This window comes from Jaculus jaculus, chromosome 2 (assembly GCF_020740685.1).
Source record: "Jaculus jaculus isolate mJacJac1 chromosome 2, mJacJac1.mat.Y.cur, whole genome shotgun sequence".
Taxonomy (NCBI): Eukaryota; Metazoa; Chordata; class Mammalia; order Rodentia; family Dipodidae; genus Jaculus; species Jaculus jaculus.
Genome location: NC_059103.1, coordinates 6,953,575 through 7,018,939, shown reverse-complemented (window position 1 = coordinate 7,018,939; position 65,365 = coordinate 6,953,575). Strand labels below are relative to the sequence as shown.

The window sequence follows — 65,365 nt, the reverse complement described above, 5'->3', positions numbered from 1 at the left end:
TTTGCAGACAAGGCTGAGGTGGTTTAAGTGACATTCCCAAGGTGGAGAAGGTGTCATCTTGGGGTGGGAGTCTTGCTTTATTATGGATCCTTCAACCACAGGCTCTGAAGTCGTGAAAGCAGCAGGGTAGTGGACACCTGATTTGGGCACCGCGCTCTGCATCCAGCCCACTGAATGGGCTTCCTCAGTACCAGCTGGCACCATCCTATCCCCACCAAAGCCCCAAAATCTGACAGAGTTTTCTCGTTCCTGGGCCCAGGACAAAATTCCAGATATTTCCTTGGGAGCAATATGGTGGCCCTGCCAGCTTCACAAGAGGTAACTGCCACCTACTACTTCCTCCTAGTCCCAAGAGGAGAACAGCTATGAGTTCAAATCCAGCTTGGACTACATAATGACTTCCAGGCCAGCGTGCACGACGTGGTGAGACCCTGTCTCAAAAATACAAATGAGACCCTGGGTGTGGTGGCGCACGCCTTTAATTCCAGCACTTCAGAGGCAGTGATAGGAGGGTCGCTGTGAGTTCAAGGCCACCCTGAGACTTCAGAGTGAATTCCAGGTCAGCCTGAGCTAGAGTGAGACCCTCTCTCGAAAAAAAACCCCAAAACCAACCAAACAAACAAAAAGAGATAGCCGGGCACACACCTTTAATCCCAGCACTCAGGAGGCCAAGGTAGGAAGATCACCATGAGTTTGAAGCCACCCTGAGACTATATAGTGTATTGCAGGTCACCCTGGGTTAGAGCATGAACCCACCTCAAAAAAAAAAAAAAAAAAAAAAAAGTGGAGCGAGGAAGACGGCTCAGCAGTTAAAGATGCTTATCTGCAATGCCTTCTGGTCCAAGTTCAATTTCCAATACACACACATAAGCTGGATGCAAAATGTAGGACAAGCATCTTGTCTTATTTGCAGTGGCAAGAGGCCTTGGCACACTCATCTCACACCTGTGTGCAAAAAAATAACAATTTGTGTGTGTGTGTGTATATGTATACATATATATATGTGTGTGTGTGTGTGTGTGTGTGTGTATTGCTTTGTACATATTTGTGTTTATACCAAAGAGAGATTTCTTCTTGCAATGAGCAGAGGGAATGCAGAGATGTGCAGCTGAAGAAAATGCTGAGAATATGTGAATATTGTGTGCTCAGCCCTAAACGGGGCATCTATCTCCACCACCTTCTTCAAGGCTCAGGAAACAAGGTAGAAGAGAGGGCACAGGGAACTCGAGCGCCGGGGGACAGGAAGGAGTGCTGTGGAATGCTGTCTTGTGGACACCACATGACCATTTGACTCATGAACTCACAGTTACTACGGCCTCCTACGCAAGCTCAAGCCATCAGCGTTCCGTCATGGATGAGGCGGGGCTTGTGAGCACCCAGTCCTCCCAGAGGAGCTAATGGGTGCTGGGGAGGGGGAGTCATGTTCGTGATGGGTGTAGCCATTGGTAAGTTGTACATACCCCTTGCTTTTGCAAGCAACCCTTTTTTAACTCAGTTGGACACACACACACACACACACACACACACACACACACACACACACAAAACAGAGAGTAGAAATGGGACTATAAGGGCTGGAGAGATGGCTTGGTGGTTAAGCACTTGCCTGTGAAGCCTAAGGACCCCGGTTCGAGGCTCGGTTCCCCAGGTCCCACGTTAGCCAGATGCACAAGGGGGCGCACGCGTCTGGAGTTCGTTTGCAGAGGCTGGAAGCCCTGGCGCGCCCATTCTCTCTCTCTCCCTCTATCTGTCTTTCTCTCTGTGTCTGTCGCTCTCAAATAAATAATAAATTAAAAAAATTTAAAAAAAAAGAAATGGGACTATAAGATTACTTGGGATGAAGGAGTTTAACAGGAGTGTGAAGGAGATGAGAGGATAATGAGGGGTGAATATGAACAAAATACATTATGTACATGTATGAAATTGTAAAAAAAAATTTAGAGCAGGAGAGACTGCTTAGTGGTTAAGGCATTTGCCTACAAAGCCAGTGGACCCAGGTTTGATTCCCCAGGACCCATGTAAGCCATGCACAAGGTGGTGCATGTCTGGAGTTCATTTGCAGTGGCTGGAGGCCCTGGTGCGCCCATTCTCTCACTCTCTCTCTCTCCTCTCTGCTCTCTCCCTCTTTGTCTTTCTCAAATAAATTAAAATAAATGATTATTATTATTTTTAATTTGAAAAGTATGTAACAAAAAACAGTATGGCTGGACACAAGGACATACACCTGTAATCCTAGCACACGGAGTTTAATATTATAGTTTGTTTTGAGGTTTTTGTTTGTTTAGTAGGTTGGTTAGTTGATTTTTTTATGTGTGAGAGAAAGAAAGAGGCAGAGAGAGAAAGAGGCAGAGAAAGAGAGAGAGAGAGAGAGAGAGAGAGAGAGAGAGAGAGAGAGAGAGAGAGAGGAGGGGCTCGCCAGGGCCTTCGGCTGCTGCAAACAAACTCCAGATGCGTACGCCCCTTGTGCACGTGTGCGACATTGTGTGTTTACGTCACCATGCATCTGGCTTATGTGGGACCCTGAGATGTGAACATGAGTTCTTAGGCTTCACAGGCAAGCACCTTAACGGCTGAGCCAGCTTAGTTGATGCTTTTTGTTATTGTTGTTTGCTTATTTGTTTTTTACACAGAGTCACATGTAACCCAGGGGGGCCTTGAACTTGATATGTGGCTGAGCCTGGCTTTGAACTCCTGAACTACTATTATAGGTTGTACCTCCACACCCAGCTAACCATCATGCTTTTCTTTTTTATTGTTGAGGTAGGATCTTGTGCTAGCTGAGGCTGACCTGGAATTCACTATGTAGTCTCAGGCTGGCCTTGGACTCATGGCAATCCTCCTACCTCTGCCTCCTCAGTGCTGGGATTAAAGGCGTGCGCCACCACGCCTGGCCCTCACTCTCTCTGGGAGAGTGTTGGTGCACCAGGGCCTCCAGCCATTGCAATTGAACTCCTGACGCATGCGCCCCCTTGTGCACATGTGTGACCTTTGCGCTTGTGTCACCTTGTGTGCCTGGCTTATATGGGACCTGGGGAGTCGAATATGCGTCCTTAGGCTTCGCAGGCAAGCATTTTAACCACTAAGCCATCTCTCCAGCCCTCTCTCTCTTTTTTTTTTTTTTTTTGGTTTTTTGAGGTAGGGTCTTACTCTGGTCCAGGCTGACCTGGAATTAACTCTGTCAAATCAGGGTGGCCTTGAACTCATGGCAATCCTCCTACCTCTGCCTCCCTAGTGCTGGGATTAAAGGTGTGCGTCACCACGCCCGGCCAGCCCTCTCTTTTTTAAAAGTATGATCTTTGCATTTCCTTTTGTTTGTTTGTTTGTTTTTTGGTTTTTCTTTTTTTTAATTTTAATTTTAATTTTTTTGGTTTTTCAAGGTAGGGTCTCACTCTGGTCCAGGCTGACCCGGAATTCACTATGGAGTCTCAGGGTGGCCTCTAACTCACAGCAATCCTCGTACCTCTGCTTCCCGAGTGCTGGGATTAAAGGTGTGCGCCACCACACCTGGCTATCTTTGCGTTTCTTTTAAAATGTATATTTTTTGTTAGAAAGAGAAAGGGAGCTGGCACGCCAGGGCCTCCAGCCACTGTAATCAAACTCCAGACACGTGGCTATCTTGTATGCATGTGTGACCTTGCACTTGCATTACCCTGTGTGTCTAGCTTATGTGGGATCTGGAGAGTTCAGCATGGGTCCTTAGGCTTTGCAGGCAAAGTGCCTTAACTGCTAAGCCATCTTTCCAGCCTGAACATACTGTTTTTATTTATTTTATTTTATTGGTTTTTCAAGGTAGGGTCTCGCTCTAGCCCAGGCTGACCTGGAATTCACTATGTAGTGTCAGGGTGGCCTCGAACTCATGGCAGTCCTCCTACCTGCGCCTCCCAAGTGCTGGGACTAAAGGCGTGCGCCACCACACCTGGCAAAAATACTGTTTTTAAAAGCAGAATTTTGGGCCGGAGAGATGACTTAGTGGGTCAGGAGCTTGCCTGCAAAGTCAAAGAACCCAGGTTTGAGTCCCCAGTATGCACATAAAAGGCAGATGTACAAGGTGGCGCATGAATCTGGACTTCTGTTTGCAGTGGCTAGAGGCTCTGGTGTGCCCATCTTTCTTTCTTTCTTTGTTTCTTCCTTCCCCTCCCTCCCTCCCTCTCTCTCTCTTACTCTCTTTCTATCTATCTGTCTCTCTTTCCAAATAAATAAAGAAATAATGACCAGGTGTGGTGGCTCACACCTTTAATCCCAGCACTTGGGAGGCAGAGGTAGGAGGATTGCTGTGTTCGAGGCCACCTTGAGACGACAGAATGAGATCCAGGTCAGCCTGAGCTAGAGTGAGACCCTACCTTGAAAAACAAAAACAAACAAACAAAAGAGAGAGAGAGAAAGAAAGAGAGAAAATAAAAACTACAGAACCAGCTTCACCACCCTATGCCCACCTTATAGGATCTTTCTAGATGTGACCGCAGTGTTACATTGAAGACCAAAGGTCAGGCCTGGGGAGATGGCTCAGTGGATTGTCTCACGCAAGCGTAAAGACCTGAGTTCAGATCTCCAGCACCCATGTAAAAGCCTGGCATAGTGGTGAGGGCTGTGATCTCAGCACTGGGTAAGTGGAAACAAGATTGCCAGCGCAGGCTGCCTAGGTAACATATTCAAACCAGTGAGTTCTGGGTTTTGTGAGAGACTCTGCCTCAAAAAATAAGGTGAAAACCGGGCGTGGTGGCGCACGCCTTTAATCCCAGCACGCGGGAGGCAGAGGTAGGAGGATCACCATGAGTTTGAGGCCGCCCTGAAACTACATAGTGAATTCCAAGTCAGCCTGGACCAGAGTGAAACCCTACCTCGAAAAAAAGAAAAAAAGAAAAAGAAAAGAAAAAAGAAGAAAAGGTGAAAGCTAGTTGTGGTGGCACATATTTTTGGTCCCAGCACTCAGGAAATTGAGGTAGGATGACTGTTGTGAGTTCAAGGCTAGCCTGAGTTTACAGAGAGAGAGTTCGAGGTCAGCCTGGGCTAGAGTATGACGTTGCCTCAATAAATAAATAGATGAATAAATAAAAGTGAAGAGCTTCTGAGGAAAATACAAGCTATTGACCTCTGACCTCCACATGCACATGCATATGCACATGTACATCACACATATACATACCACATGTGGAAAGGGAACAAAGTTCAAAGGTCAGTTTATCCCTGCAGGCCCTGATGTGGTGATAGTGAGAGCAAGCTTAGCCTCCCAGCCTCCTGAGGAGAGGTCAGAGCCCACCCAAGCCACAGGCGGGGCAGGTAACAGCTCTAGGCAGGCTGGCAGTTGTGGTCTAACTGTCTGGGTGACAGGAAGCAGCTGCCCATCTCTCCAGCCCCTTACGGTTCTAATAACTTGTCAGATCACCTTGGACGCCAGACCCTCCAGCTGCTATAAACAAAACTCCAAAGACATGTACCATTTTGTGCATCTGGCTTTACCCGGGTGCTGGGGAGTCAAACCAAGGTTGACAAGCTTTGCAAGCAAGGGCCTTTAACCACTGAACCACATCTCCAGCTCTGTTTATATACATATTAGTTATTGGGTTTTAAAATACTTTACTTATCTTTTTATTTGCAAGTAGAGACAGACAGAGAGAGAGAGAGAGAGAGAGAGAGAGAGAGAGAGAAAGAGAAAGAATGGGCGAGATGAGTGAGATGGGTGATCCAGGGTCTCTTGCTTCTTCCTGCAAACGAATTCTAGATGCAGGCACCACTTGGTACATCTGGCTTTATGTAGGGAATCAAAAACATGGAAGAGAGACCGATTGAGAGTGGGAGGAGATATGATGGAGAGTGGAGTTTCAAAGGGAAAAGTTGGGGCAGGGAGGAAATTACCATGAGATATTATTTACAATCATGGAAATTGTCAATTTAAAAAAAAAAACATGGGCCACCAGGCTTTGCGAGCAAGCACCTTTAGCTGCTGAGCCATTCCTCCCTATTTATTTAATTTTTGTTTCAGAGACAGTGTTTCATGTATCTAGGGCTAGCCTCAAACTTGCTGGAGGATGGCCTCGAATTTCTCATCTTTCTGCTTTTACCTCCTGAGTGCTGGAGGTTCATGCTGTGCTGGGGATAAAACCCAGGGCTTTGTGCATGCTAGGCAGGCTGGGCCCCAGTAACCACTTCCTCATGTGTAAGGCAGGCTAGCTCTGTAGCCCAGGCTAGCCCTGAACTCATAATCCTGCCTCACCCTGCAGAGTGCTGGGGTGACTCCAATGGGCCATCACGATCAGCTTGAAATGGCTTGGGCAAGGTGTTGTAGGCAGTTCCACACAGCTGGGATGAGCATCTGACCAGACACAGTTTACGGGAGGAATGGGTTTATTTCAGGCTCGCAGGTCCAGGAGATGTTCCATCACTGGCAGAATAAGCTGACGCCCTTTCCCAGATCCAAGCAGGGAGAACCCGCCAAACAGCCAGCACCACCAGCAAGCTTGCTTTGCACAGCTCTGAGCTGGAATTCAGACTCGCCCCCAGTGATCCCCCCACCCCCCAGCAGGAGACAGCCTGCTCGGTGCTCGGTGCTGAAGCTGCAAGCTCCATTTTCTTTAAACATTATTTACTTATTTATTTATTTTCAAATTTTTATTAACAACTTCCATGGTTATAAAAAAATACCAGATGGTTATGCCCTCCCTCCCCCCACTTTCCCCTTTGAAACTCCATTCTCCACCATATCCCCTCCCCATCTCAATCAGTCTCTCTTTTATTTTGATGTCATGATCTTTTCCTCCTCTTATGATGGTCTTGTGTAGGTAGTGTCAGGCACTGTGAGGTCATGGATATCCAGGCCTTTTTGTGTCTGGGGGAGCACGTTGTAAGGAGTCCTACCCTTCCTTTGACTCTTACATGATTTCTGCCACCTCTTCCAAGTGAAAGTAGCATTAATATAAGGGTATGAACATTAAGAGAAGTGCTTACGGGCAGTTTGATAAGCACGGTATACACATTTAGCCAGAAAGCAACAGATGTTACACCCCTTGGACTCATGACTACCCCTGTTTTAAGGTTTCAGTGTCAGGGATATATTCCCTCCCATGGAGTGGGCCTCCAATCCGATTAGAGGGCAGTTGGTTTCCACCATGACAGACATGCCACTATTGTGCCCGTTGGCTCATTTGGCCTGGCTGGCCAAATATAAGGCTTGCAGTGTCCACTGTTGAATATCTTTACTGGTGATTTATTTTTTTATTGAAGAGAGAGAAAGAGAGAGAGAGAGAAACAGGCAGATAGAGGGAGAGAATGGGTGTGCCAGGGCCTCCAGCCACTGCAAACGGACTCTAGATGCATTGTCACTTGTACATCTGGCTTATGTGGGTACTGGGGACTTAAACCTTAAGCTTCACAGGCAAGCACCTTAAGCACTAAGCAATTTCTCCAGCCCCTGCAAACTCAATATTAATATATATATGTATATATATATTAAAAAATATATATATATATATAATTTTTTTTTGAGATAGGGTCTCACTCTAGCCCAGGCTGACCTGGAATGCACTATGTTATCTCAGGGTGGCCTCTAACTCATGGTGATCCTCCTACCTCTGCCTCCCAAGTGCTGGAATTAAAGGCATGAGCCACCACCACCCAGCTTATAATATATTTTTATTTATGTATTTTTTACAAACTCGATTTTAATGAAAACACCCGGGTGTATGGGATCATACATATTAAACTATCACGTTCAAACTACCATCCAAGGGGAGTGAGACTATCTGGAAGGGGAGGGTGTTCCACCTAAGGGTGCACTCCTTCCTTCTGCACCAAAGCATCCTTAGCTCCCCACTACCTTCCAGGGTCAACGATCAATAGTGGGCAGATTAGCTATCCGCCACTGACATCCAGGGAGGGGAGGCAATTGGAACGGCCTGGAGGCCCTGACTGCTGCCTGGAGCTGCCTCCCCTCCAGCCTTCTCCAGCCTCCCCACATGGCTGCACCCAATGCCCTTGCCCACCCTGGATGGCCTGACGCTCAGGAGCTAGTGCAACGTGCCAGCAAGCTCAGGGTGTCTATCACTGAGTTGTGGATCAGTTTACTGGTATGTAGCAGTATTAAGCAAGTTTTCTCTCTGGCCTCAGTTTACTTACCTGACAAATCAATGCTTGGACAGTGGAAGTGACTGGGTGTGGCTTGTGTTGGGACCCTGAGCTATGGCACCTAGTGAGGAACCCTGGCTGACCTGGGTGTTGTTCCTTCGGCAGCCTTCCTGCTCATGAAGGTTAGGGTCTCTGTTCCCATGCAGAAAGCCTCATGGTGGCTGGGTCTCAGAGCTTTGAGCCAGCACATGAGGACATGGGTGCTTATGTCCCTGAGGGGGCAGTTGGGTGCCCATCTACACTCCAGGAGGTTTCTAGAATTTCCTGTTTCTGAACAGAGGGCTGAAGATGGATTATGTGAATGACATTCCCTCAGCAAATTTCCAGCAACAGTTCCAGGGGGACAGTGTTGCTAGGCATACTGGTGCAGGCTTGTCATCCCAGAACTCAGGTTGGGGTGTGGCTCAGTGGTAGAGCTCCTGCCTAGAATACCCCAGTGAGGGGCTGGGGCGTGGCTCAGTGGTAGAGCTCCTGCCTAGAATCCCCCAGTGAGGGGCTGGGAATGTGGCTCAATGGTAGAGTGTTTACCTAACAAATACAAAGCCCTAGGCTTGATCCTCAGCAACATGGAGTGGCAAGAGTCATCAGTGTCTATTAGCCATTGCGTGCCAAGGCCAGGACCGGCGGCCATTACCCAGAACCTCTGCATCTGATACTTGAGACCAGCTGTGGTGCTAACACTGACCAGGAGCGCATGCCCAGAAGGCAGCCCTGGCTGGGGGACTGGGACTTGCTTTCCAACAATTGTCTGAAAATAGCCTGGTGGCTCACGAGGAAATGAGTCTCCATCACAATCATGGGGAAGGCAACAGGGCAGGAAACCTTCTCTGTGAGGGGTGCAGTGATCCAGCCTCTCGACCTCAAGAGACCCTGGCCTGCCACGTTCTCTGCTGCAGAGCCCCAGATGTCTGGGAAACACAGTCAAGGAAGCAGGAGGGGCGCGGTGGTCACTCTGGGAGCCTCTAGGAGGGAAAGCCAGCGTGTGGTGCCAGGATCTTCTCCTTAGGCCAGGTGTGCTGGTGAGGAACTGACCAAGGGTGGAGGAAGACATTCATTCCCACGGACCGTGCGTACTCTTGGTTAGGCTGCCGTGTCTGCCTACCTACCTTCTTTCCTTCCTTCCTTCCCTCCTCCTTTCTTTCTTTCCTTCCTCCTCTGTCCCTTCCTTCCTTCCTCTCTTTCTTTCTTGAGTTGTCTTTCTCTCTCTCTCTCACTCTTTCTTTCTTTTCTTCCTTCCTTGCTTTTTCTTTCTCCCTCTCTCCTTCCTTCCTTCCTTCCTTCCTTCCTTCCTTCCTTCCTTCCTTCCTCCCTCTCTCTTTCCTTCCTTCCTACCTTGCTCTCTTCTTTCTTTCTCTTTCTCTCTCCCTCTTTCTTTCTTTCTGACAAAGGCTCACTTTGTAACCCTGGCTGTCCTTGAACTCTCAATCCTCCTGCCTTAGCCTCTTGAATGCTGGAATGACAGGCCTGTGTCACCATGCCAGTTTCTCTTTCTTTCTGTCTGTCTCTCTGCCCCCTTTGTTTTTTTCTTTTTGAAGCAAGAGCTCGCTGTAGCCCAGACTGACCTGGAACTCATTCTGTAGTCCCAGGCTAGCTTCAAACTCATTGTAACCTCCCTTCCTCAGCCTTCTGGGATTAAAGGAGCGCACCACCGTGCTCAGGGGGTTTTTGTACGTGTGGTTTGTGGTTGGGAGGGTGTGTACCCCATGTGCATGCGCGCAGGCACCACAGAACTTGGACTTGGGTGTCCTCCTCGTACGTCTACCTTATGTCCTTGACACAGAGCCTGGAGCTGCCACTTTTCAGTTAGGCCGGCTGACCAGTGGGCCCCACAGTCCCGTTTCTGACCCCTTTATGGCTAGGGTGACAGGTACGTGCAGCCATGCCTGGCTTTTTTTTTTTTCATGGGCTTGGGATCAAGCTCAGGTAATCTTGGCCTACTTCATAAGGGTGCTAATCCCTCATAGCTCAAGGGCCCACCACTTAGTTCAGTGTGAATGTTCCGGTGCCAACATGGGAATCTGGGTGCTGGAGTGCACCAACCTTCCGCCTCCAGTGTCCACCAAGTCTAGTTTGAAGACACTGACATGCGGTTTAGGTTAAATAGAGGGCAAGAGGGTTGCATAGCTCAGCAGTTCTGGTCAAGGCGTGTCCCACCCATCACTGCTGTCTTGACTCCAGTCCCTCCCGAAAGATGGCCCGGCAAGTCTCAGACTGCTGGAGAGCCCTTTCCAGGAGACACGTTTCCCTTTTAGCCAGCACTGGCTTTCCCGCTCCTGGTACAGACCCGGGCTCAGGGGAGCTTTCCTGACAGGGGAGCATGAGATTCCTGGGAGAATTTTAATCCGTTGGGGTCCAGTGTCTCAGTAGCCTGATGGCGACAGCTCTTCACTTGCCATTCAGCAACCGAGCCCACGCGAGCTGAGAGGGGCAGCGGGTGACTGCAGTCCAGCACTCGGGAGGCAGATGCTGCAGAGCTGGGTCTTCTGACATAGCCCGGGCGGGCTTGGAACTCACAGCCTTCCTGCTCGAGCCTTCCAGGTGCCAGCATCTGCTGTGATGCTGTTCATGATGGTCTGGATTTCTTCACTTTGAAGAAGGGAAGGAAATAATGTTGCAGTTACCTTCGTATTGCTGGGACAAACCACTGACCAACAGCAGCTGATGGAGGAAAGGGTTTATTTTGGCTTACACTCTAGAGGGGAAACTTCATGATGGCAGGAGAAAGACGGTGGAGCAGACGCCGGACATCGCTCCTTGCCGCACCAGATGAAAGCAGCAAGGGAGTGACGTGAGCCGGGCGTGGTGGCGCACGCCTTTAATCTCAGCACTCGGGAGGCAGAGGTAGGAGGATCACTGGGACCGCCGTGAGTTCTAAGCTACCCTGAGACTACATATGAATTCCAGGACAGCCCGGGCTAAGGTGAGACCCTACCTCAACCCTCCCCCACAAAAAAAGAGACAGAGAAAGAGAGCTGAGCTCTGGCAACTGGAAGCTAGCTATAACAACACACCTCCTCCAGCACTGGTCTGCCTCACAATTGCTTCCAGCTAGGGACCAAGCATTCAAAACACATAAGCTTAGCCAGGCCTGGTGGCGCACACCTTTAATCCCAGCACTCAGGAGGCAAAGGTAGGAGGATCACTGTGAGTTCGAGGCCACCCTGAGATTACATAGTGAATTCTAGGTCAGCCTGAACTAGAGTGTGACCCTACCTTGAAAAACCAAAGGAAAAAAGTAATAACACAAGCTTATAGGGGACATCTGATTCAAATTGCCACAACAACTGTGCCATTGTAACAAAAAGTCAATATATTTCTGGGCATGGTGGCACATGCCTTTAGCCCCAGCACTCCTGGAGGCTGAGGCAGGAGGATACCGTGAGTTCAAGGTTGGTCTGGGGCTACAGAGTGAGGTCCAGGTTAACCTGGCTAGAGTGAAATCCTGTTTTGAACAAAAAACAAAAACAAGTCAATGTGAAGGACTGGGGGATTGCTCAGTGGTTAAACACACTTGCTGTACAAACCTGATGACCAGAGTGTGGGTCCCTAGAATCCACATAAAGCCAGATCACACGTAGTGCACACGTCTGCAGTCCCCACGCTTCAGTAGCAATGGGAGAATCCTGAAGCTTGCAGGACAGCTAGTCTGGGGTTCACAGAAGCAAAACGAGAAGAGATCCTGTATCAGATAAGGTAGAAGGTGAGGAGAGACACTTTAAGCATGACCTCTGACCTCCATGTGCGTGTCACAGCATGGTCTCGCTCTCTCACACACACACACACACACACGCACACACTCACACGCACACACCCCACAAGTCAGTATGAAGAACGTGAGATAGCCACATGTAGTAGGTCACACCTATAATCCCAGCACTTTGGAGATGCACTATGAGTTCAAGGCCAGCCTGGATTACAAAGTGAATTCCAGGTCAGTCTGGACTAGAGTAAAACTTTGCTTTAAAACAAACAAACAAACAAACAAAAAATCAGAAACAAACAAAAAACAAAACAACAACAGAAAAAAAAAAAAAAACAAGCGGGGCATGGTAGCACATACCTTTAATCCCAGAACTCGGGAGGCAGAGGTAGGAAGATTGCAGTGAGTTCAAGACCACCCTGAGATTACTAGTTAATTCCTGGTCAGCCTGGAGTAGAGTGAAACCCTACCTCAAAAACAACAACAAAAAAGAAAGAAAGAAAGAAAGGAAGGGAGGGAGGGAGGGAGGGAGGGAGGGAAAGGAAAGGAAAGGAAAGGAAGGGCTGGAGAGATGGTGTATCGGTTAAGGTGCTTGCCTGCAAAGCCTAAGGACTCATGTTTGACTCTCCAGGTCCCACATAACGCAGATGCACAGTGATGCAAACATACAGTGACATATACGCACAAGGGGGCACATGCTTCTGGAGTTCTATCACAGTGGCTGGAGGCTCTGGAGTGCCAATTATCTTCTTCCCCTTTCTCTCTCGCATAAAAATAAAGGTCAGGGCTGGAGAGATGGCTTAGCAGTTAAGTTGCTTACCTGCAAAGTCAAAGGACCCAGGTTTGATTCCCCAGGACCCGTGTGAGCCAGATGCACAAGGTGTGCATGTGTCTGGGGTCAGCTTGTAGCGGCTAGAGGCCCTGGTGCACCCATTCTCTCTCTCTCTCTCTATCTGCCCCCTTCTAATAAATAAACAAACAAACAAATAAATAATTTCCTTTTTTCTCTTTTCAAAAAAATTTTTTTTGTTGTTTTTTTTGTTTTGTTTTTTGAGGTAGGGTCTCACGCTAGCCTAGGCTGACCTGGAATTCACTATGTAGTATCAGGGTGGCCTCAAACTCACAGCGATCCTCCTACCTCTGCCTCCCGAGTGCTGGGATTAAAGGCGTGCGCCACCACGCCCGGCTTCAAAAATTTTTTTTTATTAATAACTTCCATGATTATAAAAAATATCCCATGGTAATGCCCTTCTTCCCCTCACTTTCCCCTTTGAAATTCCATTCTCCATCATATCCCCTCCCCATCTCATTCAGTCTCTCTTTTATTTTGATGTCATGCTCTTTTCCTCCTCTTATGGTGGAGAATAAATAATTTTCTTAAAAGGCCAGTCTGTTGGGCTTGCCTTAAAAAACACAAGATAAAACCAAAACCAAACAGACATACCTACAGAGTATGGAGCTAGGCTTCATTGGTGAAGTGCTTACCACACAAGAGTGAGGACCATATCTCATATTCCCAGCACCCACATAAATGCTGAAATGGCCTGGTGGCCCACCTATGATCCCAGCATTTGAGCAGCAGTGATGGGGACTCCAGGGGCAAGCTGACTAGCTAGGCTAGCTGAATCAGTGATCTCAGGATTCAAGAAAGACTGCCTCGGTGACTAAGGTGGAGCGTGATCTACGATTCACCCCACAGGAACCTCCAGCCTCCACATGCATACATGCACACACATGTACATGCTTACCTGTGCACACACATTCATCCACACAATACACCATGCGCGCGCGCGCACACACACACACACACACACACACACACACAGACGTAATGAGGAAAAGTAAAACATGAGCAGCAAGTTCAAGAAATGGCACCACAGCCGGGCGTGGTGGCGCACGCCTTTAATCCCAGCATCTGGGAGGCAGAGATAGGTGGATCGCTGTGAGTTCGAGGGCACCCTGAGACTACATAGTGAATTCCAGGTCAGCCTGGGCTAGAGTGAGACCCTACCTTGAAAAACCAAAAAAAAAAAAAAAAAAAAAAAGAAAGAAAGAAAGAAAGAAAAAGAAATGGCACCACAAGGGCTGGGAGGATGGCTTAGCGGTTAAGACATTTGCCTGCAAAGCCAAAGGATCCAGGTTTGATTCCCCAGGACCCACGTAAGCCAGATGCACAAGGTGGCACATGTGTTTGGAGTTTCTTTCTAGCGAATAGAGGCCCTGGTGTGCCCAATCTCTCTCTCCCTCCCTCTCTCTCTGCCTCTTTCAAATGGATAAATAAAGAAGAAGAGGAAAAAGAAATGGCAACACAAAAACCAAAGCCAAGCTGGGGGAGATGGCTGGGTGGGTAGAGCCTTTGCCTAACTCACACTGAGCCCTGAGTTTCAGCACCACCTAAACCTGGTGTGGTGGTGCACGCACGTAATTCCAGCGCTTGAGAGGTGGAGGCAGGAGGATCGAGGTCATCCCTGATACGCGGAGTTCAAGGCCAGCCTGGGCTATCCGGAAAACGTCCCCGTGAGATGGTTGTTGCTGTCGCTGGTTCTGCTTTGTGCCTTTCCAGCTGCTCTGGGCAGGGCTTGCAGGCATAGAAGGACTGGCGGTCCCGGGGCCGCCACCCAGTGGTCAGTGTGGGAAGAGCATCTGCCAGCAGACGCAGATGAGACGTCTATCACTCAGTGATAGGACCACCCAGAAAACCGGCCCCTTGGGCTGGAGGGATGGCTCAGCGGTTAAGGCGTTTGCCTGCACAGGCACACTTCAGAAGGTCCTGGGCAGGCGCAGCCTCAGGGTGTGAGAGCCCCACGTTCTCTCTCTGGAGAGTGATTGAGGAATGACCAGTTCCCAGCCTTGAGCAACACTTAGTTTGAAATAAAGACCTAGAAATTCATTCTGGGACTCACCTGCTGCTATACAAGGGTCTCAGGAAGGGTCACCTTCAGGTCTGCCGTTCCTCTGGGGTCCCCCTGAGGGCCACTCACAGGGCTCCTGGGTGGGCTGCCCTCACACTGTGATGGGCCAGTGTCTCCCCAGGCCTTTGGTGGAGGGAGAGCCGTTTATTGTAACAGGCTCACAACGTTGCAGTCCACATTGAAGACATATGGCTCCTTCTCCCCACTGCTGGACAAGCGTGAGATATCAAGCTAGGTGAGTGGTGACGTCCAGCTGGACTGCAGAGGTTCAGGCAGGAGAATCAAAAGTCCCAGGTCAGAGGCTTAGCGGTTAAGGCCCTTGCCTGCGACGCCTAAGGACCCAGGTTCAATTCCGCAGTACCCACATAAACCCAGATACACAAGGGGGCGCGTGCATCTGGAGTTCCTTTGCAGCGACTAGAGGCCCTGATGTGCTCATTCTCTCTCTCTCTGCTTCCCTCTCTCAAATAAATAAAAAATATCTAAAAAACAGTTCCAGGCCAGCCTGAGCTGCCTGGTGAGACCTTGTTCCAAGCCAACAGAAATCCCTAGGCAAGGTGGGGTGTGGGTCAGTATGGTGGGGGCCTCCTCTGTGGGACGCCCCTTACCCCTTCAGACTAGGTGGTGTGACTCTGACCTACTACTCCCCAGCGCCCAGTCCATTCCACCCTTGAGTCAGTGTCACGTTCAGGGCCAGCTGGGCTCCATTCTCTCTGCGAGGCCCCGGGGAGTCCTCAGCAGCTGCGGCTGCTGGGCGACAGTGGCTGGACATGACGTGCGGACTTTGTGTAAAAGCCGGCGCACTTTGGGGCGCAGAGACACCCTCGTGACCCCTTAGCCTAGTTTATCATACTCCCTGCCTCGGGAAGGGCACAAGGTTGCGGGAACGCCTGGAGGCAGACGCAGCCCGCGCGCCCGCGTTTGCTGCGGGCACGTGCGAGGCGCTGCGCCCGGGACAGGACTCCGTCGTGGAGCCGCAGGACTGGGCGCGCGAGGGGCGTGGCGCAGGCGCGGGGCAGGCGCGGGGGCGTGGCTTCGGCTCGCGATGGGGGCGTGGCGCCAGCGCAGGGGCAGGCGAAGGGCGTGGTATGTGGAGGGCGTGGCATCACCCTGCTATGGGGGCGTGGCGCAGGCGCGGGGCAGAGGAGGGGCGTGGCATGTGGAGGGCGTGGCCTCGGCTCGCGATGGGGGCGTGGCGCCGGCGCGGGGCAAGCGAGGAGGTGGTGCTCTGTGGGCGTGGCTTCGTCCTGCGATGGGGGCGTGGCTGCGGCAGGGAGCGAGGGGCTGGGGCGGGTCGCTGACGCGCGCTGACGCGCGATCCCGGAAGCGGTGTCAGCGCTGGGGAGCCGGCGGCGGGCGGGCTGGCGGCGGGGACTTGTTGTTGTTCGCGAAGTCGGAGCCGAGCGCTGGGCAGAGGCGGCGGCTGTGCGGAGCGCGAGGAGGGGAGCGCGCGAGCCGAGCGCGTGCCCGCGAGAAGCCGCCGCGCCTGGGGCCTTGCGCCACGCCGGTGAGTGGGGGGTCTGCGGGCGGACGCGGGGACGGGTCGGCTCCGGCCGCTGAGTCACGGCCGTCGGGACTTCCCCGAGGGGCCGACTCTGGGCTGGGGAACGACATCGGTGGTCCCGCACCTGCCCGGAGCCCTTGGTCTTGCGCGTGCGGGTTCAGAGCCGCCCGGGACCCGGGGCGGGGTGACAGCGCGGGCGCGGCGCCTCCGCCACCCCGAGCGGCACCGCGGCCGCCACGTGCCGGGGCCGAGCGAGCGCCCGGGCCGCGCTCACCGGGACCCGCTGCCGCCCGCCGCGTCCCGGAGGTCTTCGGTCGGATCCTCCCGGAGGCCCGGGCAGCTGGTGTCACTTTCTAATCAGCTGACCCGCCCGGGGTGCCGGAAGGAAAGCCGGTACGTGGAAGCCATGGGTGGGGAAGGAGGCAGGTGACTGTCTTGGCCAGCCTGTGGCTTCACTTTCTGCAGGTGTGGTCGGAGGCCATGGGTCTGTTCAAGTCTTAAGTGTGCTTTTTTTTGCCCCCCCCCCCCATCGGGTTAGCAGATAGGTGTGTGTGTGTGCGCGCGCGCGCGTGTGTGTGCGCGCGCGCTTGTCTTGCCAAGAAATCAGGAGCAATTTACAAAACCCGAGGTGGCAGAAAGTCTCGTGGTGCTTGGCGCCCGGAGTAGGACCTCCTCTTTTGGCATTCTGTCTCACTCTGGGAGACCGCAGTCACTTCAGGCCGCACAAAACTTATTGGGGGCTTGGGGGGCCCCACAGCTTCTTGTCCTCCTGTCTCATGTGAACCGTTTTTGCCTGCCGTGCCTTGTCTCAGGTCTTGTAACAGCTAAAGTAGGAATTGGATGCACCTAGCCGTTCACTCACTGACTGCTTAACCATGAGGCACCCACCTTTCCCTTGTCCGGTCGCCTGCCCACTCCCACCCCCATCCCTGGAAAACAACGTGGCTCTGAAAACCCAGCCCATGCCACACGACACCTAGAGCCAGCTCCGTGGCTCAGCCCCTCCCGCTGATTGTCCATAGTAAGCTCTAGGACCCCCCTGATTGGCGCTGATGAAGTCTTGCTGTGACAACTACGTTGTGAAGGGCATTTGGTACAGTGTAGGCAGGTGTTCTGATGCCTTAGATCTGGCCTTTCCAATCCTGATGTTCTCAGGGCTCAAAGAGCTTTCAAAAAGGTGTTCATCTGAAGCTGGTGTGGCACGCGCTTGTATGTAATCCCAGCACTTTGAAGGTGAGGCAAGAAGATCTTGAGTTCAAGGCCAGCCTAAGCTACATAGTGAGACCCTGTTTCAGAAAACTCCAAAGCAAAGCAAAACAAAACAAAATGTATTTATCTAGACAAGAAAGTGGGCCGTGTGGGTAGATGGGATGAACCTAGGGCCTGTTATACTGTGGGCAGCCCATGCTGACAAGAATTTTCCTCCTTAACCAACCCAACAGGAATGTCTTGAGTTTGACCTTGGTGGAGGGAGTCTACAGTTCTAACTTAAAACTAGACCTCTTGCAATTCCAAAATAAAGCGTTCATTTGAGCAGAAGGCCCAGTCAGGCCTCTCCTCCAGAACACATGCGCCTGTTGTACTTGAACCGAGCCCTGGCTTGGAGGGCTGGGTTCCAAGTTCAGTGCTGCGTACTTTCCAGGTGGTGGCTAAAAATGGGAGTTGGACAGAGGGTTCTCGGAGGCCTTTATGTGTCCAGCCCTTTTGCCAGCACCAGCAAGGCTGCTCCACAGCCTTTTAAGATCTTTCCAGCCACTCTGTCCGGGACAAAGTCTGTCCTGCTGGCGGGTTTGTTTATAGCCTTGGGCTGAGCTGCTTGCTGTCTGGAGCTGGAAGCTGTGCCTGCTCCTGCCCCGGCTGTTTCTGAGTCTAAAGGTTTCTTGGAGTGGCCTTTCTGGACGTCGGGTCCAGTCCACAGGGGAAGTGGAAATCCGGCCAGCTGGGAGAATTCTCTGTGTGGCCGATCCCGGGAGCTGTAAACAGTGACTCACTCCCGCCCCACCCTCCCTGTTCTCTGCTCATGGAAGATGCGTTGTTGCTCTTGTATTTACTTTTGCTTTTTATAAGTCACCGAAGCGTTGTATTTCCTCTTTCTTACAGTTGCAGGAAACTGAAAGTGTTATCTGAAAATTATAGAATTTCACGGCAGGTAGACACGAACCTGGGTGATCATGTAGCCCACCGCTCAGCCAGTATAGGGCAGGGAGCTGCAGCTTGAAGGTTCCAAGGTTCAGTGCTGGGTCTGGCCTGAGGTCAGAAAGTTTAGGGTCAGGAGCTAGGGGGACAGGTCTGGTGTGGCACCAGCCTTCTCTTCAAAGAGGCCGTCTGCCAAGCTTTCCTCCCTGCCTAGCCCCATCCCTCTTGTTTATAAAGCAGACCTTTCTCAATACCTTGATGGTACCAAGGAAAGCTGCTGTAGCCACCACAGGTTCCTTGCCTGGCGGGAGTGCGTGGTGCAATGAGGAAGTTGGAGGAAAGTTCTAGAACTAGGTCTAGGTCAAGAGTGGATGCTTACTCCAAAGAGGACATCTAGGAGGGCTTTCTGGAAGAAGCAGGAGTGGGGGGAGAGGTGGAGACCTCTATATCCACTACAGGCAGGGGCTTTCAGGAGCCATAGGAAGGGCCAGAGATGGTAACCAAGCCAGGGAGTGGAGGTCTCAGGAGGGACCACAAGACCCCTGGCGCCTGTGAAGCTGTGTGTTTGAGGCACCAAGGTCAGAGATGAGCCAAAGCTGGGGACTAGAGAGAAGCTGGGCTTGCATGGGGCCTGGCAAGAGACCCTGGGGCCAGAGCAGGACTGGATCGTGAGCTGAGCATGATGTCCCTGCACTTGGAAAACTGAGGCAGGAGGATCTCCAGTCTGAGGCCACCCTGGGCTACATAGTCTAGGTTAGCCTGGACTCTGGGCCCTGTGTTCACAGACAAGTGAATGGGGATGGAGGGGTGAGGACTAGGTCACGGGGCCAAGGAGATGGCTCCGCCGTTACAGACAACAGCAGAGCCTGCTCAGGCAAGTCCCCAGTCACCCACACCCACATGACATGGACTGGCCCTTTGCACACGGACATACACACATTAAATAATAAATAAATAAATTGCTGGGCATGGTGGCACACGCCGTTAATCCCAGCACTTGGGAGGCAGAGGTAAGAGGATGGCTGTGAGTTTGAGACCACCCTGAGACTCCATAGTGAATTCCAGGTCAGCCTGGGCTAGAGTGAAACCCTACCTCGAAAAGAACACAGAACTAGGTCATAGAGCAGATGAGGAAGAGGGATAAGGGGCTGGCGGTGATTCTGTCTGAGTGGTGGGGGCTGTCATCAGAACTGGAAACAGGTTTGGCTATTAGGCTGTTCCCAGGGGACATCTTCAACTAAGTGTTAGGAGCTGGCCGAAGTCCCCACCAGGGACAAAACAGATCCCTACAGGGAGGCTAGTGGCAGAGGGATCACCTAGCCAGCTATGGGCGAGGAGGCCTGGGCAAGGGGCACCCGGCATGGCAGTGGCTGCTCACGGGGTGTGTCATGCAGCCTGTTGTCTGCCTCGCAGCCACTGCCTGAGTCACCACTGAACAGAGCCAGGATGACACAGCTTCCTCAGACTGAAACGCAAGGTGACCAGACGTCCTCTAGTACTGGGCAGACAGTTTCAGCTTATGGGACGGTGGCCAGCCAGGGCTGGACTGGGGGGTGCCCAGCCATGAAGCCTTCTTGGTCGGTAATGAGAGGTTCTGCCATTCACCCAGCCGGGGGAGCAGCTGTGGCTACACTTCACTGACACCTGCCCTCTGGGTGCTTGTCCTGTGTGTGCCCCACAGACCCATGTGGAAAGGGCGCTCCACTCTGAGCCAGGCATGGTGGCTCACACCCATAGTCCTAGCCCTCAGAAGGCTGAGGTGGGAGGATTGCCATGAGTTTGAGGCCAGCCTGGGCTAGAGTGAGACACTGTCTCAAAAAAAACAAAGGCTCCCAAGCAGGCTGAGCATCGCTGATGGCCCCAGCTCTGTAGACTTGTAGCATCAGGGTTTTGTCACGTGACACATTTTGCCGCTTGCTGCCTAGAGTTTGAACCTAGTCCTCTTGGATGGAATGTGTCTCCCATCTTCATCCTCCTCCATCTTCCTGTCTTGCCAGTCTTGGGAGACTAGTGATGAGAAGGACACATCCTCCTTTGTAGGAGACAGGCCATGGGAATGGGAGGCCTGTACCTGGCTCACTCTCTGAAAGAGCCAGTCTAAGCTAGGCCTGGGTTACCTGCTGCCCCAGATGTCTAGGCTGAATTTCTACCCTCTTTAAAAAAAAAATATTATTAGAGAGACAGAGAGAGAAAGCATATGGGAATGCCAGCGCCTCTGCTGCAAACGAACTCCAGGTGCATGAGCCACTTTGTACGTCTGGTTTTATGTGTCTACTGAGGAATTGAACCCTGGGTTGTGAGGCTTTCCAAGCAAGTGCCTTTAACCACTGAGCAATTTCAACAGCCCCTGTTTATCTTTTTGGTTTTTTATTTTAAATTGTTTGGTTTTTTTGAGGTAGGGTCTCACTCTGGCCCAGACTGATCTGGAATTTACTATGTGGTCTCAGGGTGGCCTCAAAGTCATGGCCATCCTCCTATCTCTGCCTCCCAAGTGCTGGGACTAAAGGCGTGTGCCACCATGTCTTGCTTTTTCTTTATTATTTATTTTTGAGAGAGAGATGGGCGTGCTAGGGCCTTTCAGCTGCTGCGAATAAACCCCAGACACATGTGTCCCCTTGTGCGCATGTGTGACATGGCGTGTTTGCATCACTGTGCATCTGGCTACATGGGACTTGGAGATTCGAACACCAATTCTTAGGCTTCACAAGCACGCACTTTAATGGCTAAGCCATCTCTCCAACCTCCTTTTTTTTTTTTTTTAAATTTCAAGGTTATTTTTATCAACCTCCTTTTTTTAATTTGTTTTTTTGTTTGTTTGTTTGTTTGTTTGTTTGTTTGAGGTAAGGTCTCTCTCTAGCCTAGACTAACCTGGAATTCACTATGTAGTGTCAGGGTGGCCTCAAACTCATGGTGATCTTCCTACCTCTACCTGCGGAGTGCAGGTATTAAAGGCAGGCTAAATTATTGTTTTGTTTTCTTTCTTTTGTGAGGTGGGGTTTCACCTTAGCCCAGGCTGACCTGGAATTCACTTTGTACTCTCAGGGTGGCCTTGAACTCACAGAAGTCCTCTGACTTCTACCTCCCAAGTGCTGGGACTAAAGGCGTGTGTCACCACGCCTGGCTCAATTTTTTTTTTTTTTTTTTTTTGAGACATGCCCAACAGACTGGCCTTTCTTTTCTTTTTTGTTTTTTGAGGTTGAGTCTCACTCTGGCTCAGGCTGACCTGGAATTTGCTCTGTAGTCTCAGGGTGGCCTCAAACTCATGGTGATTCTCCTACCTCTGCCTCCTGAGTGCTGGGCTTAAATGCATGCGCCACCATGCCCGGCTGGCCTTTCTTTTTATGAGAGACAGAGAGTGAGTTGGCACGCCTGGGCCTTCAACCACTGTTCATGAAATCCATATATGTGTGCCACCTTGTGTACGTGTGCAGCCTTATGCATGCGTCACCTTGTGCTCTGGCTTGTGTGGGATCTGTGGAGTTGAACCTGGGTCCTTAGGCTTCATAGGCAAGTGCCTTAACAGTTAAGCCATCTCTCCAGCCCCAGTTTATCTAGAGAGAGAGAGAGAGAGAGAGACAGACACAGACAGACAGACAGACAGACAGACACACACACACACACATGGGTGCATGCCACAGCCTATGTATGGAGGTCAGAGGACAACCTGTTGTCATTCTTGCCTTCTATTTTGTTTTAGGCTGGATCTCTCTCTCTCTTTGTTTTTCGAGATAGGGTTTCACTCTAGCCTAGGCTGACCTGGAATTCACTATATGGTCTCAAGGTGGCTTTGAACTCATGGCGATCCTCCAACCTCTGCCTCCTAAGTGCGGAGATTAAAGGCGTGCGCCACTACGTCTGCCTTTTTTTTCCTTTTTAATGAGAGAGAGAATTGGTGCACCAGGGCCTCTAGCCACTGCAGTCAAACTCCAGACATGTGGTCCTCCTTGTGCACACTCATGGTCTTGTGTGTCTGGCTCACGTGGGTTCTGGGAAGTTAAACCTGGGTCCTTAAGGCTTCGCAGGCAAGTGCAGGGCTGGATCTCGTTGATGTGTACCCCAGGCTAGCAAGCTTCCAAAGATCCTGCGATCTCTGCCTCCCATCTTGGCAGTTACAGAGGTTGACTGTTGCACGTGGCTCTGTGTGGGTTGTAGGGATCTGAACTGAGGGTGTACTTTACCCGCTGAGCCACACCTCCATGCCCACGTCCCCACGCTCTGCAGAGTTCCTCCCTGAGCTCATGGGCTACCTCAGTGTGTCCTAGAATACGAGGGCTTGTCTACCTCGGGCCCTGAGTCTGGTGTGGCACTGTCCGAGGCTGCCGCCGCCTCCCTTTCTTCAGAGGAGAGACCGGACAGAGCCTCCTGACCACCTCCCAGTTTGATGCACCTTGCTTGGGTCGGTGCAGCAGTTCACACAGCACCGGCTCAGAGCTCTGCCCCAGGACTCTAGCATTGGCACTGACTGCTGAAACTTCTCCATGATTTTTCTGAACTTCCAGAGGCTTGGGGGGCCACGTGTTCTTTGTTGAGGGCCATTACACCTAAGACCCTTAGTGTCTGGGTCAGAAACTGCCAGAAAGGCATCTTTATAATGCCGACAAGCTGCTAGTGCTGGGCACTGCCTTGGGCCCTGGTGGGAGGGAAGCCAGCTTCTCGGTGTCTTCCTGTGGTATGGTGTGGGGCCTTGGCACACCCTCCGGTGTGGCATGGCCATTGCTTCCGTGTCTCTAAGCCTGGGCTCAGGAAGGAGGCTGCTGGGCTCAGTGGCTTACAGAGCCCTTCAGAGTGACTGACTTCCTTCCCTTTTAAAAATTTATTTGCTTGCCTGTGTGCACGCATGCATGCATGCTGTGCATTTGCCACTGCAAACGAACGCCTGTCTAGCTTTACATGGGTGAGTGGCTGGGGATTCGACCTGAACCTGCAGAGTTTGCAAACAGGTACCCTTAACCACTGAGCCATCTCCCCAGCCCCCTCCCTCCTTTTCTTTCGACAAGGCCTCTAGTCCATGCTGGCCTTGAACTTACTATGTCGTGGGGATGGCCTTGAACTCCTGCCTTCTCTCGTCAGTACTGGGCTTACAAGTGTGTACTCGCACACCCAGCATTTTTTATTTTATTTTATTTTTTGGTTTTTCGAGGTAGGGTCTCAGTCTAGTCCAAGTTGACCTGGAACTCACTGTGTAGTTTCAGGGTGGCCTCAAACTCACGGAAATCCACCTACCTCTGCCTCCCAAGTGCTGGGATTAAAGGTGTGTGCGACCACGCCCAGTTTTTTTTTGTTTTTTTTTTTTAGACAAGATCTTGCTATGTGTAGTCCAGGCTGTCCTTGAATCTCTTGCTTCTGCCTCCCAAGTGTGGGATTATGGAGTCTGATGCCACATTGGTTCCGTTTTTTTTGTTTGTTTGTTTGTTTTTTTGAGGTAGGGTCTCACCCTAGCCCAGGCTGACCTGGAATTCACTATGGAGTCTCAGGGTGGCCTCGAACTCATGGCAGTCTTCCTTCCTCTGCCTCCCGTGTTGGGATTAAAGGTGTGCGCCACCACGCCTGGCGGCTCAGTGTTTTGACATTTCTTGTTTTGCAGACTTTTCACACTTAGCGATCTCTCTGGGGCTGGGGTGTAGCCCAGTTGTAGAGACATAGATAGCAGCGTGAGGTCCTGGTTCCATCTCCAGCACCACAAGAAGGCCTCAAAACAATGAAGCTTCCTTCTGGACCTCCTTCCCAAGGTCTACTGCCATTTCACTTGACTGATTTTGTGCGTGCCCGCACAGTACCCGTGTGCGACGGTCAGAGGTCAACGTCAAGTGCCTTCCTCAGTCACTCTTTACATCTTGAGAGAGTCTCTCGTCAATGCAGCATTCACCCATTCAGCTAGACTGGCTGGCTAGCGAGCCCGAGGGATTCTCCTGTTTCCCCAGTTCTGAAATCACAGGCATGCATTGCCCCACCCAGCATTTCCATGGGTGCTGGGGTCCAAACTCAGGTCCTCATGCTTGCATGGCAAACACTTTACCCACTGAGCCTTCTTCTCTCCAGCCTATGATTTTTTTTTTTTTTTTTTGAGGTCGGGTTTTGCTCTAGCCCAGGGCTGACCTGGAATTCACTATGTAGTCTCAGGGTGGCCTCACACTCACAGTGATCTTCCAGTCTGTGCCTCCCAAATGCTGGGATTAAAGGAGTGGGCCACCACGCCTGGCTGTTTTTTTTTTTAAGGGTACTAGAGGTGGAACCCACGTCCTCCTTGTACATGCTAGGCAAGCGCTGTACCCTGAGTTACCTCCCCAGCCATCTCTTTGTTTATTATCTTGAGACAAAGACTAACTAAATTGCCCAGGCTGGCTTTGGACTCACTCTGTAGCTCAGACTAGCCTTGACTTTGTGCTTCTCTTGAGCAGCTGGGATGACAGGCAAGGTTTGCCTTGGATGTATAAAGTATTTTAAAAAGTCAAGAGGGTACTTGATGTGTGTGGGGGCAGAGGTACATTCTGGCAGCAACCTCTACCACATACTAAGTTGGTGAAAATCACCATGCCCAGGCTGTTTCCGGCGACTGAAAGGCAGGTGCCTGACCCGTGGCCCATGTTGGCCTCGCCTCTCAGCTTTGAAGGTTGCCCCCGTGCTGGCTGTACAGGATGGAGGCTGAACTGTCCTGACATAGGGTTCAGGCCTCCCGCAGAACAGGGACCCTTAGGTTAGAAGCTGAGCTGGGGTAGGTGGTGCTAGGAGGCCCTGTCTTCATTCCACCCGAGGCCTGGCTGAGACTCAGGGCTTTGAGACCTGTTGGAGGTGTGTGCCCAGCTACCAGGTGGGAGCTTGGTAGGCTTGAAGGTGTGGTCTGAGACCCCCCCCACACCCCAAGTGGGTATTTTTCTCTCAGCATCACCTGCAAGGCTCAGCCCTGAGATCTTTTTAAAAATACTTTTTATTTACTTGTAAGCAGAGAGAGACAGAGAATGGGTGGGCCAGGGCCTCTAGCCACTGAAAACAGACTTCAGATGCATGCACCACTTGGTGCATCTGGCTTTACGTGGGTACAGGGGAATCAAACCCTGTCATTAGATGTTGCAGACAAGTGCCTTAACAGCTTAACCATCTCTCCAGTCCCTCCCCTTTTAAAAAATATATATTTGGGCTGGAGAGATGGCTTAGCGGTTAAGCGCTTGCCTGTGAAGCCTAAGGACCCAGGTTTGAGGCTCGGTTCCCCAGGTCCCACGTTAGCCAGATACACAAGGGGCACATGCATCTGGAGTTCGTTTGCAGAGGCTGGAAGCCCTGGCGTGCCCATTCTCTCTCTCTCCCTCTATCTGTCTTTCTCTCTGTGTCTGTTGCTCTCAAATAAATAAATAAAAATTTAAAATATATATATATATATATATATATATTTTTTTTATTTATTTATTTATTTATTTATTTGAGAGAGAGAGAATGGGTGCACCAGAGCCTCTTGCCTATGCACATAAACTCTACCTGAATATGCCACTTTGTGCATCTGGCTTTACCTGAGGACTGGGGAATTGAACCCAGGCTTGTGGGCTTTGAAGCAAGTATCTTTAACTGCTGAGCCATTTTTCTAGCCCCAGCCCTGGGATTTTTGTGAGGAGCTAGGTCCCTGGGGCTCTTTCTTTTTTCCCTAGGCAGTGACCCCCCAGCTGGAAAGCAGAGGGCTTATCCTCGAACAAATCTTGTGTGTGGGGGGGTGGCATTTGCCCATGCCTGCTTGGCTGTCATGTGTCATACCTATGCTAGTTAAGGGCTGAAGGCAGGGCACTGGCGCAACCCTGGCAGGGATTGGTTTTGTCTCCGGTATCCTGGGAGAAGCCCAGATGCCCAGTGAGGTGGGTGTAGAGGGGGAGAGCCTGGGAGGGGCCCATCCTGCTGTCCAGGTGACCTCCTGGAATATAGGATGTATCAGTTGACCTCTGTGGGGTCACCTGGGGGCTAGCTCAGTCCCGTGAGCATCCTGGCCACCTGGATGTCCCAGCACTGACGTCATGGGAGTGGAAAGATTCTTTCTGTGAGCTGAGCTCTGGTGTTTGGTGCCCGGCGCCTCATGGCACCCCTGGGTCTGACCTGAGGCCCCTTCTTCCCAGGAACCTTCCTTTTCCGCTGCTGGCGGCAGCCCCAGGGGCCCATGAGCATGCGGGTAGGAGGGGCGTCCTTGTGTGGGAATGTGAGAGGCTCTGTAAACAGCCAGTGACTCACCACATAGCTATGCCACTCACGCTGCCCAGCCTCCTCCCTCCACGGAAAAGTTTCTCATGGTTCCTGGTCTCCCAGGCGCCTGGTGTGTGGGTCCCTCCCAGGGTGAGGAGCCCCTGGCTTCTTTAGGAGTGGGGTAGGAGGGGTCCGTGGACACCCCTCGGGCCTCCTATGTGTGATCTCCTGCCTCAGTCACACCACCCCACGGCTGCTTTGGTCGGTCTCTGCAAGCGCACTTTGCCCCTTTCCACCTGCCCACCAGAGCTCCCTGCATCAGGGCTGGCCACCACCAGTGTCCACGGGAGTGGCTGACGGTGTCACCAGGGTGCTGACTGTGCAGCCCAGAGCCAAGACTCCGGCACCCTTTGGCGGTAGAGGGTGAGAGGCTGTGGAGACTGTTCCCCATTGGAGCTGTGGCCACAGGCTGGAGAGCTTCAGGCCCGAGGGTCCTTGGTCTGCAGGGAGGGGACAGTGGAGGTCACCCAGGGTCCCGAGGGTCCTTGGTCTGCAGGGAGGGGACAGTGGAGGTCACCCAGGGTCCCCTGCACCATCCTTGGAGTGTTTCCCCTCATACCTTTTGCGTGTGCTCATCTTGTTGGGGTTTGGAATGTAGGAGCTGGGTACCCCCCCCCCCCGCCTCTTCCATAGTGGTGGTGGTGGGGAATGAAGGGGTTTGTTTACTGTCTGACAACCGTGTGATGTCTTTTGCACAGGCCTGACCCGAAGTCCTGATGATTGCTTTTGGGCTTCTCCGTTGCCATGGCGACCATCAGGGCTGGCTACTTCCCAAGGTCGCCATGGCAACTATCAGAGGGGAATCATGCTTTGGATGCTTTGGCTGGGTTTTTCATGAATGATTAGGATGTGTGACACAATGCAGGCTCGCAAATGAGAAGGGCGGGCAAGGGGGCTGGCGGGGGGTGGCGGGGCCAGGTCCAGCCAGGCGGACGATTAGGTCTTGGAGACTGAGGCTCCATGCCCAGGTCTCCGGCCCCAGCCTCTGAACCTGCTGCCCACCTGGGAGCCCCTGCTCACTCTCTTGGGGCCACAGGGTCGCCTGGACAGCCTAGGCGGAGGTGGTGATGTCACAGCTGCAGTGCCCTTGGCTGCGGTAGGTGTCCCACAGGCTGCAAGGAGGGCGGGGCAGGGACACGGTGGTCGGTGCTCTGCACTGGTACGTCTCAGGGGTGAGACCCCTGGCAAGGGCAGGGCTCCCCCAAAAGGACCCTCCTCCTTCGCAGAAGCCAGACCATGGCAGGGATAGTGTCCTGCGGCCCTCTGCGCTCCTCCGGGGCCGTGTACTGTTGTTACTCCCAGAGGTGTGGCTTTGTGAGCCGTCCGTCCGTCTGTCCCTTTGCTCTGTAGGATGCAGCGCCTCTGTGGGGCTAGATATCTTATCTGAGTTCAGGAGGAAAGTGAGGACAGGAAGCAACTGGCAGTTACTCCATAGCACCGGTAGCAGATGCTAGCTTGGGGACAAGGGACTGTGTGTGACTGCTGGGGACGCGGGGTCCTGACAGCCCCGGGGGCTGGTCTCAGAGCTGAGGGTGGGCTTAGGTCTCCCCCGAGGCTGCTGGGAAGATGCAGCAGGTTGGCTGGGACACTCACCCCTGTACCCCGTGCGGACAGTCCCGTCCTGTCACCGTGACTGGGTCGTGTGAACGCAGAGCTGAGCCTCCTCCCTCCTCATGGTGGCGAGGCAGCACTGTCCCCCAGCCTGCCGGGGCCTAACCCACACCGCCGCTGTGCCTCTGCAGCTGCCGTTTCCACGTGGTTCTGTCCTGGTGACCGGGCCCAGGTTATGACGACGAATCCCAAGCCGAACAAGGCATTGAAGGTAAGGTGGGCGGGGCCTTCTTGTCCAGTGCTGCCCTTGGGGAGTGAGAATGGCCTTGTCCTCAGGAAGGGCCCCTCGGCTGGGAAGTATGCGGGAGGACAGATGGGGGGGGGGAGTCAACGAGGAACAGTGAGTTCACGGCCCAGAAGAATAGCCCGGCCTTGGCACCCGGGGGGGCACTCATGGCAAGGGGTGGAAGGGCACATGCAGGCAGCTGAGGCTGCGTCCGGAGGTCTTCTGCCCGCGGTTTCCCCCTCGCGCCGGGTGTGGACATAGTGGTCTCTGGCAAGCGGCTGTTCCAGCCTGCCGCTCCTCCTCAAGCAGCTCTGCTGCCTGCTGGGGCCTTGTCACTTCCGTGCCCACGGGAGCCCGTGGATTGGCTGTCCTGACTCGGGGGCTTCTCAGAGCTGTAGGTAGACTTGGGGTTCCCTCGGTGAGCTGGCCGAGGCCCTGAGTACCCTCCAGAGTTTCCATTCCCTCGAGGTCACCCCGTCCAGCCAGACCCTGGCTTTGCCTCAGTGGGTGGACGGTAGGTGCGGAAGGGTGGGCTGCTGTGCCTCCCTTGGAGGGGCTGGTTGAGCTCCCGTTCATATCGAGCATCTCTGGCCAGACTCCCATCTTGTGCAACCCTGTGGTTGGTGACGTCAGCACTTCCCGAGGGGCATTACCTGTTGAGAGCGAGTCACAGCAGCAGCGTGTCTGAGAGCCCCATGGTGCAAGGGGCACTGCTGGGTCTGTGTACCTGGCTTTTGGTCGCGGGGGTTGGGGACTGACCGCAGCGTGGACGTCTGCATCCCCCGCGGCGCTAAGGAGGACGCTGTTCCCTGCAGGTCAAGAAGGAGGCGGGCGAGAACGCCCCGGTGCTCGGCGACGATGAGCTGGTGTCCATGTCAGTGCGGGAGCTGAACCAGCACCTGCGGGGGCTCACCAAAGAGGAGGTCACCCGGCTCAAGCAGCGCAGGCGCACGCTCAAGAACCGCGGGTACGCCGCCAGCTGCCGCATCAAGCGCGTGACGCAGAAGGAGGAGCTGGAGCGGCAGCGCGTGGAGCTGCAGCAGGAGGTGGAGAAGCTGGCCCGGGAGAACAGCAGCATGCGCCTGGAGCTCGATGCCCTGCGCTCCAAGTACGAGGCCCTGCAGACCTTCGCACGCACTGTGGCTCGCGGGCCTGTCACGCCCACCAAGGTGGCCACCACCAGCGTCATCACCATCGTGAAGTCCGCCGAGCTCTCCTCCACCTCCGTGCCCTTCTCAGCTGCCTCCTAGTGCCCGCCGGGGCCGGGCGGGGGGGTGGGCATCCGCACGGCCCTCGTGCCTGTCTTGGGCTCCCTGGCACTGACTCCTCACGTCCATCTGCCCACTGAGAACTTTGTGGGGCCAAGGGCAGGGCCAGCAGGGAGAGGTGGTAGCTGCAAGGTGAAGGGAAGGCTCCCACGAGCCGGTGCCATACACTGCCTCATGCACACACTCACACCCCTTCCCTTCCTACATGTGCGTTTTCAGGAGCTGGTGGGAGCCACATGAGCCGCCAAGAGGAGCGACTTCAGGAGCCAGGTCTCTGTGGCAGTGTATGGGGACACATCTTCCACTCCGCCCATGACCTGGGCCCCAGCCAGGACAGACACCATGTTGCCCTTGCTGACCTCTGGCCTGGGCATACGGGTGGTGGAAAAGGCCTGTTGGCAGCTCTGGCTCTCTCGTTGTCTGCCAAAGGGCACTAACCTGCTTTAGGTCCCGGGAGGCAGTTATTGGTGGGGGTCGCCTGCAATGACCATCATGGCCCCTGTGGACTAGGAGGAGCTGGCCAGATGGTCACATGGGAGGGCCTGTCCAGTACACGTGCACAGGGTTGCACTGTCATGTAGTGTCCCTGCAGAGGAAGCTGCCCCCAGCATGGTGCCAGAGCAAGCAGCCATCCCAGGTCTTGGTGAGGCGGGCTCAGGAGTGGACCATGGGAGTCCAGTTACTGGGGTTGCCTCTTGTTTGCTGTTGTCTGGGGAGGAGCAGGTGAGGTCAGAGGGATGTGGAGGTGGCAGTTGAGGGTATTGTGTGGAGTGGACTGGCTTGAGGAAGATGGGTCGGTGAGGTAGGTGAGGGTGGGCTGGGAGTGTAGGGTGCCTAGGTCCCGGGACACGGGCGCTGACCGGAGGGTAGGTGTGGGCCACAGGGCCTTGCAGGCAGGTCAGTGCGAGGCTAACGGTGCAGGGATACTCGTAACCTTGGTGCTTGTCACCTAAACCCCTGCCTGTTCCTCCTCTGTGGAGTTCTAGACCACTGGCCATCTTGGGGACCCTTCCCGTGAAGGGCGGTAGCCGGGCGAGTGGATAGTATCCCTGAGACACTGCCTGGAGTGAGCTAGTCAATGCAGGCACTGCCACTTGCCCGGAGCCAACATGTGTGACAAGAGGGGCCGGTCCCCCTCGGCCTGCCCCCTCACCCACACCCCCAAGCCTGTGTTGTAGGGTGTGGCCAGGTCCGAAGGGGGCTGGAGGACAAACAGCCCCAAGGGCTGTGACTTAGTTCTGGTCTACTGTTCGAAACGAACAGAAGGAGTTGGGGGTCCCCTGTGGTGCTGCTGTGTGGCTGACTGTTCCTCAGGCCCTGGGGAGCGGTGAGGAGAGGGTGCAGGCCACATCACACCACAGCCAGGCACTTAGAGGGCGCTGTAGAAACCATAGCCATGGTAGGTAATCCATATTGGATATCAATAAGGACCATGGGAATATTTAAAGAAAGAGAGAAGGTATATATATGAGATATATATATATATATATATATAAAATTCTATACACATTTTATCGTACAGATTTTTTCATAGCAATTTTCTTTCCCAGTTTGATACTGTAGATCTTTATTAGCAGAGTGGATTGGACAGGAGTAGGGGGCTTTCTTCACTCCCTGCTTTCCACAAGCTGACCACTTGCCATGGACAGAGGCCCAGGGGGTGCTGGTGGCCTCTTCTGGGTTTTCCCACTGTGGTGCTGGGCGGTTGGGGGTCACCTGTCGGTTCCAGCAGGCACCATGTATGATCTTTGGGCCCCCAAGGCAAGCTGCAGTAGTGGTAGCCTTTTCTCGTCCATTCCTGGGTCCCCAGTGTCCCCCTCCGTGGGGCGCAAAGGCAGGTAACTCCTACCAATGGGTTGCTGCCCGCTCCTTGCCTGGTGTGCACGGCTGGGACTGGGGCTGGAGGGGCTCCCTATCCTGGGCCGTCAGGCTGGGCGGAGCTGCCACTGCAGTCTGAGCTGCCCTCCTCCAGGGCGCCCGGCAGAGCAGGGCAGGAAGGGTGCGGGGTTGCTCTGTTCCTCCCTCCATATCACTGAAATTTCACTGTCACAATTTAATATATGGAATTTTTTTTTATTTAAGAAAAAAAAAAAGACAAGGACCCCTGTCACATGGGTTTGTTTTCTGTCATGCCTCCTACTTCCCAAAGAAGGCAAGCGTTGCTTTTTCAAAGGTAGCGGGGACACATGCCGGCCACGCCAAGGCCTAGCGTCCCTAGCCGCCTGCTCCTCAGCAGTTTCATTTCAATATTTATTTTTTTTTTTTGTGCTACTTTTCCCCATGTTATAAATTATTGAGATCATCTACTGTGGATCCCCATCTGTGCCCTACCCTGATCATGGCCACCACCTAATTTATTGCTGTACATGTCGCTGCTGTGACTGCTTTTGTATCTTTGCAATAAAGAACTTGTTTTGAGATGCCCCAGGTGTGTGGAGGGTGACGGAGCCGGGAACCCTGCATACTGGGCTGCCCTGACGGGCACCGGGCCTCACCGCCGCCTCCTCCCACTGCCTTCTGGGGGGTTGCCTGGGCCTGCCTCCTGGGACACGAGGACTGCCACAAGGTGGTGCCTCCCCCTCTCCCTCTCCCTCGCCGTGCTCCCAGATCACCTGCATGTAGGTTGGTCCCTGCCCTAGCCCGCTCTGGTCAGGCACCTCTGACAGCTGATAGGACCTACGCTTCGCTGCTGGAGCAGTGGGTCCTCTCCCAGGGTTGGGGACCAGCCCCTCACCTGGCCTGTGGCCTGCCAGGCCTCTAGCTCTGAGTGACATCTGGTGGGGCTCTGAGATGAGTCTGCAGTGTACTACAAGAGGGATGGGCAGAGAGCATAGCCCAGGCTTAGGGTGTCAACAGGAATGTTCCAAGAAGCCAAGGGCTTCAGGACCCTGGCCACCCGGCTGTATGAGGAGTGCTGTCCCCCCATCCTCAGCGGGACTGACGGGCAGAGTCGCCAGCCTGCCTGTCCCTCCCCATCTGCACAGACTGTGGAGCAAGGCACCAGTGGTCCTTGCCGCTGTGGAGTTCTGACACCAGGTCTCTGCAGCCGACCCCAGGACCCCCTGACTGTGGCCTGCTCCTCCAGCCGGAGTGGTGGCCAGCCTCACAGGGCAGACAGGCTGTGGAAGGAGAGCTGGTGGCACCCTACCCCACCAGGGCCCTCAGGACTCCCTTCCGCGTGAGCCGCTGCAGGCTTTGCCCGAGTCATCTCACATGGGGACAGAGACCAGGACAAGAGCCAGGCCTCGTGGCTCACATGTATGTTCCCAGAACTTGAGAAGGCTGAGGCAGGAGGATTGTCACAAGTTCAAAGCCAACCTGAGCTAGAGTGAGACTGAAAAAATGGGCTGGGGCTGAGGGGATAGCTCAGTTGTTAAAAGTGCTTGCCTCAATCCCAGGAAAATACTGGGCATGGTGGTGCATGCCTGTAATCCTAGTACCAAGGAGGCAGAGATGAAGGATTCGTGGAGCTTAGTGGCCAACAAATTTAACCTAATTGATGAGCTCCAGGCCAGTGGGAGATCTTGTCTCTCCAAAATAAAAGGCGGGGGGAGGTTGGAGGGATGGCTTAGTGGTTAAGGGGCTTGCCTGCAAAGCCAAAAGACCAAATTTAATTCCCCAGGATCCATGTAAGCCAAGTGCACAAGGTGGCACATGTTTCTCAAGTTATTTGTAGCGGTTGAAGGTCCTGGTGCGCCCATTCTCTATCTGCCTCTTTCTCTCAAATAAATAAATTTTAAAAAATAGGAAGGGGGTTGCTGGAGAGATGTTTTAACAGGTAAGGTGCTTGCCTGCTAAACCTAAGGGCCCAGGTTCGATTCCCCAGTACCCACACAGGCCAGATGCACAGGGTGGTGCATGTGCCTGGAATTCATTTACAGTGGCTGGAGGCCCTTGGACGCCCATTTTTCTCTGTCAAATAAATAATTTAAAAAGGGCATTCCCAAGGATGCCACCCAAAGTTGTCTTCTGTTCTACACACACACACTCTACGTGAACACATGAACACCCACATACACACATTTGCAAAATGGGCCACAGGCTGGGCAAAGGTGAGTATGGCCCTCGCTGGGCCAAGCAGTCTTTCCTTGGGCCCCATGGGCTAGAGCTGGATTTGGGGGGAACCCCTCCCTTATTGGTGGCAATGACACTGAACCCATCCCTTCTCTACCCCTCCTGTATGTCCGTGTACCCGGATTGGCTCGTCCTGGGGTTGTATTCCAACCATATACGCTGAGTGCCCTGGGCAGTGTTCTCCCTGTGGCTTGGCTTTGTGTTGTGTAGGAAACAGGTCCGACCCCAGGTCGAGGTGTTTCCAGAAACAGGTGGCAGGGGCCGGTGGATGGCAGTGTGGTCAGCCCTTGGCACCTCTGCCTCCTCAGGCAACTAACTTGCTGGACCTTTCTGGGCTGAACTTCCCAGTGTTACTGTGTAGTATCAGCTTCGTTTCCTTCCTAAAGTGCAGACCTCAGACGCTGTCCAGTCTTGGCCCCTGTGTGCTTGCTGTCCGAGCTTGTAGGACGGGACCCTCCCCAGCTTGTCCTTTACACTTGGCTTTGGGGACCTCAGACCCCAAGGTGGCCTCTTCAAGGTAGAGGTGGCAGCTCACTACTGGCAGGGCCCCAGGCCTCCCCGCTCATCCGCTGGATGGCACAGAGCCTGTCTTGGCCTCCACCGTGCCGGTCTCAAGAAAATGCTGAGTGCCTCCTGGCTCTGCTGCCTGTGGACTGTGGGGCCGCCTTGTGGACCTGCTGGTTGTGGAGGGCATGATAAGGCGCTGGGGGAGGCTCTTTCCAGCCGGGCACAGGGAGGAACACAGCCTATCTTATCAGTCCAGCAGGGCCTGGGAGAAGCCACTGGCCTCGACTCCCTCCGTCCGTGGGCCCCAGGAACAAGGAGATGGGGGAGTGTCCCCACTCTCGCTGACCTGGTGGCTCAGTTGCTGCCTGGCTGTCTCTGAGATCCGGAGCACATCTCCCTCTGCCTCTGGCGGACATGAGAGTGGGTAGCTGGGCAGTGCTGCCATCCCTGGGTGGTGCCCACTGGTCCTTCCTGTTTGGGTGCCTGCCTGCCCAGCCAGGCTTTGGCTTCCCACCCCCAACTGCCTTTGTGTCTTCCATGTTTTCAAGGCCACCGGTCCTCCAAGCTGCCTGAGGCCATATCTGTCTCAGGACCCCTGGGCACTTGGACCTTGCCCGCCACACAGGGAGATGAGAAGAAGGAGGGCTCCCAGGTCTGAGCCCCTGTGCCCAGGCATGCTTGGCTGTGCCACAGGTTGCGTGCACGCACTTCACAGTGGGGCCTGAGGCTCAGAGGGAGGTGAGCACTCTGGCTCCCTGGGTGGCACCGAGCTGCTTACATGATGACTAAGTGCACTAAGTGCCCTGAGTAACTGAGCCACACCACGGCGGCTGTTCAGGGCAAGGAGGGCTAGGGGTGTGCCCGACACTCACAGAAATGGGCCTGCTGAGACCACCTCACTGTGGGCCCATCACTGTAGGGTCATGGTCGTGAAAGAAGAAAAGCCCAACAAGTTCTAGAAAATGCAAAGTGTTTATCTATAAATAAGTAGCAAGTTGCAGGTGAGCTCGGTGACACTGTCAATGGGCCGGGTAGCCCTGAGGGGGCCTCCCGGTTGTCTCCTCTAGAATACCGGGCAGGGAGCCTGTCCCACGCCTGCGCACCTGGACCTGCTCTGCCCTAGCCTGGGCTGCCCACTCTTTCTGACCTGCCCAGCCTGGGATATGACCATCTGTGGAAGGAGTGGCCAGCTCGCAGCTCTACCTGCAGGCAGGCCACAGCCAGTCACCCCGCTGGGAGCTCAGGCATGTGCCAGTGACCCAAGCATCTTCCCTGGGCTATGCATGGGGTAGAGAGGCTCTGTGGGCCTTGCAATAGGGGTCTTGGGAGAGGGCCCGGACCCTGTGGCAAGTGGGTTGGTTGGGGACCCAGTCACCTCCCCGGATGCCTGGGTAGTCTGGGTCCCCAGCTAAGATCCATGGATCCCAAACCATTACAGGTCCTCTGAGGAGATCAGCATCCGCTTCTCCACACTGCGGCTCTTCTTACCCCCACCCGAGCCCCCGGCGGGACTGGGAGGGGCGCCCAGCGATGGGCGCCCACCCTGGCCAGGCCCCGGGGCCTCGTGGGTGGCTTGCTGTGTGTACTGCTGGTAGGCTGGAGAGAAGTTGTGGATGGCATCCTGTACTATGTCCTGCGGGCTGATGGTCTCCTTGAGGCCACTGGAGATACTCTGCATGGGTGCTGGGGGGGCTGGGGAACACAGGCTGTCAGCGCCCTGCGTCATCACGTGCACCCCATGCTGGGGACGTGGCCTCTCGGGCCCCATCTCCCCTGGCCGCTGGTCTGCGCGGGCCTGGGCGCCGGTACGATACCGGTCTCTGTTGGTTAGTAGCTGATCCCAGCCCTCATCCTTCCCTTCAGCCTCTCCCGCACACACTGCTGCCTAGGCTGCCACAGCGGGAGCGCTTCATGCTCCTGGTCATTTCACTCACCAGGAAGAGCCGGTCACCGCTGGCCATGTGGCCTACGTGGCTCACTAGGGTCACCTGCCCCCTCCCTTCCCAACACCCTCCCTGAACCCCGAGGGGCCCTCACAGGATGGATCTAGTCTCATCTCCTTTAGAGCTCATAGCCCCCTTCCTGCCCAGCTCTGATGCCCCACAGGGCTGTCCCCTTGACCAGCTGTGGGCACCCCAAGCTGAGCTTCTTCAGGTACCTCAAATGGCAGACTTGGCTCACCTGGTGAGTTTTGCTGCTTCTCTGCATACACTTGGCAGGGGAAGGCGCAGCGCAGGGCGAGGGAAGCGAACACCATTTCGATACAGATGAGAAAGTTCTGGTATCCAGCGGCCAATGTGCCGGCCTCCACCCTGCTGCCGTCGACGGCCTGGACCTCGGGGATGACCCCACACTTCTCCAGGATAGCCAAAAGCATCCCTAGGGATGGTGATGACCACTCAGGGCCCCACTCTGGACGGTAGGGTGACCCCTGCTAAGGCTTCCATTGAGGCTGGCCTGGGGTGAGCAGGAGTCAGCTGGAGGAAAGAGCCCGGCTTCCTCCAGGGCTCCTCTGACCAGGGCACCCCACCCATGGTAAGAGACTGAGGTTCAGAGGGGCTGAGTGCCTCCAAAGCTGCAGTCCCTAGGCGTTCTTCCGGCCATGTCTAGCCCAGGTCCAGGCATGCCCACTTCCCGCTTTCCCCCACCCAAGCTTTGTCACTTGACTTGCTATGGTGGGATGGAAGTACCCTCAGGACCTGGGCTTGCAGGGTCACACCCACACCCACCCAGCCCACACACCCTGCCAGAAGGAGAGGAAGATGATGGCTTTGATGGTGAGAAACTTGAGCACTGGCTCGAAGGGTCGCAGGAGATCTCTGGTGGCGAAGTAGAAGAGGAACAGGGCATAGAGGGCCAGGCTGACCGAGGCATTGTAGACGAGGGTCACGTACAAGTAGCCACTGTGGACACTGGGCAGGAAGAGCTTGGTCAGAGAGGCCCCTGCTCATAGAGATGCTTTTAGCTTATCCCCTCCTGGGCCAGGCAACAGGGCAAGGGGGCAGCCCCACCTGGGTCCACTCCACAGGGTACCAGATAGCCCTGAGGGGAGTGGACCTTAGGGGCCCCCTGAATCACCTTCAGGAGCAAGCTATGGTATCGGGCCTTTCCCCAGAAGTGTCTTCCTACCACCAAGTCATCCACAAGACTTTCCGAGTTTCCCTTGTGTATGTGTCTGGTGTGTGTGCATGTATATATGCATGCTAGTATGTGTGAACAAGTGTGTGTGCATGTGTCTGTGTGCCTGTGGAGGCTCAGATTGACGTTGGGTATCTTCCTCAATCATTCTTTTATCTCGTTATTTTTTTCTTTTTGAGATAGGTTCTCGCTCTAGCCCAGGCTGACTTGGAACTCACTCTGTAGTCTCAGGCTGGCCTTGAACTCACGGCGATCCTCCTACCTCTGTCTCCCGAGTGCTGGGACTAAAGGTGTGTGCCCCCATGCCAACTATGTGTTTTTAAGAATAAGGTCTTTGAACCCAGAGCTCACTCAGTTGGCTAGAGTAGCGAGCCAGCCAATTCCAGGGAAGCCTCCTGCGTGCCTCCCCGAGGCTGGGGTTTCAGGTGGGCACCCCCATGCTTGCCTTTTACTTTGGGTACCAGAGAGCCAAACTCAGGTCCTCATGCTTGCTGGGCAAGCACTTCAACGTAGCCCATTTCCCCAGCCCCTTGGTTGTTGTTTGTTTTTTGATACAAGATCTCACGTTGCCTAGGATGGCCTCCAACTTGCTATGTAGCCAAGGATGACCCTGACTTTCTGATCCTCCTGCTTCTACCTCCCAAGTGCTGGGTTTCCAGGAGTGCTGGCAATGAAACCCAGGACTTCATGCATGCTAGACACACACTCTTCCCACAGAGCTACAGTCCTCACAGGAAAGAAGACCCCCCTGAGTAAGGACTTGCAGGGAGCTCTGTCAACAGCTGCCCCCAAGGTCCTGCGTCCCAGAAGGCTCCTTACTTGAAGTCCCCATCGTGGTATTTGTGGAAGGCTTGGAGGATGATGGTGGTCAAGGCCATGCTGGGCTTCACGATGCAGAACTGCAGTGTGGCCTGGGGGACAGAGCGAGCGTGGGCGCAGGAAGAGACGGAGTGGGGCAGGGTGGGCAGGTGGGCTAGGCCATGCTGGGCTTCACAGTAGAGAACTGCAGTGTGGCCTGGGGGACAGAACGAGCGTGGGCGCAGGAAGAGAGGAGTGGGGTGAGCAAGTCCCCCCACCTGCTTGCAGAAGCGCAGGAATGTGATGGAGTACGACATCCCCCGAAGACAGCAGGTCCCATAGAAGCAGCTGGACCTGGGAAGAGGAAGAATGGACAACGGCTCTCCAGTGTACCCTGGCCTGACCTGGACCCAGGCGGTGGAGTGGGGGCGGGGGGGGGGGGGATTGGTTTCTGGGGCGGACTTACTTGATGGGCTTGCCCCGGATCTCAGCCATGATGGCGCTCTCGCCCCCCAGATATTGGAAGCATAAGGTTAGGAAACTGTAGATTACAAAAGCTACAGAGCGGACAGAAGGACGACCGTCAGTGAGACCCCCTCGGAATCCGGCGCGCATGTCGCGCGGGCACACCCTCGGGGCTCGCCAAGGCCGTGCATCCCCGGGGCTCGGGGAGGGGTGCCCTAGGGCTGGCTGGGAGCAGCTGGAGACGGGGGCCCCCACCCTCCCGGGCTCCCCCAGCGCAGCCCCGCCGGCTCACCTTCATAGCAGTCGCGCACAGAGTCGAAGTACAGGTAGTAGGGATGCCCGCCGAGCAGCAGCAGGCTGAGCCAGGAGTCGAAGGCGTAGATGGGCACGATGAACAGCAGGCGGATGACGTAGCGCTGCTCGTGCGGCACGGTGTAGGAGCGCAGGTGAGAGTATATCTGGCGCGGGCGGGAAGAAGGCTCTGTGGGACCCTCTGCCCTCTGCCCAGCCCTGCTGCCCAGGGCACAGGCTTGCCAGGAAGGAGGCGAAGGGCGGCGGGCGCCAGGGGTCCAACACAGCTCACGGGATGCCCCGTGTCCTCCCGCATCCCGGGGAGCGGGATGGGCGCCGGGAGGAAGGACAACTTTCCTAGTGAAATGAGAAGGGTGGCGCACGCCTTTAATCCCAGCACCCGGGAGGCAGAGGTGCCAGCGAGCACAGTGGCGAGAGGCCCTGGTGTGTCTATTTTTTTTTTCCCTCTTTTCTTTATCTGTCGGCTTGTAAATAAATAATAAGTAAAAAAAAAAATATATATATATATATATATATATATATATATATATATATATATATATATTTTTTTTTTTTTTTTTTTTTTTTTGGTTTTTCAAGGTAGGGTCTCACTCTGGCTCAAGCTGACCTGGAATTCACTATGTAGTCTTGGGGTGGCCTTGAACTCGTGGTGATCCTCCTACCTCTGCCTCCTGAGTGCTGGGATTAAAGGTGTGTGCCCCTACACCCGGCAAAATATACATATTTTAAAAGTTATGCATTTATAGCATTTCCCCCAGCATTTTTCTTTTTCTTCTTCTTCTTCTTTTTTTTTTTTTTTTGTTGTTTTTCGAGGTAGAGTCCATGCTGACCTGGAATTCACTACATAGACTTAGGGTGGACTCAAACTCACGGCGATCCTCCTACCTCTGCCTCCCAACTGTGGCATTAAAAGTGTGTGCCACCACGCTCAGCTTCTCCCGGCATTTTTTTTTTAAATTTTTTAAATTTATTTATTTGAGAGTGACAGACACAGAGAGAAAGACAGAGGGAGAGAGAATGGGCGCGCCAGGGCTTCCAGGCTCTGCAAACGAACTCCAGATGCGTGCGCCCCCTTGTGCATCTGGCTAACGTGGGACCTGGGGAACCAAGCCTCGAACCAGGGTCCTTAGGCTTCACAGGCAAGCGCTTAACCGTTAAGCCATCTCTCCAGCCCTCCCCCGGCATTTTTATAGATATGTGCGCTGTAAAGAGACTGACTTCAGCTGACTAATATAATCTCATGTGCTTGACAGTTTGGGTTTCAAAGTAAAAAAAAAACAAAACTTAGATTTTGAGCCAGGCATGGTGGTGCATACCTTTAATTCCAGCACTCAGTGTGAGTTTGAGGCCACGCTGATACTCCATAGTGAATTCCAGGTCAGCCTGGGCTAGAGGGAGACCCTACCTCAAAAAACTAAAGAGCCAGATGTGGCGGCACACACCTTTAATCCCAGCACTCAGGAGGCAGAGGTAGGGGGATCGCCATGAGTTTGAGGCCACCCTGAGACTACACAGTGGATTCCAAGTCAACCTGGGTTACAGTGAGACCCTACCTCAAAAAAAAAAAACAAAAAAATTTTAGAATCTTCTTTTCTTTTTCTTTTTTTTGTTTTGTTATTGTTTTGTGTTTTTTTTGTTTATTTTTATTTATTTATTTTGAGAGTGACAGGCAGAGAGAGAGAGAGAATATGGACGTGCCAGGGCCTCCAGCCACTGGAAATGAACTCCAGACGCGTGCGCCCCCTTGTGCATCTGGCCAACATGGGTCCTGGGGAATTGAGCCTCGAACTGGAGTCCCTAGGCTTCACAGGCAAGCGCTTAACCACTAAGCCATCTCTCCAGCCCATTGTTTTGTGTTTTTGAGATCAGACCTCACTACGTAGCCCAGGTAGGCCTTAAACTCATGATCCTCCTACTGCAGCCTCCTTCTGGGATTACAGGTATGCACCATAATACCCAGGCAAAAATGTACCTTTTAAAAACAACTTTCAAGTGTGTGACACACTGTGATTCACAATGTCCCTGAGGTTACAACATTGTGCTCTTTGCCAACACACTAAGGTGACCCAATACAACCAGTGTGTCACACAAGCCTGATGGAAAGGGAAGGAAATCAAGTGTTTTACCTCAGGTGGTGGGAAATATAGTAATTAAACAGTTTTCACCTTTAAACTTGGTTTTGTTTTGAGGTAGGGTCTCACTCTAGCCCAGGCTGACTTGGATCTCACTCTATAGTCCCAGGCTAGCCTCAGACTCAACAGTGGTTCTCCTACCTTTGCCTCTCAAGTGCTGGCATTAAAGGTGAGCGCCACCATGCCCAGCACAAATGATTTCTTGAACTTACTCTCTATAGCCCAGGTGGGTTTTGAACTTGTGATCCTCCTGCCTTAGCTTTCCAAGCTTGGGGATGACAAGCTTGTGCCACCAAGCCTCAATATACAGTGTCTTACGAGGAAGAGGGTGGGCAGGAGGAACCGGGGAGCTAGGGGCATCCTTCCCTCTCTGGGCAGCCGTGGGAAGGTGCTGTGCACGCGGCGGAGGTCAAGCTGTGGGAGGGAGCAGTGCGTGCAGAGACAGAGGGGGGCAGTGAGGGCCGCTGGCACGAAAGCCAGGTTCTTATCAGGCACCCCTCCCCCCACTGCTGCCTGTGGGAGGACATAGTGTGACCAGCCAGCAGGAGACCTTTCCCAGGCTGGCACTGCTTGGCTGGTGACCTTGGAAAGCTGCTGGCCTCTGTGACCTCAGTTTCCTCACCTGTACACTGAAGCTCCAAGCTCTGGAGGGATGGTGAGTCTGGGAGCCCCAGGAGTGACCACGCGGCCTGGTCCTGAGCCACAGCCACACACACACAGCCAGTCCCCAGGGTTCCCGCTCAGCTCCTGCCCGGTGGGAAGTCCCTCCTGCCTACCCTCAGACACAGGCGTGTCTCCTCTGTGTCCTGGTTATTGAAGCCACTCTTGAATAGGTGCCTTCTAGCTGGTGGCTGTCCCAGACAGGACTATCTGCTCTCACTTCCTGCCCTGTCCTAGGCTCACCTGCTCATTCATGCCCTCACCCCCTGGCCAGTGCCATGAAGGCATTCTAGAGGGTACTGGGATCTTAGTTCCATTGTCCCCAGCTCCGCTCCCCCAACTTCCTGCTCCCCCCATCACGCCACTCCCACCCTTCTCTCTAGCTCCCAGCTGCCTGTTTCTCCTTTAAGGCTCGGCATAGAACAGAGTCCAAATCCTAAGCAGCCTCCTGGGATGGCTACCTGACAGGGAAAGGCCCTCTCTCCCGAGGCAGTGTGAGCTCAGGAAAGCCCCTGGCGCTCTTCCAGCCTTGGTGTTCTTGTCCGTGAACTGGGACAACTGTGCTGATCTCAATGACTGGGAGGCGAGTAGGCGCCGGGCCAGCACTGGGCCCTCTGTCTGCTGGTGGTCTCCCGTCTCAGGTCTAGTCCCTGCATGCACACCTTGGCAAAGGGCCTGGGCCCTGGCTGGACACTGGCTCTGGGGCTCAGGACCCCCATTCCTCTGTTCCCACTAGGCCCGTGTGTCCAGTACCAAGAGCTGTCCCTGGAAGAAGTCCCAAGATCCCAAGCTGCCACCTGTGGGGCCTGGTTAAGCTGTGTCAGGTCCCATGGAGATGGGGGGGCTTACCTGGTGGCAGGTGAGGAGCAGAGCAGTCCATACAAATACGCCAGACACGCCTCGGGCCAGCGCGGTGGTGAGGAAGAGCTGCGAGGTTCCCTGGGAGCCGTTGTCCACGCGATCCACCTGCGGCCCGGCTGCCATGGCGGGCATCGCCGGAGGGGAGCTGGGCCGAAGCCAGGGTGCTGACACCAGGGAGACTCCGGCTGCTCTTGGGAGCCCTGAGGCGTTTTTCATCTGCAGTGGGCAGGCAGAGAGGAGTGAAGGGACCAGCGCAGGCTCCTTGGCAGCATGAGGGCTGGGAGGTGGGCCGTGTGGGTGTTACCCGAGAGCTGGCTCTGCCCGCTGCCCAGTTCCGCCCCAGTGCTGTCTGCCTGGCCGTCATCCCTGGCATCCCACCCAGCATCCTAGGGCTTGCTCAGAAGAGGGTCCCCCTATGGGCGGCCACCTGTCCCCTCTGTGGGAGGCTGGGTCTGACCAACTGTCTCCCCCGACCCTGGGTGGACCCTCAGCACCCTTTAAGCATAAGGGCTCAACTCCCTTCTTGGCTGGGGATCAGCTTCCAGGGTTAGACATCAGTTCCTGTGTTCTGGGAGCAGTCCCCCTGCCACCTCTGATTGCTTGTAAGTCACAGAGTTCCACCTCTGGTGCCCTTGAGCCCTCTGGCAGCCAGGACTGAGTCCACACCAGATGTGGTGACCTGAACCTGTAAACCCAGCGCTTGGAGGATGGAGGCTAGAGAATTTAGAGTTCAAGGCCAGCCTGTGATACTTAGAGAGACCCTGTCTCAAACAAACAACAACAACAACAAAAGCAAACCAAACAAAACAAAGAACCAACAACCAAGCAAACATAAACAAAGACTGCTTTCACTTAGTCTGGGACGTGGGAACCCACCGGTCCTGTCTGCCCAGGGCATGGGAGAAGCCCAGTGGGCTCTGACTCCTGCAGGGAAGGGGCCCACCCGCAATGCCCGTCTCTCCTGCCCTCACTCACCCCTGCCCGACCCCTGCCTGCCCCCTGGCCCTGCCGACTGTTGTTAGGTGTCTCAACAGGCCACAGAGGCGGCCACCATGGCCCTTTGCCTCCCGACGGCCCAGTCAGACCTCCCGGCTGCCCGAGGTTGTCTGATCGCAGCCCACAACCTACCTCTGTGGGCAGGAAGCTCTGTGGCCCGGGCCTCAGAGGCCTGGCCTCTAAGGAAACCTGGCTGGTCATTCACGTGGCCACATGCCCCCCCACTGGTGGCTGCCTGGGGGCGGGGCAAGGCTGGTCTCTGGGAGGCAGACAGGCCAGGCCGCACCTGGCCAGCGGCCCACCTGGACTCCTGACTGGAGGAGAGGCCTGAGGGAGGAGGCCCCGGGGCCTGTCTCCGCCCCTGCGGACACTCTATCTCTCACCGGCTGTTTGCTCAGCGGCAGCTGGCTCCCAGGAACCAGCTGGCTTCCAAATGCCCTCACCTGCCGGCACCAGGTGGACATGCAGTTGTGGTGAGCAGGAGGGGTCTGGTTGGGCTATGCTGGACTGGGGAGGAGGCCATGGGGAGCTACCAAGCACAGGGTCAGTTTTTTAGGTGACCACAAAATTCTGGAACGAGGTGGAAGTAGTGATTATACATTACGGGTATACTTATTGCTCTGATTTGGTCACTTCAAAGGGGTCAATTTGGCCAAACCTGGTGTGGCACTGGCCTGTCATCCCAGCTACCGAAGAGGCTGAAACCAAAGGAACAAAAGTTCAAGGCTTGCTTGGGCTACAGAGTGAGTTCAAGGATAGCCTGGATGACTTCATGAGACCCTATCTCAAAAAAAAATTAAAAAAGAGGACTTCAGAGATGGCTTAGCAGCTAAGGCACTTGCCAAAGGACCCAGGTTCGATTCCCAAGCACCCACGTAAGCCAGATGCACAAGGTGGCGCATGCATCTGGAGTTTGTTTGCAGGGGTTGGAGGCCCTGGAATACTCATCCTCTCTCTCTCTCTCTCTCCTCTGTCTTTTTCTATCTCAAATAAATAAATAAAAATCAAATATTTTTAAGCTGGGAGTGGCAGCGCACACCTTTAATCCCAGCACTTGGGAGGTAGAGGTAAGAGGATTATCATGAGTTTGAGGTCCCCCTGAGATAACATGGTGAATTCCAGATTAGCCTGGGCTACAGTAAGACCCTACCTTGAAAAACTAAAATAAATCAAAAATAAAAATAAAATAAATAATTTTTAAAAATTAAAAATAGCCAGGTCAGCTTGAACTAGAGTGAGACCCTACCTTGAAAAACCAATAAATAAATAAAATAAAATAAAAATGAAAAGAGAGCCAGATATGGCGGCACTTGCCTTTCACCATAGCATAGGCAGAGGTGGGAAGATCACTTTGAGTTTGAGGACAACCTGGGACTGCAGAGTGAGTTCCAGGTCGGCTTGGGTACCATGAGACCCTACCTTGAAAACAAAACAACACAAAAAGTAAAAAGAGGGTTGGGGATGTAGTTCAACAGTAGAGTGCTTGTCTAGAACCCTCCAGTGAAGGGCTGGGGGTATGGCTCAGAGATAGAGCACCTGCCTAGGATCTCCCATGAGAGACTGGGGTGTGGCTCAGTGGTGGAGCTCCTGCCTAGAATCCCCCAGTGAGGGGCTGGGGTGTGGCTCAGTGGTAGAGCTCCTGCCTAGAATCCCCCAATGAGGGGCTGGGGTGTGACTCAGTGGTGGAGCTCCTGCCTAGAATCCCCAGTGAGGGGCTGGGGTGTGGCTCAGTGGTAGAGCTCCTGCCTAGAATCCCCCAGTGAGGGACTGGGGGGCGTGGCTCAGTGGTAGAGCTCCTGCCTAGAATCCCCCAGTGAGGGACTGGGGGGCGTGGCTCAGTGGTAGAGCTCCTGCTAGAATCCCCCAGTGAGGGGCTGAGGGCATGGCTCAGTGGTAGAGCTCCTGCCTAGATTCCCCCAGTGAGGGGCTGTGGTGTGGCTCAGTGGTAGAGCTCCTTCCTAGAATACCCCAGTGAGGGACTGGGGGGCGTGGCTCAGTGGTAGAGCTCCTGCCTAGAATCCCCCAGGGAGGGGCTGGGGTGTGGTGGTGTGGTGGCCTAGCACAATGCCCTGGGTTTCATATTCATCAGTGCATAAAGGGGCTGGAGAGGCCTGGTCCATCCCACCTCTGTGGAAAGAGGCCTGCCTGCCTGGCTCCTTGAGGGCGCTGCGGGGCGTGCGGGGTAGGAGGTATTGGAGGCAAGGGGCGGCCACCTCTCAGTTCAATTCTGGTTACATGTGGGCCATGCTGCTGTGGCTATTGGTATTATGTGCCCAAATGATTCTGTCATTTGTGCCATCTGGTCCTCCTGATGACCTGGCCAGTGGGACTTTAGTGTGCTCCTTTGGGGGATGGGAGCTGGGGTCTGGAGGCTCATTCATGTGCCCAGGGAGCCCCAGAAGTAGTGAGAGCCCTGCTTTCCCCCACCTTTACATCCACACCTACCCACCAGGGAGGCCCGAGGCTGGGACACACTGGGGAAGTCATACCCTGACTCCCTCCATAGCCTCTGACCCTGTCTCACAGGCTCAAGGCCATGGCTCCTGCACCCAGGCCAGCACTCCTCCCAAGCATTGCTGCTCTTGTCTGGGGCCCTCTGTCACCTCCAGCAACAATGTCCCTGCATCTATAATCTGTATGTTCTCCCTGCCTTCCCTTGGCAGAAGCTTCCAGAACCTGGCACTGTGCCCACATCCTTAACTGGCCCTGCCACATAAGTGGCCTTGGATTGTGGGTAGACAGGTCTCTGCGCTCTGCAGCCAAGGCAAGTTGCTACCATCTAATGAAGGTGCTCTCCTGACTTTTACCCTGGTCCAGAGGGCTCTGCAGAGATGTGGCTGATTTAGCATGTGGGGACGGCAGACACCAGCCTTGACAGCATTGCTGTCTTTGTGAACAGTGTTGAAGGGAAGAGACAACACTGCCCACAGTGTTAATAGTTCTGGGGTGTTTTAGGGACCCAGGATTCACCTCACCCTACCCATTTGCTGCAGGAAGGAGACTGAGGCCCGAATTTTGTTTCCAGAACTGAGTACAAGAGATTAGGCTTCAGGTCCTCCCTGGGCTGGTGGTGGGAATGAGAAGACAGCAGGAAACATTGTGGTCTGATGTCAGAAGAACTTCCCTGGCTGGAGTCAAAGGGCCAGGCTTCTGAGGAAAGGACATTGGGCAGCGAGGCCTGGTGGTCTCCTTGGCCCCTGTCTTGCCAGTGGCAGTCTCTGGCATCAACCTGAAGTGGCTCATGCAAAGCCCCTTCAGTTATGGCTGCCTCCTGCCCTGACAGTGGAGGCACCTCTAGTGCCGCCTCTGGGCCGTTCTCACAGCTGTCCTGCCCTGGACTGTTCTTGCTTGGGCACTGTCTCAGGGGAGGCCAGAAATGAGCCTATCTCAGAACTTCTTGTACGGCCTGGGCAATGACTTTGCCTTGTGAAATAGCCTTGGCTGCATCCCACTTCCCAGCATTGGACCTTTCAGGAGTGAGAAATGCAGGGCTCTGCAAGGTGGCAGACCTCCTGCTATCTCTGCCCACTCCATCCTGCCCATGGCCTTGGACACCTCTGCCACTCTGGTCCTCTGTTTTCTCACTTGTGAAGTGGGCTTGGTCAAAGATTCAGTCAAGGCAGGAACTGGGTCACCCACCCAACCAGGGTCTGTTTCCTTCAGCAAACCCTCTGTGCTGTCCCCACATCCAGACTGGCAAACACTCCAGAATTCTGGGTGTGACCAGCTCTGCTACTCCCTAGTGTGTCTGAACCTCAGTGTCCCTACCTGTACGAGAGGGCAGCAACAACTGCCTCCCAGGGCTGCTGGGAGGATTCAGCAAGATACAGACCAGGGCACATCACAGTCTGATCCACTTTCCTGGCAAGGAACAGAAGTTCCTCTCATTCTTTGGTCCCTAAACCTGTCTCAACCATATTGGGCTTTCTGAGTTAGCTCCATCCCCTGCTGGGAATTTATGGTCACTGCAGCATCTTCCCAGTGGGCTTCTGGGCTCTCTATGGCCTGGGCTCGGTCCCCCATCTTCCCTACAGTCAGGGTCTACACTTGGGGTAGACAGAATCGAGGTGTCTAGACTGTCTCCATTCACTTGGGGGGGGGGCGTTGTGTGGAAGCCTGGCTGGTCCCCTGCAGATGTCCACTTTGTAATGGGCACCACACAGGGTCTTGTTCAGGGGAAGGCTTGTTAGCTTCCTGTCACAGACAAAAGGATGGCTATAGGTAGGATTCCTTATCACACAGCTCACTGGTGGGGATGAATGGGGAGGGACCCTCAGAATCCAGGCCTGTGGCTCCTATACCTCCCCGAGTCATCTTCCTATGTGTGGTCACAAGGTATATGACCTGCCCAGTGGGCATCCTAGGCCCAGCACAAGCAAGGGAGCAGTCTATCCTCAGACACGGCCAAGCCAGACTCCCCAGTGGCCAGGGCTATAGGGCTAGAGACTTCACCCTGCTGACGTTTGCCTGGGGTCTGGAGAGATGGGTAGCCGGTCTCCTCCTTCACGTCGGTCAGGGCCCCAGGACGGAAGTCCTCACCCCAGCTCCTATTTCACTGCCACGAGGTGGTCAGAGCTGAGTGCTCGCCCTCTGCTCTTGCAGGAGTTGGTCATAATGGGCTTCAAGAGGCTTTTGGGTTTGTTTTTGCGTGCTAGGTATATGTACTAGTATGTGTGCACGTGTGTGTAGGCCAGATATTACCTCAGGTGTTTTCTTCAATCACCCTCTACCTTTCCTTTTGATTTTTGAGACAGTCTATTACTCAACCTAGTCATTGATTCGGCAAGTTTAGTTAGCTGGCTTGCCCTGGAGAGCCAACAGTCTCTGCCTCCTCAGGGCTGGGACTATAGGCACATATCACCACACCCGGCTCTTAATCCCTTCTGGGGATCTGAAACCACCTTCCTGTTTGCACAGAAAACGCTTTACCCACTGAGCTGAGGCCAATGGCCCTGGAGTCTTGCGGGCTCCAGGATGGTGGGTGCTCTGGAAGGGGCAAGATGACCCCAGGGTCCTGAGTCTCAGCTCCCAGCATGATTTCCCCAAGATAAAATCAGGTCCCAGTCTCCCCTGACACCCCGTCCTCTGTGCAAAGACAAAGGCAGGACATGAACCAAAAATCCAATCACAAGCCCAGAAACAGCCTGAGAACAGAGCTTGTACCCCTGAGGACTGATCCATGGACAAGGGAGGAAATGGCACATTCCAGTAATAAAAACTCACTCTTCTGCAACCATGTGGACCCTCCCTATGTCTGAGAAAGATTCCTGTCGGTAAACTCTCACTCTGCCTTGCTACACTTGTCTGCCCTTACCCTGATTCTGTATCGGATGGAGAAGGGAAACCCTTCTAGCTGCTGATATCAGGCCCATGCCCCCAGCCCTACAGCGGGCTTCAACATAGGGGCTGGCATCCTTCTGGCTGGTGGAGAGCACTGCTGTGCTGAGGGAAGCTGGGGGTAAGACTGGACTGAGGCTTTTCTCCGATTTATGGTTTGGGGGTAAAGGTCCCTGTCTTTGCTGGGAGCCTGGGACAATGTCTTGTTTGCCTGGCCCTGCAGCTGGGGCAGGGGGTGTTTGTCACATGGCTGTCCTAGGGGAGAGAGTCCAGGCACCCAACACAGGACCACATGCTAGGAATGATGGGAGGCAAGCTCAGATAGCACAGGTCCCCCAGCAGGACAGCAAGAGAGAGGCTGGTCACTTGCCATGCTCTCACAGGCTCTGCTGAGGGAGACCTTGCCTGGAGACTGGCACCATGGCCGATACCCACTTAAGGCAGGACCTAGACCACACCCATAGCAAGACAGACTTGCCTCATCAGATGGGACAGCAGGACCTCTGACCACTGTTCACTGTGACCAGGCCAGAGTACTGGCCCATCCAGCATGGCCGGTGCTGGGAAGCTGGGGAAGAGAGGAGTAAGGGAAGCTGCCGAGCCGTCCCCTCTCTCCACACCTGTCCCTCAGCCTCAGCCCTACTTTTGCTACTTGCCATGACTCCTGCACCGGGCTGCCGGCCAGCCTATGACATGTCCCTAGTTGGCCATCTAGTCACTCCTCAGGGCAGAGTTGAGCTCCTGTCCCCAGAGCTGCAAGACCACTTCCAAGTCCACGAGCTCCTTCCAGCCAAGTGGCACCACTGGCTGGGATGACAAGTCCCACCCTGGTCTGCAGAGGGGCCGGGGCAGCCCAACCCTGGCACCTGCCGCCCCAGGCTGGCTCCAGGCCTTCCACTCCCCTGCTGGTGTCCACTAAATGGCAGAGAGCACTTGCCACTGAGGTTTCGTTCCTGCCAACTCCATTGCCCTGATGCAACCGGCACCCACACCCTGGGGTGTGGCAAAGTAGGAAGAGCTGCCTGTGGGTCAAGGTGCTCAGGACACACACACACACACACACACACGGGCATGGGGGTGTGAGAGGCCCAGGCTGGCTGTGGCTTCCCCTACCCCAGCACCACCTTTGCAGCTTTGGGAGAAGCTGGGTGAAAATCCCAGCAGGCAGCCTTCTACCCTGGCGATCCCACAACTACCTCTTTCCTCCCTCTGTGTCTTCCAGGGGGCTCCCCAGTATGAGGCACCATCGCCTCCTAGTGGCGGGGATGCCACTCCTCACCCAGATTGGGAGCCCCGCACCCCCTGGCCCACGCCAGGAGGCGGGCACTGCCTCCAGCCCTGGACCAGGCCTCTCTTGTTGTACAGGCGTCTGCGAGAACTCTTGCCTGTTTCCTCAGGCGATTGGGATCTCCGTGTATGGGCTGCACATGAGGTGGCCCCGTGAGCTGTGGGTGGCCTCCTGGCTTCCGGTTCTGGGGCTGACTGGACTCTGGGCCTGCTGGCTCTGGGCTCCAGGATGCCCCCCCCCCAACAACAAGGGAACACTGGCCGTCATCACGAGTCTCCATCCTGCCAGCTGCACCCCTACCTGCCCCTGTGCCACCTCTCCCCAGGCCTGTAGTCTTAGCCCCCAGAGAACTTGCTAGGGCATGTCCATGCCTGCCTCTGCCAGAGGCAACTGTCAGAGTTGGGTGTGCACCGACAAGGGGCGGTGGGGGGGGGGGCTTCCTGCCCACAGCTGGGCACAGACCTATCCTGGGCCCAAGACCCTGTGTGGCGAGCAGGAAGCCTGGACTTGGGTGGAGATGGGTGGGGGTGGAGGGAGTGATGCTCCCGGCCTTGGGAGCAGGTGTTTTCTCTCTGCTGGGGTCACAGCCCTCAGCCTGGAAACTACTCTGACTCCGTGCCCATACACCCACACCCACAGCTCACCTCTCTGGTGACTGGGCGGCTGCCCGGGCCCACCGGGCAGATGGACGTCTTTGGTTTTCCAGACAAGGACACGATGTGTTGTTTCCAGGCCTGAGGAGGTGGTCACGGGGGGGGGGGGGTTGTCCCACGGTAGTGTGGTCTCTAGCTCTTTGCCATCCCACTTCGCAGTGGCTGAGGGAGCCAAGGTCCCTCAGACGCTACTGCTGCTACCCAAGCATGGCCTCTCTCAAGCCCAGAAACTCCTCCCAAGCCTACCTGGCCTGCCCTGCCTGCCTGGTAAGCCTCGCCAGGCCACACCCTCTGCTGGGCTACACCCCGTTGGCCATGCCCTCTGACACCCAGATCCTAGTACAAGGCTCTCCTTCCCCGCCTGTCCACTGGCGCCTGCAGGCCTGCTGACATTGGACGGACAGGCTTCTGGCCACGAACCCACTGGAGGCTGACCTCCGCATCCATCCTGGGGGCACACTGTTTGAGGGACGTATGCATTGAGGGGTCAGAGGTCTGTCTGTCTGTCTTCTTCCAGCCCTTCCCTCTGTGTACACTGATGCCTCTTGCTTCCTTTGGTCCTGCCATCCTTGAAGTGCTTGAGGGAGATGGGGACGCACCTCGTCGGAATCTGTCATCACAGCCATCTTGGCAGAGCACCAAGATGGGTGACCCATGCCAAGGGCCTTCCGTGCCCCCCCCACCCCAGGTTGAGGTCTGCTGCCATTAGGGTCGAGTGTCCCACATCTCTAAGGCACAGCCTCGGGAAGTCACAGCTGGGCCTTCCCTGTCCCCCAGTGAATGTGTCCCTGAGCTTGTGGGCACCATGGAGGTCAGGAGAAGCTAGGCAGGGAAGCCGTTCACCATGGTCATTCCGAGTGTATCCAGGCGCTGGACTGAGCCCTGGCCCTCTGTAGCCAGCTACGACGGCTCTTTCCATCTGCGGTGGTCCTCAGGCCGCTCACACTCTGGGCAGCGGCCTGTCCTCGCTGGGTGGCACCTGCACAGGACGTGTGGATGAGCTCTTCCTTCAGAAACGTCTCTCCTCTTCTTCCCCTTCCAGCCAACCTGCATGCCTTAGTGCCGCCCCCCCCGCCCCCTGTCCTACCTCGTGATCCTTCTCAGGCCGGCGCGAGGGAGACGGCCCTTCACGACCCCCCACCCCCGGCCATTGCGTCTGAGCGGGAGCCGCGAGGCTCGGGCCCCGCGCAGCCCTCCCACGGCCTCGTGTACCATGGTCAGCTTGCCCGGTGCACCGGGACCCCGGAGCTCAGACCTTCCACAACCCTCCCTCAACTTGGATGTGTTCCTTCCCCAGGGCGCAGGGCCCTGTGATCTCAGTGAATTCTCATTTCTGGGCTGAGGCACTGCTCGGCCCACACAGGGGCCTTTGCCGTCGCGTGAAATCGGAAGCCACAGTGACGGTGCCACCGCAGCCACCCGCGGGCTCTGGCCTCGTCACCCCATCCTCCCTGCTCCAGCGGCTCACTTGGGGCTCTCCTGCTTTCCCATCGCACTCCGGGCTCACCCTGCAGGCTGTCGTAGCTGGCTACAGAGGGCCAGGGCTCAGTCCAGCGCCTGGAAACACTCGGAACGACCATGGTGAACGGCTTCCCTGCCGAGCTTCTCCTGACCTCCATGGTGCCCACAAGCTCAGGGACACATTCACTGGGGGACAGGGAAGGACGAGGGGAGCGGTGACTCGGCACAGTACCAGTGCACGACCCTGTGGTAGTCAGAGACGTGGCCTTCATGAGGTAGTCTGTCGCAGGGCAGCCAAAGCACGTTTGACAGTCGCAATTCCAGCTCGGTCGCTGTGGGGGCAATGCCACATGCAGCCCCTCCATAACTTCCATCCAGCTGGCAGCCCCGTCCCCCGAAAATGCCGGCATCGTAGCTATAGTTCTTGCTGGTGTGGCAGGACTCTGAGATACGGCGGCCAGGGGCTTCCTCTCGGAGCTGGGCCTGGCCTGAAGCACACGGCAGAGCCTGGCGCGGCTGCTGCCTTTGGTCGGGATTCCTACAGCCTCCAGAGAGCTCCGAGCAGCTGTAAGCGCTGCACAGCGGGGGGGGGGGGGGGGGGGGAGGAGTGCTGCGGGAAGCCTGCTCAATTCCGGGTCAGTTTCCGTCCCACCTGCGGGCAGGTGGTCAGTCTCTGCTTCTGCAAATGACCTGGGCCAAGCTGTCTTTAATCCCCAGCAGCTGCTTGCTTACCATTGTCTCTGAGCCACGCTCTGACCTTCCTGAACATTAATTGTCCCTGTCTTGGTCATGGGGATCCTGTGAGATAGCTTCGAAATGGAGAGCTTGAGCCAGAACCAGAAGCCTGGAGGTAAAAACCCAGCTTGACACGTCAGAAGCTTGTTATTTTCTGATGGAGCTATGGCTTAGAACAAAATTTTTAAAAAGAAAAAAGAAATCTAAGGTCTGGAGAGATGGCTTAGCTGTCAAGGCACTGGCCTGTGAAGCCTAAGGGCCCAAGTTCAATTTTCCAGGTCCCACGTAAGCCAGATGCACAAGGGGGCACACGCATCTGAAGTTCGTTTGCAGTGGCTAGAGGTCCTGGCATGCCTGTTCTCTCTCTCTCAACCTCTCCCTCCCTTCCTCTAATAAATAAATTTAAAAAAATTAAAACAGTAAAAACAGGGCACGGGAATCTGGGGAAAGAACTCAGTGGGTCAAGTGCTCGTATTGCAGGCACGAGGGTCTGAGTTCGATCCTGAGAACCCACATCCAAGCTGGGTGTGGTGGCATGTGCCTGTCTGGGAAGCACTGGGAAGGCAGGTGTGAGGATTCCTGGGGTTCACGGGCCAGCTAGACTCGCTGAATCGAGAGCTCCAGGCTAATGAGAGCCTGTCTCAATAAAGGTGGATGGCTCCTGGAGAATGACACCCAAGGCTGTCCTCTGGCATCCACACACACATATGCCACACTTAAAAACAAAACCAAACAGAATAACCCAGAGGCACTGAAGGGCCCAGTGGCTGAAGTGCCTCAGCTCTCCACTCAGGAGCAGATGGGCTTCTCTGGGCTCCAGAGGAAAGGAGCTAGGGGTGTCATGATGGACAAATGGGTCACCAGAATGGGCTGTGTGAGCTGGTTTCCTCTCTACTCACTTAAGAGACCAAACCAGAAAACTAAAGCTACAGAGCTGAACTTGGACCTGGCCTTCAGCCCCACCCAGGCTGCTCCCAAAGGGCATCTGTGGCTCCCGTCATCTGATTAGACAGCAAGTGGGAATAATGGGTCTGGTGCCCAACCTTTGCTCAGCACCATTGTAAGGGCTCGTCTGAGTGTGTCCCACCCTCAGGGTCATCCCCCACCCCAGCCCCAGCCAGTCTTGTGCGATATGTACCTGAGCTGGTCCTTCTGTCCTTTGTTGCCTGTGAGACTTGAGCTGTCCCAGGCCTTCCAGTGGCGGTGGCAAACAGGATGGTGTGAGAAGTTCTGTAGGGTTTCAGGTGTGAGACAAATGTGTGCGTGTGTGCATGCACGTGCCAGGCAGGCCACGGGAACGGCCAGACCCTGAAACCAGTCTCCGGCCCACTCAGGGGACGTAAAGATGGGTAAAGCAGGGATCCAGGCAAGGATGGACCAGGAGCCATCTGGAAGTCCTGCCTGTCAGGGATGGGGGTTTGCAGGGCTGGGTCATGGACCCTGGGGTCCTCTTGCTTCTGACAGCAGACACCTTCTGGAAGTCTGACTCAATGTTCAAGTAGCTCCTTAGCTCTGAGCTGGTTTCTGCTTAAAGGTCTCCCCAACTGTCCCCTGGAGCTCCAGAAGGGCAGGGGAACATGGCACACCAGTACACACCTGACCAGGAGGAGTAAGCTTCGAGGCCAGCCCATCTTCAGCAGATTCACCTGTAAATGCACCAGGAGCCCTGGACTGCGGGCTCACTCACTACTGGTTCAAAGAAGGTAAAAATCCCTTCCTCAGGACTGGGGACAAGGCCCAGTGGATGAAGTACTTGCCATGCAAATGTGAGGACCCGAGTTTGATCCACAACACCTATATAAAAAGCAGGACATTTAGTCTTAGCACTTGGGAGGCTCAGGTAGGAGGATCACCATGAATTCAAGGCCAGCCTGGGTTTACAGGGTGAGTTCCAGGTCAGTGTGGACTAGAGTGAGAACCTACCTTGAAAAATAATGAATGAATGAATGTCACTTTTACATGAACAGAAAGCTACATTACTGTATATGACCAGCCTTTTCAAGTTTATAATATACTTTCATATGTATTAATTTTATATTACCTTTTTTGTAAAGTAGAAACCACTTACTTTTATTTATTTATTTATTTTTTTGGAGACAGGATTTTGCTTTGTAGTCCAGGCAGTGTTCAAACTCAGCAATTCTACCTCAGCTTCCTGAGCATGGGGTACATAAGCATGTATTATCATGGTATGCTCAAAAACTACATTTTGGGGGCTGAAGACATGACTTAGCAGTTAATGGACTTGCCTGTAAAGCCTAAGAACCTAGGTTCAATTCCCCATACCCACATATGCACAAGATGGCACATGCATCTGGAATTCATTTGCAGTGACTGGAGGCCCTGGCATGTCCATTCTCTCTGTCTCTTCCTCTCCAAAATAAATAATAATAATAATATATATATATGTATATGTATATATATATTTTAAAGCAGGACATGGCTTGCAAGCTTAAAATCCTAGTGCTGAGCAGGCTGGAGACAGGATGGCTGGGGCTCACTGGTCAGCCAGAGTAGCTGAAAAGTGGTAAGTTTCAGGTTCAGCAAGACTCTGTTTCAAGGAAATATGGTGGGAAAGTGATAGAGGACTCCCAGGGTTTCCTCTGTGCCCATGCACAGGGGATGTATACATCTGCATGTGCGCACACGCACACACACGTGCACAAGAAAAGAAAAAAATTTAAAAGGCTAGCCAAGTATTTTAGGATATTCACTTTTAATTAAAAAACTCTCCCACAAGTCCTGCTTGCTGAGGGCTGTGGGTCCCACTGGCTGGCTGTGCCTTTCACTCTGAGACGCCGGCTGAGGCCCAGAGGGAGCCATTCTCAGCGTCCCCAGCATGCTTCCTGCCTCCCCCGTCACACCGGGGAGTCTCCTGACAGGATGCTGGCATGTCCAAAGCCAGAGAAAGTTCCTCCACCAAGCAGCAATGGAAGGAGGGGTCTCCGAGGCCCTGAGTGGACTGAGTGTCCCTGGTCTCCACTCCGCTGACTGTGGGTCACCACACCTGGCACATCCGGATTACTTCCTTCAAGGCCTTCAGCCCCTCCACGCTCTTGTCCTTCACAGCCATGGCTAGCAAGACTGCTTTGTTTCCTGCTTCTTGAGACACAAATGCTACCAGGTTCTTTGCAAAGACGTGGATGAGAGGCTGGGGAATGGGAAACAAGATAAAACTAAGACTGCAGAAATCTCATAATTTTTTTTTTTGGGGGGGGGTCTGACCTGGGACTCATTCTGTAGCCTAGGCTGGTCTTGAATTCATGGCGATCCTCTTACCTATCTCCTCAGTGCTGGGATGAAAGGTGTGTGCCACCACACCTGGCCACTTTAAAAAAAAAAAAAACTGTCTGTGGGCTAGAGAGATGGCTTAGCAGTGAAGGCATTTGCTTGCAGAGCCAAAGGATCCCGGTTCAATTCTCCAGGACCCATGTTAAGCCAGATGCACAAGGGGCTGCGTGCAGCTCAAGGTCATTCGCAATGGCTGAAGTTCCCTGGTGCACCCATTCTCTCTCTCTCTGCCTCTTTCTCTCTCTCAAATAAATAAATAAAATTAAAAAAAAAAAACCTGTCTGAAGCTTGGTGTGGTGGCACACGCCTTTAATCCCAGCACTTGGGAGGCAGAGGTAGGAGGATCGCCGTGAGTTCAAGGCCACCCTGAGATGACAAGAGTTAATTCCAGGTCAGCCTGGACCAGAGTGAGACCCTACCTCGAAAAACCAAAAACAACAACAACAAAAACCTGTCTGTGTATACATGTATGTGTGTATGGGCGCATGTTTGCTACGACACAGGTGTAGAAGTCAGAGGATAACCTCGAGGTATTTCTCTTCTTTCAACCTATAATTTTTCTTTATTTGAGAGAGAGAAAAATAGGCAAGAGAGGGAGGGAGGGGAAAGAGAGAGAGAGAGGGTGTGCCAAGGCCTCTAGATGCTGCAAATGAACTCCAGATGCATGCACCCCCTTGTGCATCTGGCTTATGTGGGTCCTGGGGAACTGAACCTGGGTATTTTGGCTTTGTAGGCAAGCGCCTTAACCACTAAGCCATTTCTCCAGCCCCTCCTTCCACCCTTTTGAGAAGGTTTCTTGAGCTTCCAGATTCTCCTGGCTCCACCTTCCATTGCCATAGGTGTGTTGGAATTACAGATGTGTATGTGCCACTTTGTGTTTGGCTTTATATAGGTGCTGAGGAAATTTGGTCAGCGGGCTTGCAAGTGAGAGACCTCAACCAATAAGCTATTTCCCCGCCGGCCCAAATCTCGCTTTTTCTGGTTTTTCAAGATAGGGTCTCACTCCTCTATCTCAGGTTGACCTGGAATTCACTACATAGTCACATAGTCTCAAAGTGACTTTGAACTCACGGCAATTGTCCTACCTCGGCCTCCCAAGTGCTGGGACTAAGGGCGTGTGCCACCAGACCTGGCTCAAACCTCACATTCTGATGTTTTCATTAAACATCCCTCAGGCTGGCTTCCCACACCACCTCTAAATCACTGCCCCTGAAGCTGGAGACAACAGTGACTCAGAGCCCAGCATGACATTCCTCACTGCAGGCATAAACAAACCGCTGAAGAGGCATCATTACATTTATTTCCTTGGATGCCTCTCCATTCCCGTCTCTCCAGTTAGCCCTAATCTGGAAAGACTTAGGACAGACATGCCTGCAGAGGGGAATGCCTTCTGGACTCAAGAAGCATAGACACCTGCTAATTAACACATGTATCACCACAAGGTCAAGCGGAGGAGCAGGCTGCTCACAAATCAATACCTCTCTGTGCGCTGGGTAAAATGTTCACTGGCTGCGGAAAGCTTCACCAAAGACAGACAGGCTTCTCTCAGGCCCTAAAGGTGCTGGGGAACGGCGTGACTGTGTGTGTGTATGGGGGATACCTCCCCCACAGTCCATATCCTTATCAACACCTGACAGCTGGGAAAGAGGATTCTCCTTCACACGGGGCCCCCCTTCCCAACCTTTACCTCGTCCTGCCCGAGAAGGACTTTGGTCGTGAGCACAGGCTTGCTGATGTCATGGGCCACATTGTTGGGCTCCAGGGAGACCAGTGTACCCATCTTTCCGAACTGGGTCACAACAACTAGGATGTGGCTGCTGAAAGCTGTGCAGACCACCTGGGTGGGCACTCCACACACCACTTCCGACTTCTGTTTGGAAACCACCAATGGTTTGCTTTCCATGGTCCTGATCTTCAACAGAGGCTTGTTTAAAAAGAAAGAAAAAAAAAAGGGGGGGGTGGGGAGGAGGGAGGGAAGACTCAATTAAAGTCAGATACAAATTGGGGTTTCCAAAGCAGACACACCAAGGAGTCCCATTCAAAAGTGACCAACCGGAAGTGGCCGCACCAGCCTGTCACGCCAGCCCTCAGGAGGCTGAGGCAGGAGTATCTCCAGTTGCACGCTGGCTGGCCTTGGGTTACACGTTTGGGCAGAGGAGGGAGTACTCCATCTCAACCCCCTAAAAAAACCACGTGTGAGCACATCCACGCAGACTTCTGGATCTTTCCCAGCTCATCTGCCGCCCTTCCGCTCGCCCTGCTTTCTGGCCGCCGGAACCCCTCCCCCGCCTCCATTATCACTTCTTGATACCTGGCTTGGGGGAGACCACCGGAACCCGGAGCGAGCTGCACCTTCCGGGGCCACGGCCCCCACCCTCCCACCGAGACGCGCTGGACAGAGGCTTGGGCTGCAGCCCGGCCCCGAACAACCCGAGTGCTCCCCCCCCAACCCGACCACCGCGGGCTAACACGCCGGAAGTGGCTCTCAGCGAGCGAGGCCTGCTACTCCCGTTTGCTAGCGGGAACTTCCGGTTCCGGTCCGTCGGGATACCAGTCCGCGGGGCTCCGTAGCCCGGGCGCCTGGGGTTCCGCGCTGCTGCCGGGTGCGCGCCGCGGCGTGGAAGGTGCTGGCGCTCGTGCGCGTGCGCGTGTGCGCGCGCTGTGGCCCCGGTGACACTGCTAGCTGGTGTTCATTCTCACTTGCTGTGTACCAGGCATTGTCTAAGCGTTTAACACACAGTAATTCGTTTCATCCTCACCCCCCCCTCCCCATTGGGCACACACGCCGTGGGGTCGTTGTGCAAACAGAATGTTCATTTGCACAAGCCTGGGCCTCGTCCTTGACCCTCGTGAGCCCCAGCTGATGCCTGCCTCCTGCAACCCCAGCTGCAGATGAGGCTGTCCCTGCCTTACTCTCAATGAACCCCTCATGCATGACCTAATTCTTTTTTTTTTTTTAAAGATTTTATTATTTATTTATTAGAGAGAGGGAGAGAGAGAATGGGCACGCTAGGGCCTCTAGCCACTGCAAACGAACTCCATCCAGATGCATGTGCCACCATGTGCATCTGGCTTACAAAGGACCTGGAGAATCGGACCTGGGTCCTTGGGCTTTGGAGGCATGTGCCTTAATTGCTAAGCCATCTCTCCAGCCCTAATCCAGGACCTAATTCTTGAACCTCATGAATCCCAGGCGATACCTAGACCTCACCCCTGACCCTCTCTGAGCCAGAGATGATGTCTGGGCCACATCCCTGAGCCTCTGGTGATGCCTTCCCCATCTGATCCTTGCTGGGCCCCTTAGGCATGGGCTTGGATCCCTATTCTTGACCCTTGAGCCTCAGCTGATGCATGGCCCCACCTCTGATCCTCACTCAATTCTAGCTGACACCTGGGCCTGGGGTTTATACCCAGGCTTTATCTCACACTGAGTCCCAGCTGATGCCTGGGTCCTGCTGTTGACACTCTGTGAGGCCCAGGTGAAGGCAGGAGGAGTTCCTTGCTCTGCCATTCTTGTATCCACCGAAAGTCTTACTGTAGCTCCAAAGTGGGTGTTTTATTGTCAGGGTAGGAGAACCTTGGGCAGATACTGGGGTAGAGCCTTGAGACCCTTTCCGAGGATGGATGCCCCTGAAAGCCCTGTGGCAGAAGCCTTTCTGTTCATTTTGCTGGCTTCACTGGCAACAGGACGCTTCTTCTTTTAGCCCAGGCATCTCCAACACCTTTACCCCCTTTTAACATGAACCAATGACTCCTTATCTAATCTTAGTCAAGTCAAACAAAGCTTGCTCCTTCCCCCATGAGCTCTGGTCATGTGAAATAAAAGGCATGCATACAAAGCATGATCGAAATAGACATAGCTTGAGAGGAAACTAGCTCCTGAGCATTCTTGCAGTCAGCACACGGAAGGAAAGATTAGAGTTTCATGGCACTAACACTCAAGCAGCGTATAGATTTCTCAGCAAAGTCTTTTCGTCAGTTCTAAATTTAAACACGCATCCACCCACACACCCCAAAAGCAAATTGCTGGCGTGTTGCTTTTCCTTGTGAAGTCTTCAAAAGGGGCACTGATTTTATTCACTATGCATTCTCCCTATATGAGGCAAAGAGGTTTAGGAAATCTGACTCCCACTCAAGAAAAAAAACCTCAGAAATAAACTCACCATCTTTAGAAAAGGGATGTCGGGGAACAAGATGGACAGCATTTTGATCATACTGTTAAGTAAAGGGTTGGCATTGGGCTGTTTTTGGTCTAGACCTATGATAATAATAAAAAAAAAAAAGTATGAAAGCAAACAGAGGCAAAAAGCTATCCTAGGCTAAGGTGCTGCCGCTGTAGGCAGGGGACTTCCTGGTGGCTGAAATGGTGTGGCCAGTGCTTACACACTGTGATGGGTAATCCGAGTGTCCGTTTGACAGGATCTAGACCATGGAAACAAGTCGGTGGGCATGACTGTGAGGGAGTTTCTAGATTAGATAAACTAGGGTGGGAAGACCCACCCTAACCTTACCTAACTTTAAAATTAAACTTATTTATTTGCGTGTGTGCATGTGTGTATGTGTCATGGCGGGCATGCAGAGGTCAGAGGAAAACCCGGATGTGTCTGTGCTCCACCTTCTCTGAGACAGGGTCTCTTGCCACTGCGAACGAAGGTCAGCCCAACTAGCCTATGGATTGGGATTCTTCTGGCTCTGCCTTCCACTGTCCAGGGTACACTGGGATCACAGATACATGTGCCACTTTGTGTCCTGATTTACATGGGTGCTGGGGAATCAAACTCTGGCCTATAGGCTTTGAAAGTAAGTGTCTTTTACCATGGAGCCATCTCCACAACCCCTCTAAATTTTTTTTTTTTTGATTAAGAAGTTGTCTTAGCCAGGTGTGGTGGCACTTACCTTTAATCCCAGCACTAGGGAGGATCTCCATGAGTTCAAGGCCACCCTGAGACTACATAGTGAATTCCAGGTCAGCCTGAGCCAGAGCAAGACCCTACCTCAAAACCCTGCCCCCCAAAAAATTGTCTTGGGGCTGGAGAGATGGTATATCAGTTAAGGCGCTTGCCTGCAAACACAGGATCCAGGTTCAATTCCCCAGGACCCATATAAGACAGATGCATAAGGTGGCACATATGCCTGGAGTTCATTTGCAGTGGTTGGAAGCCCTGGGGTGCCCATTCCCTCTCTCTCTGTTTCTCAAGTAAATAAATAAAAATAAAAAATTAAGCTGGGCATGGTGGTGCATGCTTTAATCCCTGCATTAGAGAGGCAGAGGTAGGAGGATTGCTGCCAGTTTGAGGCTGAAACTCCATAGTGAATTTTAGATCAGCCTGGGCTAGAGTGAGACCCTACCTCAGGGGGAAAAAAATTAAAAAAGAAGTTGTTTCGAATGTGGAAAACCTTAGATAACACCCATTTTGCATTTTATTCAATAAATCTTAGGTTATGAATGTGATCAGTGTTAATTTGTAGGAACAATAAAGAATCCAGTGTTGGTTTGCAGAGTCATCATTGCTTCCACAAACTGAATGGTAGCTCAGCTTCTACCCGCCTCCCTGTGCAGGGTTTCCCCTCTCATGTTAGAGAGAGGATCATGGGCTATGTGTGGTTGCCATCCGTTTTCCCAAGAGCCTCTCTTAATCACTTCCTATTCAAATTTCTGACTGTTGAAAGGCCATGTAGTCATCAGCCTGGCCACTTCCCCTGATGTCTGCCTATCTGGCTTTGCCAGACCCTCCCATCCTTGCCAGTGACTTTGGGCTCCATTTGAGCATCACCCAGCCATGGATTCCCAACATCCTGCTTCCCTGGCAAGAGTTACAGTTGGGCTTTGGATGAAGCCATATGTCCACAGGGTCTCCCTATGTAGTCTAGGTTGGTCTGGAGACCGTTTCCTCCTGTGTCAGCTTCCTGAGTGCCGGGATTACAGCCACTAGGCTGGACTATGAAGAAAAGAACAAACAATAACCCAGCTGTGGTGGTTTGAGCATACAATGTCCCTGTTTTGTGACTAAGCCTCATATGTGATGTTCAGCTGCCATCGACTTGGGAGGCGGAGCCTTGCTGGGGGAGGTGTGTCGCTGAGATCGGACGGGAGGTTTCTTAGTCCAGGGCTGGCTCTGCCACACTACTCCTTGCCCTGTTGCTGTGACAGGATGTGGTGCTCTGCTGTTGTTGGCTCATTCCCCCCTTCTCTCCAGTTCTAGGCATTTGCAAGTAGCTTGGATACAGGCCCAGTGGCCCATGCCTATAATCCCAGCGCTCGGGAGACTGAGGTAGGAGGATTGCCTTGCGTTCAAAGCCAGCCTGGGCTACAGAGTGAGACCCTGCCACAGGGAAACAACAATGACTACAGCAAAGAAAGGCAAAACCGGGCTCTGTAGCAAGCATCTGTAATCCCAGCCTGCTTATAGGGAGATGGGAGCCAGAGACAGGAGAATCCCGGGGGCGCCCACCTGTAATGCCAGCACTGGGGAGGAGACAGGAGGATGGTGAGTTCAAGACCAGTCTGGCTATATAACTACACTCTGTCTCAAAATAGAAAATTATCTAGCTAACTAATAATTAACTTAAAAACTGACAACTGGGCTGAGGAGATCGCTCAGAGGGTAAAGTACTTGCCTAACAAGTAAAAGAATCTGAGTTCGGCTGGGCGTGGTGGCACACACCTTTAATCCCAGCACTCGGAGGCAGAGGTAGGAGGATTGCTGTGAGTTCAAGGCCACCCTGAGACTACAAAGTGATTTCTTGGACAGCTTGAGCTAGAGTGAGACCCTACCTCGAAACAACAACAAAACAAAACAAAACAAAACAAAACAAAACAAAACAAAACAAAACAATCTGAGTTCAATCGCCAGCACCCATGGAAACGTCCAGAAGATGATCCCCAGTGCCTTGTAAAAGTCTTCGTATGGCAGCAAGCACTTGTAGCCCCAGCACCAGGAGACAGAGACCAGAGGACCCCTGAGCTTGCCGACCACCCAGTCTACCTGATTGGTGAGCACCAAGACAATGAGACCCTGTCTCAAAGGAGGTGACTGGTGTGCCTGAGGGGACACCCAAGGTTGTCCTCTGGGCATTTACACACACACGTGCATGCATGCACGCGCACACACACACACCTGCATGCTCACACTGCCCACACACATGGACATATACATGCAAGAAAAGAGAACACCCAGCACCTGTTTCCCCCCTTCCCCCATGGGCTTGGTAAACATCAAAATAGCCTCTGTGACCCAGTTCTTTCCACAGAGACGTGCTGGTGGCTTAGAGGCTGCACCAAACTCTGCGGAGGTTTTAGGCCAGGGGCAGTGACTGACGTCTGTGGCTCCTTCTCTCTCCACTTCAGCCACCCTGCAGGGCTGACGGATGCTGTGCCCCTGACTCTGGCCTTCACCCTGCCTCATCGGTGCTTTTGCCAAGCACATGCTGGGGTGAGACCCTCTGGGCTGGGCTGCATGTCTGCAAAGTGCCCCCGACACCCCAGCTGCACAGGCAGATGAAAATGTGACTCTAATTAGAACTGGGTGTAGTGATTCATGCCCCTGTCATCCCAGCACTTGGTAGGCTGAGGCAGGAGAATTGCTCTGAGTCTGAGGCCAGCCTGAGGTACAGGGTGAGACTCTGTCTCAACAAAAGAAAAGGGCTGGGATGCGGCTCAGTTGGCAGGATTCAAGAAAGCCTGAGTTCGATCCCCAGTGCTGCAGAAACCAGGAGTAATGGCGCTCACCTGTCATACCAGCACTCAGGAGGAAAGAGTGAGAGGATCAGAAGTGGATGGTTATCCTTGGCTATCTAGGGAGTTTTAAGCTAGCCTAGGGTACATGAGACCCTCTAAGTAGAGCAATCTAACATAGGATTTATTAAGAAGACCTACTTGGGCTGGAGAGGTGGCTTAGCAGTTAAAGCCTTTTCCTGTGAAGCCTAAGGACCCAGGTTTGATTCCCCAGGACCCACGTTAGCCAGGTACAAAAGGTGGCACATGTGTCTGGAGTTCGTTTGCAGTGGCTGGAGGCCTGGTGAATCCATTCTGTCCCTCCCCCCCCCTCTCTAATAGATACATAAAATAAAATAAAGTACTTAAAAAAAGAAGACCCAGTTATCTGGAAAAATATAACAAAGAATTATTTTTTTTTCCAAACTGTTAAATTCAGGTGGAGGAGGAGGGAGGGGAAAGAATGTTGGGTATTTGCTTGTCACTGAGGTATTTTGGAGGATATAAGAGTAACAGTAACTCATTTAAAGTTCAGGGAATTGTATTACGAGAGTGAAACTCAGGGCTGTCTATATGAAATGGAAAATGCTCTCAAGGGAAAGGAATGGATCCTTATTTAAAACCAAATCCAGGTTATAAGAAGGATCTGGTGAGAGACTCATTCAGAAAAGGTCTAAGTCCTGTACCCCAGGAGTATTCAGGGATCACATTTGAGAACCTCCACACAGAGGTCAGAGGTCACCACATCTGTTCCTATGAAGACCAGCTCCTGAGAGCTGGCTTTTGGAGTTTTTATTTTCAGAAGTTTTAAAATTTATTTGAGAGAGAACGAGAGAAAGAGGTAGATACACACACACAGAGAATGGGTGCACGAGGGCCTTCAGCCACTGTTAACAAACTCCAGTTGCATGCGCTCCCTTGTGCATCTGGCTTACATGGGTCCTAGGGAATCAAACCGGGGTCCTTAGGATTCACAGGCACACACCTTAACTGCTAAGCTGTCTCTCAAATCTTGCATATTTATTTATTTGAGGGGGGTTGAGAGAGTGAGTGCGAGAGAGAATGGGTACACTAGGGCCTCCAGCCACTGCAAACAAACTACAGATGCATGTGCCCCCTTGTGCATCTGGCTAACATGGGTCCTAGGGAATCGAACCTGGGTCCTTTGGCTTTGCAGGCAAACACCTTAACTGCTAAGCCATCCCTCCAGTCCCTAATTTTATGTTTTTATTTTATGAGGGAGAGAGAGAG

The 65,365-nt window shown here is 53.7% G+C and overlaps 3 protein-coding genes across 7 annotated transcripts; 1 reads left to right on the top strand and 2 right to left on the bottom strand.

Moving 5' to 3' along the window:
- The first annotated feature begins 16,214 nt into the window (after positions 1 to 16,214).
- Mafk (MAF bZIP transcription factor K) lies at positions 16,215 to 32,115 on the top strand. 2 transcript variants are annotated; one of them, XM_045144530.1, is made up of 3 exons: positions 16,215 to 16,237; positions 28,330 to 28,409; positions 29,240 to 32,115. In XM_045144530.1, exons 2-3 carry the CDS (start codon positions 28,374 to 28,376, stop codon positions 29,672 to 29,674), a joined length of 471 nt encoding a protein of 156 aa, XP_045000465.1. In that variant the 5' UTR covers positions 16,215 to 16,237; positions 28,330 to 28,373; the 3' UTR covers positions 29,675 to 32,115. The 2 variants fall into 2 exon arrangements, with proteins under 2 accessions (XP_045000465.1, XP_004666401.1); XM_004666344.2 differs by lacking the exon at positions 16,215 to 16,237 and adding an exon at positions 27,536 to 27,683.
- Positions 32,116 to 35,226: 3,111 nt separating this feature from the next.
- Positions 35,227 to 51,021, bottom strand: Tmem184a (transmembrane protein 184A). Of its 3 annotated transcripts, none has more exons than XM_045143875.1 (9): positions 50,905 to 51,021; positions 42,628 to 42,855; positions 38,967 to 39,132; positions 38,676 to 38,766; positions 38,488 to 38,563; positions 38,231 to 38,322; positions 37,016 to 37,185; positions 36,455 to 36,652; positions 35,227 to 35,965 (listed from the first exon to the last, which is right to left on the bottom strand). In XM_045143875.1, the coding sequence occupies exons 2-9, from the start codon at positions 42,853 to 42,855 to the stop codon at positions 35,706 to 35,708; spliced, it is 1,281 nt and encodes a 426-aa protein (XP_044999810.1). In that variant the 5' UTR covers positions 50,905 to 51,021; the 3' UTR covers positions 35,227 to 35,705. The 3 variants fall into 3 exon arrangements, with proteins under 3 accessions (XP_044999810.1, XP_004666402.2, XP_044999809.1); XM_004666345.2 differs by lacking the exon at positions 50,905 to 51,021 and adding an exon at positions 43,768 to 43,971; XM_045143874.1 differs by lacking the exon at positions 50,905 to 51,021 and adding an exon at positions 43,615 to 43,743.
- A 4,785-nt stretch (positions 51,022 to 55,806) lies between these two features.
- On the bottom strand, positions 55,807 to 58,872 carry Psmg3 (proteasome assembly chaperone 3). 2 transcript variants are annotated; one of them, XM_045143954.1, is made up of 4 exons: positions 58,712 to 58,871; positions 58,454 to 58,580; positions 58,088 to 58,324; positions 55,807 to 56,260 (listed from the first exon to the last, which is right to left on the bottom strand). In XM_045143954.1, exons 3-4 carry the CDS (start codon positions 58,301 to 58,303, stop codon positions 56,108 to 56,110), a joined length of 369 nt encoding a protein of 122 aa, XP_044999889.1. In that variant the 5' UTR covers positions 58,304 to 58,324; positions 58,454 to 58,580; positions 58,712 to 58,871; the 3' UTR covers positions 55,807 to 56,107. The 2 variants fall into 2 exon arrangements, with proteins under 2 accessions (XP_044999889.1, XP_004666403.1); XM_004666346.2 differs by lacking the exon at positions 58,454 to 58,580 and having other exon boundaries at positions 58,712 to 58,872.
- Positions 58,873 to 65,365: the final 6,493 nt, after the last annotated feature.

Bases quoted from the DNA above. Each gene is read 5' to 3' on its own strand.
- Mafk (XM_045144530.1), top strand. From the start codon at position 28,374: ATGACGACGAATCCCAAGCCGAACAAGGCATTGAAG. The intron at 28,410-29,239 runs GTAAGGTGGGCG...TGTTCCCTGCAG, and splicing joins AGCCGAACAAGGCATTGAAG to GTCAAGAAGGAGGCGGGCGA.
- Tmem184a (XM_004666345.2), bottom strand. From the start codon at position 43,836: ATGACCAGCCAGGTTTCCTTAGAGGCCAGGCCTCTGAGGCCCGGGCCA. The intron at 38,564-38,675 runs GTAAGTCCGCCC...TCCTCTTCCCAG, and splicing joins ATCCGGGGCAAGCCCATCAA to GTCCAGCTGCTTCTATGGGA. The intron at 35,966-36,454 runs GTGAGCCAAGTC...TGTGTTCCCCAG, and splicing joins GAAGCAGCAAAACTCACCAG to CCCCCCCAGCACCCATGCAG.
- Psmg3 (XM_004666346.2), bottom strand. From the start codon at position 58,303: ATGGAAAGCAAACCATTGGTGGTTTCCAAACAGAAGTCGGAAGTGGTG. The intron at 56,261-58,087 runs GTAAAGGTTGGG...CCCATTCCCCAG, and splicing joins TCCTTCTCGGGCAGGACGAG to CCTCTCATCCACGTCTTTGC.